At 52.5% G+C, this 72089-nt stretch overlaps 1 protein-coding gene across 1 annotated transcript; it reads left to right on the plus strand.

Moving 5' to 3' along the window:
• Nucleotides 1–133: 133 nt before the first annotated feature.
• tmem145 (transmembrane protein 145) lies at nucleotides 134–45091 on the plus strand (the record flags this gene model as incomplete). Its single annotated transcript, XM_078206655.1, has 13 exons — nucleotides 134–211; nucleotides 6252–6338; nucleotides 7955–8056; nucleotides 8895–8979; nucleotides 11805–11876; nucleotides 13495–13563; nucleotides 13854–13934; nucleotides 14651–14729; nucleotides 19351–19444; nucleotides 27498–27670; nucleotides 33415–33535; nucleotides 41521–41712; nucleotides 42633–45091. Coding segments are annotated over 13 exons (1413 nt in total), but the record flags the coding sequence as incomplete, so codon positions are not given.
• Between the last annotated feature and the right edge of the window lie 26998 nt (nucleotides 45092–72089).

The following is a 72089-nucleotide window of genomic DNA, read 5'->3' on the forward strand; positions in this document are numbered from 1 at the left end:
TCTCTCTCTCTCTCCGCCTCTCTCTCTCTCTCTCTCTCCGCCTCTCTCTTCTTTCTCTCTCCCCCCCCCCCCCAACACCTCTCTCTCTCCCGCGCACCCTCTCTCTCACTAACTCTCTCTCTCTCTCTTGCAGGAAGATTGTTGCCAGAACATTTTGCTGTATTTTGATGATGTGTCTCAATGGCCGGCAGTTTACCAAAATAATCAGATGGTCAGTATGAAATTGGCCAGCACGCTGTCCTTGGACAGTGACCACGTACAGTCCCAGACTCTGCCTGCTCCATTCCCCCTTTTCCTCTCTCCCCCACCCTCATCTCTCCCCCACCCTCATCTCTCCCCCACCCTCATCTCTCCCCCACCCTCATCTCTCCCCCACCCTCATCTCTCCCCCACCCTCATCTCTCCCCCACCCTCATCTCTCCCCCACCCTCATCTCTCCCCCACCCTCGGCTCTCCCCCACCCTCGGCTCTCCCCCACCCTCGGCTCTCCCCCACCCTCGGCTCTCCCCCACCCTCGGCTCTCCCCCACCCTCATCTCTCCCCCACCCTCATCTCTCCCCCACCCTCATCTCTCCCCCACCCTCATCTCTCCCCCACCCTCGGCTCTCCCCCACCCTCGGCTCTCCCCCACCCTCATCTCTCCCCCACCCTCATCTCTCCCCCACCCTCATCTCTCCCCCACCCTCATCTCTCCCCCACCCTCGGCTCTCCCCCACCCTCGGCTCTCCCCCACCCTCGGCTCTCCCCCACCCTCGGCTCTCCCCCACCCTCGGCTCTCCCCCACCCTCGGCTCTCCCCCACCCTCGGCTCTCCCCCACCCTCGGCTCTCCCCCGAAATAAGTCAGCAGGGGCCGGTATCCCTTCACAGGTTCCCTTTTATTTACAAGCTCCAAGTTCACCGAGTGTTACAAGCTGTGAGTCAGTATTCAGAGTGCCAGGCCTGACACCCCCAGTTATATACACCAGCTGAGTGCTTCATGGGCCTCTTTCGACACGGAGGTCCAGACCTTGCAACTCAACATCCGATGTTGGAGGGCATATCTGACTGGCCGGTCTGGGAGTCGCAGCCTCGATTCTCAGCCCTGGCGCAGATGGCAGTTTCAAGACCCACACCTGATCTCAGTGGTGTTTTTTCAGCGGGACCTCTCCCACGTGTACTCTGGAAGATACAGCCCCCACCCCCGCCAAACGCAGGTATGGGAATAGCAGACTAAGCCAGGTGCTTGTCCATGAGTAATTCTGCGGGTGCTATTTCTATACTGGCATGGAATCATAGAATCCTACAGTGCAGAAGAAGGCCAGTCAGCCCATTGAGTCTGCACAAACAAGAATCCCATCCAGGCCCTATCCCCATAGCCCCACATATTTACCCCATTAGTCCCCCTGACACTAAGGGGCAATTGAGCACGGCCAATCAACCTAACTCGCACATCTTTGGACTGTGGGAGGAAACCGGAGCACCCGGAGGAAACCCATCCAGACACGGGGAGAATGTGCCCCGAGGCCGGGAATCGAACACAGGCCCCTGACGCTGTGAAGCAAGAGTGCTAACCACTGTGCCGCATGTGGGGTTGTCCTGTAGTTGAATAACCGCCAGGAGAGCTTGGTATCGATTGATGCTACTGGCTCTTTGTTTAATCTGGCTTTTAAAGTCTGGATCACATTTTCGGTGAATCTGTTCAACGCCGTATGATACATTGCCGTCCTGATGCGCCGAATCCCATTTGACTTAATGAACTGGGTGAACTCCTGGCTGGCGGGAGCCTGTCCATTGCCAGACACGAGGACCTCTGGGATGCCATGTGTTGCAAACGAGGTGCGAAGTTTCTCTGCCGTTAAGTGTTTGCAGAATTCACTCTATGGACGTCCAGCCACTTTGAATGGGCGTCCACTGGGACCAAGAACATCGAGCCCATGAGTGGGCCTGCATAATCCCCGTCCATGGCCTGCCTGGGCATTCCCACGAGTGTAGGGGTGCTGAGGATGGCAACTTTTTGTCCTTGCTGGCATTCCTGGCACTGACCCATGAGCGCCGCTGTGTCTGTCCCCATCCCGGGCCACCAAACATTGCTCCAGCCAGCATCTTCATTTTGGGACACTCCTGGGTGGCTGTGATGTAATTCAGCCAGTATAACATGGCGGCACTGACCCGGAACGACCACTCGTGCCCCTCACAGCAGTATTCCATCTTCTACGTGTGCTGCTTTCCTCGACTCCAATTCATGTAGAATTGGGGTTGGACTGGTCTCTGTCCCCCCTGTCAGTACCAAGTGTTTCACTTTTGCGAGTACCGGGTCCTTTTGCGTACAGAGATGTATTTTTTGCCCAGCCACAGGAAGGGTATCCAGGAAGCTCATAGTCATCACCGTCTCTTCTACTTTGTGCACCATCAGAGGGGTGTCTGCTAAAGGTAGCCTCCTTAAGGCATCTGCATTTGCTACTTGGCTTCCCAGCCGGTGTAAGCTGCCAATAGCAATGCCCACTGCTGGATCTGAGCCGATGGCAACGCTTTTTCCTCTTTCAGTGGTCTGTGATGGCTTGTGATCACTAACGATTACATATTTCCGCCCATATAGATATTGGTGAAATTTCTTCACTCCAAATATTACTGCCGGAACTTCCTTTTCAATATGGGCATACTTATGGATAAAGTCCTGGCGGCATGGGCTATTGGAAGTTCCTCTCCATTGTGCCATCTGTGTGCTAAAACTGCCCTGGTGCCATATGGAGATGCAGCACAGGTTAGCACTAACTCGTTTCCGGGGTCGTAATGTGCTAAGACATTCACCGATGACAGCTATTGTTTTATTTTCTTAAAACAAGGTGCAGACCATTCCCAAGCTTGACCCTTTTTTAAACAGTTGATGTAATGAAGCCAAGATGGCAGCCCGGTTTGGTCTGAATTTCCCATACGTCACCAGTCCTTAAAATGACCGTAATTCCTGCATTGAGGTGGGGGCCGGGGCCATCTTTAATCAACCACAATTGGTCCTCCAAAGACCTGCTTTGGCCACTTGAACTGCCAAGAAAATGCACTTCTCCCTCCCTAAGTGCACAGTGGCTGTTGACAACTGTCTAAGGACTTCCTCCAGGTTCTGTAGGTGTTCTGCCTTTGTTTTAACTGTATTGAGCATGTTGTCCAGGTAAATGACAACCTGTGGTAAACTGTGTAAGATGATTTCTATTGTTCTCTGGAAAATCGTGCAGGCTGACAATAGCCCAAAAAGGTAATGTTGTGCATTGATAGAGGCCCTTTAGACTATTGATGGTGGAATATTTCTGCGAATCCTCATCTAGCTGCAACTATAAATAAGCATGACTCAGATTTAATTTTGAAGAGTGTTGTCCCCCTGCCAGCCTTGCTTACAAATCTGCTATCCAGGGAAATCGGGTATTTGTCCAGTTGTGAATAGGGGTTTATTGCCTGTTCGAAGTTCCCACAAAGCCGGACTGAACCATTGGGCTTTGTAATAGGCACCACATGCTGCCCATTCCGCAACCTGGACAGATTTTATTACACCTTCTCGTTCCAATCTTTTAATGACTGTTTCCATTTTCCCTCTTAAAGCAAATGGAACTGGGCAGACCTTGCAAAATCACGGAACTGCATCCGGATCGACATGTAATGTCGCTTTTATTGTTCCTAGCCCTTCTCAAAAAATCTTCAGGAATTTTAGCAGGATTTCGTTCAAACGACCGTTCTCCAACTGGAAAATGTTCACCCTATCCAGTTGGATTTCTCTCAGCCAGTTTCACCCCACTACGCTCGGTCCCGAGCCCTCCACTACCATTAGCGGTAGCCAAATCAGATGCTTTTCGTAAGAAACAGGAACAAAAGTTGTACCCACAACTCTGTGGTTCCCCTGTGCAAGTCTTGCCGAAGTCGTTATTAAGGATAAGGGTTGGAGCCCATTTTGTGAATTTTGCTGAACATTGTTTCCCCAACCACGGATATGGCCATGCCTGTGTCGACCTCCATTATTACTGGTCGTCTATTTAGTCTTAAGCTTATTTTAATAGGTTCTGATTTGGTCATTGCTATGCAGTTTAATTGATCTTTGTCGAATGTAAGTGGGGCTTCCACAGTGTGCATTCGCCTGGTCATCCTAAATCTAGGTTTTGAGACTCTCTTTTGCTGCTCTGGCTCTGAATACTGGCAATAGGAACAACAGGGGCGGCACAGTGATTAGCACTGCTGCCTCACAGTGCCAGGGACCCGGGTTCAATTCTGGCCTCGGGTCACTGTCTGTGTGAAGTTTGCATGTTCTCCCCATGTCGGCGTAGGTTTCCTCCGGGTGCTCCGGTTTCCCCTCTCAGTCCAAAGATGTGCAGGCTAGGTTGATTGGCCGTGCTAAATTGCCTCTTCGTGTCACAAGGATTAGCGGGGTAGATACTTGGGGTTACAGGGATAGGGCCTGGGTGCGATTGTTGTTGGTGCAGGCTCGATGGGCCGAATGGCCCCTCCCTGCACTGTAGGGATTCTATTCTAAATGTCTTGCCAGGCGAGATTCTGCAGGGAGTGTTGTCTGTCTGGTCTAAACTTGGCTTTTTTTAGGAGTGGTCCTCCAGGCAGATCTGGGTTTGCTAGTTTCTGAATCCTTCCTGAGAGTGGCTATATAATTTCCTGCCCCCAAGTGGTGGTCTCCTAATTCAGTTGCACTGGTGTGGGTGTCCGCTTCTGTCAGGAATCCATGTAACTCGTATGCCCGACTTGCCACTTTTTCTCACAACAAAGCCAGTTGTAGTGCTTGTTTGCAGTCCAGTTGGGCCTCCGCCAGCAGGCATTTTTGGACAGTCACATTATTTATCCCACATACCAAACGGTCTCTTAACTTCTCATTTAGTGTCAACCCTGAATTCGCAAGCTTCTGCCAGATATCTCAACCTTGTTACGAAATTTGTGTTAGACTCCCCCTTCTCCTGGATTGCGGAGTAAAACCGGTACCTTCTCAGGATCAGAGTTGGCTTAGGGTCATAATATTCTTCGGCTAGGTCCATCAATTCCTGGAAGGTTTTGGTATCTGGGGCCTCTGGGAAATGTAAACTGCTCATAATGGCAAAAGGCGATAGTCCACATGCAGTCAGAAGAATGACCAGTTGCTTTTCATCTGACACCGTCATTAGCATTAAAAAACTGCATTTGTTCTACATATTGGGCCCAGTCTGACACAGCAGGGTCAAAAAAGTCCATTTCCCAACAGAGGTATGATGCCTGACAATGGTTTACCCTCAATGTGTCACAGCTGTTCGGGAGCAAGGTCATTCTTTTTCCTCATCGCCAGTGGAAAACGTCAGTGGAGGCCGGTATTCCTGCATCAGGTTCCCTTTTATTTAGAACAAAGAACAGAGAAAAGTACAGCACAAACTCTATTTAAGTTCACAGAGTGTTACAAGCTCTGAGTCGGCATGCAGAGTGCCCGGAGACCGGACCGAGTTATTGATAGAACAAAGGCTCTCTGACTGGACAAGCAATAAAGAGCTCAGTCAGGGACATCTTTTTATGTCCAATCAAACTAACGTAAGGGCAAGTCAAAAGGGACAGCTCCCTAAAAAGAGAGGAACCGCCCGAAACAAAAGATAAATCAGAAAGGAAACTTAAAACATCAAATTACAATGTGATTGAAGGGGTCAGTAATCGACCCCAGTCCCTACGGTGCCCAGCAGGCACGGAAGGAAGAGCTCAATCAGGGAGTTCATATTCTAAGAGGCCAACCTCAATGGCCTCATTGAAATCATTACACCCCCGCCGGGTTTGTCCCCTCGCCGCCGGGTTTGTCCCCTCGCCGCCGGGTTTGTCCCCTCGCCGCCGGGTTTGTCCCCTCGCCGCCGGGTTTGTCCCCTCGCCGCCGGGTTTGTCCCCTCGCCGCCGGGTTTGTCCCCTCGCCGCCGGGTTTGTCCCCTCGCCGCCGGGTTTGTCCCCTCGCCGCCGGGTTTGTCCCCTCGCCGCCGGGTTTGTCCCCTCGCCGCCGGGTTTGTCCCCTCGCCGCCGGGTTTGTCCCCTCGCCGCCGGGTTTGTCCCCTCGCCGCCGGGTTTGTCCCCTCGCCGCCCATATTTATTTCACCCTCACACTTCCCTCTGCCCCCACCCCCCTTCCTCATTCGTGACCTCTCTTCCCTCCTTCACCTTTTCTTCCCGCTCTGCCTCTTACTGCCTTTTCCACTACTGCAGCCCTGCCCCACACTGCTTCTCCTCCCCTTTCCCCATTCTCGATGTATTTTTCTGATTTGTACACTGTCTCTCTCTGTTCCAGGACTGTTACGAGAAAGAATCAGTCCTTCGACCAGACAATAATCAGGTCATTAACCTGACAACTGGCTATACCTGGTCTGGCTGCGAGGTAAGAGGGAGTGAGAGACGTATAGTGTCTGCATATTTAACCCCGTTTTGTACCTGCAAATGTTTGATGGGGACAGTGTAGAGCGAGCTTTACTCTGTATCAAACTCCTTGCTGTACTTGTCCTGGGAGTCACAGTAAGAAGTCTCACAAAACCAGGTTAAAGTTCAACAGGTTTATTTGGTAGCATAAGCTTTCGGAGTGCTGCTCCTTCATCAGGTGAGTGGGAGTTGTGTTCACAAATAGGGCACATATGGACACAGACTCAATTTACAAGATAATGATTGGAATGCGAGTCTTAACAGGTAATCAGGTCTGTACAGGTACAGATAATGCGAGTGGAGAGGGTTAAGCACAGGTTAAAGAGGTATAAATTGTCTCGAGCCAGGACAGTTAGAGGTTTTGCAAGCCCAGGCATGTCATGGGGGTTACAGATAGTATGACATGAACCCAAGATCCCGGTTGAGGCTGTCCTCGTGTGTGGAACTTGGCTATCAGTTTCTGCTCGGCGATTCTGCGTTGTAGTGTGTTGTGAAGGCCACCTTGGAGAGTGCTTACCCGAAGATCAGAGGCTGAATTCCCTTGACTGCTGAAGTGTTTCCTGGCAGAAAGGGAACACTCTTGCCTGGTGATTGTCGAACGGTATTCATTCATCTGTTGTCGTAGCGTCTGCATGGTCTCCCCAATGTACCATGCCTCGGGACATCCTTTCCTGCAGCGCATCAGGTAGACAACATTGGCCGAGTTGCAAGAGTATGTACTGTGTAGCTGGTCAACGGTGTTCTCATGTGAGATGATGGCACTGTGTCAATGATCCGGCACGTCTTGCAGAGGTTGCTGTGGCAGGGTTGTGTGGTGTCGTAGTCACTGTTCTCCTGAAGGCTGTGGCCAATGGCCTGTTTGAGGTGACGCGGTTGTTTGAAGGCAAATAGTGGGGGTGTGGGGATGACATTGGAGAGATGTTCGTCTTCATCGATGACATGTTGAAGGCTCTGAAAAGATGTCGTAGCTTCTCCGCTCCGGGGAAGTACTGGATGACGAAGGGTACTCTGTCCGCCGTGCCCTGTGTTTGTCTTCTGAGGAGGTCCGTGCGGTTTTTTGCTGCACAGAGACTTCTTACTGTGCCTGCCCCAGTCCAACGCTGGCATCTCCACATCATGTCCTGGGAGTGTTTGATGAGGACAGTGTAGAAGGAGTTTTACTCTGTATCTAACTCCGTGCTGTACTTGTCCTGGAAGTGTTTTATGGGGACAGTGTAGAGGAAGGTTTACTCTGTATCTAACCCCGTGCTGTACCTGTCCTGGGAGTGTTTGATGGGGACAGTGTAGAGGGAGCTTTACTCTGTATCTAACCCCGTGCTGTACCTGTCCTGGGAGTGTTTGATAGGGACAGTGTAGAAGGAGCTTTACTCTGTATCTAACCCCGTGCTGTACCTGTCCTGGGAGTGTTTGATGGGGACAGTGTAGAGGGGGCTTTACTCTGTATCTAACCCCATGCTGTACCTGTCCTGGGAGTGTTTGATGGGGACAGTGTATGGGGAACATTTGCTCTCCCATCCTCTGGCTGTCCGGGCTGATGGGGATGGTAAGTAACTGCTCTTTGCTCTTTCACCCTGGCAGGTTGTGGAGGAGGGTCAGAGCCGTTACCTCAGCTGCCTGGGGGGGAGAAGCTTCCGGTCGGTGCGAGAGCGATGGTGGTATATCGCCCTGAGCAAGTGTGGGGTATGTCGGCGCTTTCACAGCCTGCCTGTACCGGGGCACTCACTGCCTGACCCTGCCCGCTGTACCCATCCCTCTCCCTGCCTGCTGTACCCCACCGTAGACCCTGCCTATCTCTGTAACCTCCTCCAGCCCCTACAATGCTCCCTATCTTTGTAACCTCCTCCAGTCCCTACAACCCTCCAATATCTCTGCACTTCTCCAATTCGAAACTCTTAAACATCACGATTTTAATGATTTCAATCGCTCCGCTGCCGGTATCCGTGCCTTCAGCTGCCTTAGCCCGAAGCGCCGGAATCTCTCCAAAACACTCCAACTCTTTCCTTATTACAGACGCTCCTTAAGGTTTGACTTCACTGCCCGAGTTTCCGATCAGCTGTCCTACTTGTGACTGTTTGTGAAATTTGATCTCACTCTGAGAGCACGCTTTGTTAAAGTTTAAAGTTCATTTATTAGTGTCACATGTAGGCTTACATTAACACTGCAATGAAGTTACTGTGAAAATCCCCTAGTCGCCACACTCCGGCACCTGTTCGGGTACGCAGTGCGAAAGGAGGGGGGGGGAACCACTCTCTCCTCTCTTACTGGAGGCACCCCCTTTTTCACACAGGGGGCTCCCGATGCCCCCATGGGGGAGACCCCACCCTGGCTCCTCGCAGGGGGTTTTCCTCCCACCTTGCACCGACCCCCATCCACTCCACGGGGGGAGGGGGCTCCCCCCCCTCCTTCCCTAGCATGGGGAGGGGGCTACCCCTCTTCGGTCAGCGGTAGCAGGATGAGGTGACTAACAGAGGGCCCTCCCCCCTCTCTCTCTCTCTCTCTCTCTCTCTCCTGGACACAGGGCAGTGGGCTGGACCTCGAGTATGAGATGAGACTGACCAATGGACGGTCCTTTTGGACAGAGCAATTCTCAGCCGATGAGTTTGGTAAGGGAGAGGAATCCGACTTCATCTGTGGGGATGGGGGGCGGGAAATGTGGAGGGACAGCGGGAGAACGGGAAGGAGGAGTGAGCAAGAGAGGGAAAGGGAGGAGAAGAGAATGGAGGAAGGAGTGAAAGGGGAGGAGGAGGGAGTGCGGGAGGAGGGGGAGAAGGGGAGGGAGTAGAGGATATTAACAATGGGTTAACTGCAACATTTCACTTTAGACCTAATTTGTATGTTAATTGTTTAATAGTACTCACCGGGATATATAAAGGAGTTACAGGTGGCCGTGGAGTTGCAAAAGAGAATGAAGAGTTTGTGAAGAAGCTGGACTTGCATCATCTTTTATTACTGGACTGCAACTGAGAGGGGGGGAGCTAGGGAGGGGGGGAGGAGGGGAGTGTGCAGAGCATTTTTCGTGGAATGGATGGAGAGAGAGAGAGACAAAGGAATGGGGTAGAGGTGTGGGATGGAAGGGAGAGAGAGAAAAACAGGACAGATGGAGTGAAGGAAAGGGAAGAGAAGTGGATAGATAAAGGGAAGAGAAGTGGATAGATAAATGCAAAGAGTGGAGAAGGGAAAAAAGTGAGGGCGATGAAAAGTGAAGGAGGGGTCACAAGAGAAAGAGTGAGAGAGAGCAGGGGAGCAAGATAGCAGCGAAAGACAGAAAGCTGTCGGCCTTGACTAGGTCCTCCGTCTCGTCCAGATGAGAGGACAGGGCCTAGGCTTGAAGTGAGAGTGAATTCCGAGCCTGAGGCACACAAAGGAGAGGATTGTGTCCAATTCTGGATGTCAAGGCCTTGGAGAGGGAAAGGGTGCAGAGGAGATTTCCCAGAATGCTACCAGGGCTGAAGGGCTCCAGTTATTGGGGAAAGCCAGAAAGGCTTTCCATCGAAATGTGTGAAGCACTCCCGACAAGAGAGATGAGCGAGTGGCACAGAGAGATAAATGATTTAGATCTCATCACCATTACAGGGACAAGGTTAAAAGGTGACTAAGGTGGAAGTAATTATCCCAGGGTACGCAATATTTCAAAAAGACGGGTAGAGTGGGAAAGAGAAAGGGTAGCCCTGATAATGAAGGGTGGCATAAAGACATTGGTGAGAAAGGATCCGGTCTCAGAACATGGTGAAGTAGAATCAGTCTGGGTGGAGATTAGGAAGAGTTCAAAAATGCTGGTGGGAGTGGGCTCTAGCCTCACGCTAACATGTTGAGCAGAGCGTTAAACAAGAAATTATTGAAGTGTGTGATGAAGGCAATGTAATAATCATGAGAATAAGTTTTGGAGGACGACAAATCTTCGTATTGACTGGACCAATCAAATGGGCACGGGTGCTCTCTAAGATGGGTTTGTAGAATATTCTTTTGGCCGTTTCCTGGATTAATACGCCATGGAGCCGACTCGGGATAAAACTATCGCATGGTGCAACGAAGTAAGGTTAATTGGCAGCGTCATAGTAAAAGATCGGAAATAGTGATCATAACACCATTGTTGGGTTTGAAAGTGACCGCTTCCAATCACAAACAAGAATCTTAAACTTAAAAAGCCAATTGCATATGAAAGCCGATATGTGGGGAGGGGAGGGGCAACTGGCTAAGTCTGATTAGGTAAATAAAGTAAAAGGCATGGAGTTAAATGGATAATTAGACTAAAGGGTATGGCAATAAATGAAGGGTGGCAAACATTTAAAGAAATAATTCAAAATGTTCAACAAAAACACATTCCATTGAAAAACAGAAGCTCTGACAGATCCATTTGAGGCTCACTAAGTGTGTTGAGAATAGTATTAGGTTAAAGGAAGGGGCTTATAATCCTGTAAAATACAGTAGCAAGACTGAGGATTGGGAGTGTGTTAGAAACCAGCAAAGGGTCAGCAAAAAATTGATTCTAAAGGAAATGAAAATAGAATAGGAGAGAAACTAGCCAGGAATATAAAAACAGATTCGAAGCGCTTTTTCAAGTATGCAAAAAGGAGAGTAGCTAAAGTAAATAATGTTCCATTAGAAGCAGAAACAGGAGAAATTATCATGGGGAATGAGGAAATGGCAGAGATATTGAACAGATATTTTGTGTCTGTCTTCACAGAGGAGGAAAAGTAGAGGGTAACCATGGGGATAAAGTGAGTGAGGAAATTAAGAAAGTTAATACTAGCAGAGAAAAGTTTCTGTAGAAATTAAAAGGTACTAAATTCCGACACATCTGAAAGTCTACATCCTCGGGTTCAAAGCGACAGTGCTGCAGAGATAGTGGGTGCTCTGGCTATGATTTTCTCAACTTCCTTAGATTCTGGAACATTCCCAGCAGATTGGAACTGATTAAATTTGACACCTTTATTCAATGGGGGGAGGGGGAGAGAGAGAAAGCAGAGAAGCACAAGCCAGTCGTTCAGAGAGGACACAGATTGAAGAGAATCAGGAAAAGTGGGGAGATGAGGGGAATTAATTTTTTTACACGCAGCGAGTTGTTATGATCTGGAAGGCGCTGAATGGGTGGCGGAAGCAGATTCAATAGGAACTTCCAAAATGGGGAGAATTGCAGAAATACAAACAGACAAATACAATTAGAGGATAATTGGGAAAGGGCAGGGGTAAGGGTCGAAGGGGGGATTGTTCTATTCACAAGGCAGCAGAGGTACGATGGGTGGATTAACTGCCTGCAGTGCTGAGTGAGTGAGTGAGGGGCTGGCTGTGGGTTGTGCAAAGTGGAGCGATAAGGTTACAGACAATGTTAGTGACCTTCCCTCTGCATGGGACGGGAATCCTAATTCCTCCGTCCAGTGATCCATCCAGAAATTCCCTCCTGGACGCCTTGTTTTTAACCTCTCCGCAGGGATCCTGGAGACAGACATCACCTTCCTGATGATATTCATCCTCGTTTTCCTCATCTCCTGCTTCTTTGCCTGTGAGTATTGCAGCCTTTGTGTGGCATAATGGTAATATCAGGGAATGGGCGAACATCAGATCCTGGGAATGGGGAATATCGGATCCTAGGAATGGGGGACTCGCCTGATGGAGCAGTGCTCCAAAAGCTCGTGATACCAAATTAACCTGTTGGACTTGAACCTGGTGTTGTGAGACTTCTTACTGTGCCCACCCCAGTCCAACGCCAGCATCCCCACATCATAGGAATGGGGGGAGTATCAGATCCTAGGAATTGGGGGGAGGGGGGATATCAGATCTTGGAAATGGGAGAGTACCAGATCCTGGGAATGGGGAATATCTGATCCTGGAAATGGGAGAGTACCAGATCCTGGGAATGGGGAATATCTGATCCTGGGAAGGGGGTACATCCAATTCTGGGAATGGAGGGTGGGGACATCTGATCCTAGCATTCCAATCGGGATGGGAGGAGTGTGTATAGTTTATCCAGTCCTAACAATCGACAGGTTATAGCATTAGTTTAAACATTTAATTGGCCAGTTATTTACCTTCATCTTGGACCCAGAGTGAAAGAGACTTTAACCAGGCTTCTTTCAATAAACTTAGAATGACTGATTTATGATAAAACAAAACCTTTTTAAAACAAATGGCACAAATTAGTTGACAGGTTTCCAAAGACAGACATGTTGCATGGAGATGAGGATTGCCAGCTGGACACTGACAATCTCACGGTTTTGGGCAAGGCTGAAAGAGTGCGAGCTGGGCAGCTTTTCACTTTCTTGGTTCACTTCCGTCTGAATTCAAAATGACGAGTTCAAAACTTAAAGCTCAACCCTGTCATGTGGTTTTCTGTAAATCACTAGGGATTTGCCTTTAAGCTAGTTTTCCTATCTCGCCCCCCACCCCCCCCCCCACCCCCCGCCCGCCCCATTTCCCCTATCAATTAAAATAATTACAGTGTAAGCAAGCAAACAGCCCTTCCCCCATCAAGGACCATGCTGGTCAGGTGATTTATTGGAAAAGGTATTGTTGCTTCCAGTCCAAAGGTAAACTTATGACATTTGTAAAACAAAATGTCCAAGTGTCCAAATAATGCAATGTCCTTCCAAATTGTGAATGAAAAATTCAGTTCCTGATGGTTTTCCCAATATTAGGAATACGGGAATATCAGATTTCAAGAATTTCAAAATTTCAAGGGGGGGTATCAGATCCTGGGAATTGCGGAGGGGGGGAAGTGGGGAGTGGAATATCACATCCTGGGAATAAGGGGGATGTTAAATCCTGGGAATGGGGGGAGTGGAATATCAGATCCTGGGAATGGAGAGGGGGGGTGTTGGATGGAGTGGAATATCATATCCTGGGAATGAAGGCAGGGGAATATCAAATCCTGGGAATAGGAGAGATATCAAATCCAGGGAATGGAACATAAGATTCTCGGAATGGGGGGGGATATCAAATCCTGGGAATAGTGAGGCGGGGGGAATATCAGATTCGAAAATGAGGGATATGGGACCCCCGGATTGGGGAATATGGGATGCTGGGAATGTGGGAGTTATGGGATTGTGGGAGAATAGTACCATCCCCGGCACAAGCCTTGATGGGTGTTTGAGCGTCTGACCCTGTCCTCTGTTCTTTTGAAGATTTGCTGAAATCTCGACTGCTCCTACACACCACGTACAAAATGTTCATGGCGTCAGCAGGTATGGAAGGTGAGTGATCGGAATCAACCTGGGCCAATGACTAGGGACTACGGAGCCCGCTCCAGGGAGAGAGTGAGCCCGCTCCGGGGAGGTGCTGGTTCAGGTATTGGTAACATCTCTGCCCTGTATCTGTCCTGGGAGTGTTTGACGGGGACAGTGTAGCGGGTGTTTTACTCGATGTCTCTTTGTGTGTTGGAAATGGGGTGAAGTCTGTTCTCTGTGCTGGTGTGTTTAGGGGGGGGACATGGTTTCGGGTGGAGTGAGTATGTCAGGCTTTAGTGATTTCTCTCTCTTTTCAGTTCTCAGTCTCATGTTCTTCTGCCTTTACTGGGGTCAGTACGCCAGGAATGGAGTCGGCAACTACGGAGTCGAGGTCCTTGGTGAGTGACTGCCACAGTTGTGGGAAGAGACTTGGGGGCGGGGGGGAGAGACCTGGGGGCCGCAGGGGGGAGAGACCTCAGGGGCCACGGGGGCGGGGGGAGAGAATTGGGAGCGGGGGGAGAGACTTGGGGGCCGCGGGGGCAGGGGGAGAGACTTGGGGGCCGCGGGGGTGGGAGGGAGAGACCTGGGGGCCGCGGGGGTGGGGGGGGGGGGAGAGAGACGGAGGGCTGCAGGGAGAGATGGAGGGTCCACGGGGCGAGACGGGGGGGGGCATGGGGGTGGGGAGATGGTGTGGGTGGGTGGAACAGCGGAAGGAGGCTGGCAATAGGGGAGGAGGGGAAGGTGTGGAGGGGAGCAGGGCTCAGTGGAGAAGGGCGGAGGTGAGGGAGTGAGGGTGGTGGGCTTTGGGGGTGGGGCTGCCTGTGGTCAGTTGTGGAGTTAGTGGTGAGTGAACTCGGGGAGGGGCGGTGAGCAAGGGAGGGTACAGGGAGTGGGAGGGGGGCTAGTGTTCGGCAGGTATCCCAAGTTGTGAGGGATGTTTGAGCGAATGAGGTGGGGGGGTGACCCCAGTGCGATGGGGAGAGCGAGCGGGTTTATCAGGGGAGGGTTCACAGGGAGTGCCAGGCCTGTGGGCAGTGTTTGTAAATTGCAGATGGATTCTCTCTCTCTCTCACTCTCACACTGTGACCTTCCTGTTTCTCCCACTTTCCCACAGCGAAGCTCCTTTCCTCACTCAGCTTCCTGACCTTCCTGCTGATGCTGATCCTCCTCGGGAAAGGATTCACTGTCACCAGGTACGTAGCCCTCTTCCCGCGGCCCTCGTTAATCCATGAGACCCCCTAAGCCCCCCTCGCCCCCCCCCCCCGGCTGTCTGTACAAGTGATGGAGAGGGGGTGTCAGTGCCTGAGGAGAGCCCAAAGCCACACACAGCCAATGAAAGTAGATTGTTTATGTCCAATTATTCACCAGTCAAATTACGCTCAGTGTGAAATCATAAACAGCAACCTTAAAATAACCACATTGAAGTCCAACAGATTTATTTAGAATCACAAGCTTTCAGAGCGCTGGTCCGAAGCGGCCCATCATCACTCACCTGATGAAGGAGCAGTGCTTCGAAAGCTTGTGATTCCAAATAAACCTTTTGGACTTTAACCTGGAGTTGTGAGGCTTCTTACTGTGCCCACCCCAGTCCAACGCCGTCAACTCCCCGTCTTAAAATAATCAGATTACTGGATTTGATGATTTTTGTTTCGGGGATAATATTGCACTCCCTCTGACAGTGCGGCACTCCCTCAGTACTGACTCTCTGACAGTGCAGCATTCCCTTCGTACTGACTCTCTGACAGTGCAGCACTCCCTCAGCACTGACCGTCTGACAGTGCAGCACTCCCTCAGCACTGACCCTCTGACAGTGCAGCACTCCCTCAGTACTGACCCTCTGACAGTGCGGCACTCCCTCAGTACTGACCCTCTGACAGTGCAGCACTCCCTCAGCACTGACCCTCTGACAGTGCGGCACTCCCTCAGCACTGACCCTCTGACAGTGCAGCACTCCCTCAGCACTGACCCCCTGACAGTGTAGCACTCCCTCAGCACTGACCCTCTGACAGTGCAGCTCTCCCTCTGACAGTGCAGCACTCCCTCAGTACTCTCCCTCTGACAGTGCAGCAGTCCCTCAGCACTGACCCTCTGACAGTGCAGCACTCCCTCAGTACTGACCCTCTGACAGTGCAGCACTCCCTCAGCACTGACCCTCTGACAGTGCGGCACTCCCTCAGCACTGACCCTCTGACAGTGCAGCACTCCCTCAGCACTGACCCTCTGACAGTGCGGCACTCCCTCAGCACTGACCCTCTGATAGTGCAGCACTCCCTCAGCACTGACCCTCTGACAGTGTAGCACTCCCTCAGCACTGACCCTCTGACAGTGCAGCTCTCCCTCTGACAGTGCAGCACACCCTCAGTACTCTCCCTCTGACAGTGCAGCAGTCCCTCAGCACTGACCCTCTGACAGTGCAGCACTCCCTCAGTACTGACCCTCTGACAGTGCAGCACTCCCTCAGCACTGACCCTCTGACAGTGCAGCACTCCCTTAGTACTGACCCTCTGACAGTGCAGCACTCCCTCAGCACTGACCCTCTGACAGTGCAGCACTCCCTCAGTACTGACCCTCTGACAGTGCAGCACTCCCTCAGTACTGACCCTCTGACAGTGCAGCATTCCCTTCGTACTGATTCTCTGACAGTGCAGCATTCCCTTCGTACTGACTCTCTGACAGTGCAGCACTCCCTCAGCACTGACCCTCTGACAGTGCAGCACTCCCTCAGTACTGACCCTCTGACAGTGCGGCACTCCCTCAGCACTGACCCTCTGACAGTGCAGCACTCCCTCAGCACTGACCCTCTGACAGTGCAGCACTCCCTCAGTACTGACCCTCTGACAGTGCAGCACTCCCTCAGCACTGACCCTCTGACAGTGCGGCACTCCCTCAGTACTGACCCTCTGACAGTGCAGCACTCCCTCAGCACTGACCCTCTGACAGTGCGGCACTCCCTCAGCACTGACCCTCTGACAGTGCAGCACTCCCTCAGCACTGACCCCCTGACAGTGTAGCACTCCCTCAGCACTGACCCTCTGACAGTGCAGCTCTCCCTCTGACAGTGCAGCACTCCCTCAGTACTCTCCCTCTGACAGTGCAGCAGTCCCTCAGCACTGACCCTCTGACAGTGCAGCACTCCCTCAGTACTGACCCTCTGACAGTGCAGCACTCCCTCAGCACTGACCCTCTGACAGTGCGGCACTCCCTCAGCACTGACCCTCTGACAGTGCAGCACTCCCTCAGCACTGACCCTCTGACAGTGCGGCACTCCCTCAGCACTGACCCTCTGATAGTGCAGCACTCCCTCAGCACTGACCCTCTGACAGTGTAGCACTCCCTCAGCACTGACCCTCTGACAGTGCAGCTCTCCCTCTGACAGTGCAGCACACCCTCAGTACTCTCCCTCTGACAGTGCAGCAGTCCCTCAGCACTGACCCTCTGACAGTGCAGCACTCCCTCAGTACTGACCCTCTGACAGTGCAGCACTCCCTCAGCACTGACCCTCTGACAGTGCAGCACTCCCTTAGTACTGACCCTCTGACAGTGCAGCACTCCCTCAGCACTGACCCTCTGACAGTGCAGCACTCCCTCAGTACTGACCCTCTGACAGTGCAGCACTCCCTCAGTACTGACCCTCTGACAGTGCAGCATTCCCTTCGTACTGATTCTCTGACAGTGCAGCATTCCCTTCGTACTGACTCTCTGACAGTGCAGCACTCCCTCAGCACTGACCCTCTGACAGTGCAGCACTCCCTCAGTACTGACCCTCTGACAGTGCGGCACTCCCTCAGCACTGACCCTCTGACAGTGCAGCACTCCCTCAGCACTGACCCTCTGACAGTGCAGCACTCCCTCAGTACTGACCCTCTGACAGTGCAGCACTCCCTCAGCACTGACCCTCTGACAGTGCGGCACTCCCTCAGTACTGACCCTCTGACAGTGCAGCACTCCCTCAGCACTGACCCTCTGACAGTGCGGCACTCCCTCAGCACTGACCCTCTGACAGTGCAGCACTCCCTCAGCACTGACCCTCTGACAGTGTAGCACTCCCTCAGCACTGACCCTCTGACAGTGCAGCTCTCCCTCTGACAGTGCAGCACTCCCTCAGTACTCTCCCTCTGACAGTGCAGCAGTCCCTCAGCACTGACCCTCTGACAGTGCAGCACTCCCTCAGTACTCTCCCTCTGACAGTGCAGCACTCCCTCAGTACTCTCCCTCTGACAGTGCAGCAGTCCCTCAGCACTGACCCTCTGACAGTGCAGCACTCCCTCAGTACTGACCCTCTGACAGTGCAGCACTCCCTCAGCACTGACCCTCTGACAGTGCAGCACTCCCTTAGTACTGACCCTCTGACAGTGCAGCACTCCCTCAATACTGACCCTCTGACAGAGCAGCACTCCCTCAGTACTGACCCTCTGACAGTGCAGCACTCCCTCAGCACTGACCCTCTGACAGTGCGGCACTCCCTCAGCACTGACCCTCTGACAGTGCAGCACTCCCTCAGCACTGACCCTCTGACAGTGTAGCACTCCCTCAGCACTGACCCTCTGACAGTGCAGCTCTCCCTCTGACAGTGCAGCACTCCCTCAGTACTCTCCCTCTGACAGTGCAGCAGTCCCTCAGCACTGACCCTCTGACAGTGCAGCACTCCCTCAGTACTGACCCTCTGACAGTGCAGCACTCCCTCAGTACTCTCCCTCTGACAGTGCAGCAGTCCCTCAGCACTGACCCTCTGACAGTGCAGCACTCCCTCAGTACTGACCCTCTGACAGTGCAGCACTCCCTCAGCACTGACCCTCTGACAGTGCAGCACTCCCTCAGTACTGACCCTCTGACAGTGCAGCACTCCCTCAGTACTGACCCTCTGACAGTGCCGCACTCCCTCAGCACTGACCCTCTGACAGTGCAGCACTCCCTTAGTACTGACCCTCTGACAGTGCAGCACTCCCTCAATACTGACCCTCTGACAGAGCAGCACTCCCTCAGTACTGACCCTCTGACAGTGCAGCACTCCCTCAGCACTGACCCTCTGACAGTGCGGCACTCCCTCAGCACTGACCCTCTGACAGTGCAGCACTCCCTCAGCACTGACCCTCTGACAGTGCAGCTCTCCCTCTGACAGTGCAGCACTCCCTCAGTACTCTCCCTCTGACAGTGCAGCACTCCCTCAGTACTGACCCTCTGACAATGCAGCAGTCCCTCAGCACTGACCCTCTGACAGTGCAGCACTCCCTCAGTACTGACCCTCTGACAGTGCAGCACTCCCTCAGTACTCTCCCTCTGACAGTGCAGCAGTCCCTCAGCACTGACCCTCTGACAGTGCAGCACTCCCTCAGTACTGACCCTCTGACAGTGCGGCACTCCCTCAGTACTGACCCTCTGACAGTGCAGCACTCCCTTAGTACTGACCCTCTGACAGTGCAGCACTCCCTCAGTACTGACCCTCTGACAGTGCAGCACTCCCTCAGCACTGACCCTCTGACAGTGCAGCACTCCCTTAGTACTGACCCTCTGACAGTGCAGCACTCCCTCAATACTGACCCTCTGACAGTGCCGCACTCCCTCAGTACTGACATTAGGATTTGTATTTTGACCACTTTGTGTGATTGCAAGCCCTGTTATGGGGTTAAAAGTGGGAGGAGTGTTACGATTGGGCTGAAACACGGTGTGGAGGACGCGGGCTGAATGGCCTCCTCCTGTTCCCGTGTAGCTGGAGGGGGCTGAATGGCCTCCTCTAGTCTGTGTGAGTGATGTATAAGGTGATCAGTGTAAACAGGCCCTTGTCCAATGCTCTCCTTTGTGTTTCTGTCCATTTAGAGGCCGGATCAGCCACAGTGGGTCAGTCAAGCTAACCATTTACATGACCCTCTATACCATCACACACGTCATCCTCTTCATCTATGAGGCAGAGGTGAGTCTGCCGGCTGTGACTGCCCCCCCTCCCAGCCTGGGCTAAGCGGAATAGAGAATGCACACAGCAACAAGTCACTTGTAAAAGCCCAAATTCCTCATCAGATTGCCACTGCAGTGACTGACCTGCAGACCAATCCCTACACCCATAGCAGGGCAAGTATGCAGTCCACACTGAGTCCCGCACATTCACATGTGTGCAGGCAGGGGAGTGGCGAGCTGAGTCATGGGGTTACACTGGGCAGAGGTGTTCAGAGGAGGTTGATTAGATCGATTCCAGAGTTGAGGGGTTTTTCTTACAAAGAGAGATGATGTGACACGGTAGCAGAGTGGTTAGCACTGCTGCCTCACAGCGCCAGGGCACCGAGTTCAATTCCCAGCTTGGGTCACTGTCTGTGCGGAGTCTGCATCGTCTCCCCGTGTCTGCGTGGGTTTCCTCCGGTTTCCTTCCACAGTCCGAAAGACGTGCTGGTTAGGTGCATTGGCCATGCTAAATTCTCCCTCGGTGTACCCGAACAGGCGCCGGGGTGTGACAACTAGGGGATTTTCACAGTAACTTCATTGCAGTGTTAATGTCAGCCTACTTGTGACACTAATAAATAAACTTAAAACTTAAACTGGGCTGTTTAGGCAGATACTCCCTGGACTTCAGAAGAATGAGAGGAGATCTAATTAGCGTGTACAAGATAAGGGGATTGACAGAGTAGATGTGGAGTGTGTTTCCTCTTGTGGGGCAATCTCGAACAAGAGGTCATAGTTTAGTATAGGGATGGCAGATTTACAACAGAGATAGGAGACATTACTTCTCTCAAAGTTTTTAAAGTTTATTTATTAGTGTCGCAAGTAGGCTTACATTAGCAGCGCAATGAAGTTGCTGTGAAAATCCCCTAGTCGCCACACTGCGGCGCTAGCTCGGATACACTGAGGGAAAATTTAACTCGGCCAATACACCTCAGCAAAGGGTTGTGAGTCTGTGGAATTCACTACCCCAGAGCATGACGGATGCCGGGACGTTGAGTAAATTTAAGGAAGAGGTGGGCAGATTTTTAATGAGTAAGGATTTGAAGGGCTGTGGTGAATGGGCAGAAAATGGAGTTGAGGCTGAGGTGAGATTAGCCACAATTATATTCAGTGGCAGAGCAGGAGCGATGGGCTGAATGGCCGACTCCTGCTCAGAGTTCTAATCAATCATATCCCTGGGTCAGAGAGGAGAGAGAGAGGGGAAATCAGCCAGGGTTCCTGCTCCTGGTCACTTAACAGAGATCCCTGGGTCAGAGAGAGGGGGGAAATCAGCCAGGGTTCCTGTTCACTGTCCAGAGATCCCTGGGTTAGAGAGAGGGGGGAAATCAGCCAGGGTTCCTGTTCACTGTCCAGAGATCCCTGGGTTAGAGAGAGGGGGGAAATCAGCCAGGGTTCCTGTTCACTGTCCAGAGATCCCTGGGTCAGAGAGAGGGGGGAAATCAGCCAGGGTTCCTGTTCACTGTCCAGAGATCCCTGGGTTAGAGAGAGGGGGGAAATCAGCCAGGGTTCCTGTTCACTGTCCAGAGATCCCTGGGTTAGAGAGAGGGGGGAAATCAGCCAGGGTTCCTGTTCACTGTCCAGAGATCCCTGGGTTAGAGAGAGGGGGAAATGAGCCAGGGTCCCTGCTTGTAAACCACTGTTATGTTCTGATAACCACTGTTATGTTCTGATGACTGGACACGCCCCTACCGGTGCTGCCTGAGGCTCCTCCCCTGTTCACTGGGGTATAAAGGTGGCTGCTCCTCCCCTTCGCCTCATTCTGGTCCGATCCCTTGGTTAGAGTTTACTGTAGGGTTAGTTCCCTTTTATAGTTAATAAAAGCCTATTATTCCAGATTCCGTCTCTGGGTATTGATAGTGCATCAATTTTATTAACTATATAAAAATTTTCTTGTGATGGAGCAACTCTTGAAGCCAGACAAACTCGAGTTGGACCCTCAGGCCGTGGGAGCCTCTGATAGTTTTGATCACTGGCTAAAATGTTTCCAGGCTTTCCTCGACGCCTCCGCTGTCGTCCAGTCCGAGGCTGACAAACTCCACGTGCTCCACGCACGAGTAAGCGCCGTCGTGTCTGCTACCATCCGGGACGCCGACACGTATACGGCCGCAATCGAACTGCTAAAAGGCCAATACCACAAGCGGCCTAATGCGGTCTACGCACGACATCTCCTAGCTACACGCCGACAACAGCCGGGTGAGTCGTGCGACCAATTTCTGCGCACATTGCGGGTACTCGCTCGGGCCTGCAACTGTACGGCAGTATCAGCCGCCCAAAACGCAGAGGACTTAATCCGGGACGCCTACGTCACAGGCATCGGGTCGAGTTATATCCGACAGCGGCTGCTGGAGCAGGGTGGGCTGGACCTGCAGAAAACCGTGGCGCGAGCCAAATCGCTGGAGCTGGCCTCCCGTAATCTTGAAGCTTACACCCCCGAGCACGCGAGCGCATCGTGGGCACCGCTGCCACTACCTCCCCAGTACTCGAGCGGGCCCCTGACCCACACCACGCCACGTGCAGTCCACGACTCTACCGGCGCGGCAGTCCCCAGTGGTCCGAAATGCTACTTTTCTGCGGCCCAGGAAAGCACCCCCGGCGAAGGATTCGTTCTGCTCCGCGTGTGGGAAGAAGGGCCACTATGCGAAGGTCTGCCGGGCAAAGTTCACCTCAAGGTCCAGTAGCGCCGCGTGCGACCCACAAGGGCCACCATTTTGGACGACATCGGCCGCGTGCGACCCGCGGGGGCTGCCACCTTGGACGACATCGGCCGCGGGGGCCGCCCTCTTCGACGCCATCAGCCGCGTGTGACCAGTGGGGGCCACCATCTCCGACGCCATCGGCCGCGGGGGCCGCCCTCTTCGACGCCATCAGCCGCGTGTGACCAGTGGGGGCCACCATCTCCGACGCCATCGGCCGCGGGGACCGCCATCTTGGACGACATCGGCCGCGTGCGACCCGCGGGGGCCGCCATCTTGGACGTCATCGGCCGTGTGCGACCAGCGGGGGCCGCCATCTCCGACGTCATCGGCCGTGTGCGACCAGCGGGGGCCGCCATCTCCGACGTCATCGGCCGTGTGCGACCAGCGGGGGCCGCCATCTCCGACGCCATCGGCCGCGGGGACCGCCATCTTGGACGACATCGGCCGCGGGCGACCCACGGGGGCCGCCATCTTGGACGTCATCGGCCGTGTGCGACCAGCGGGGGCCGCCATCTCCGACGCCATCGACCAGCGGGGGCCGCCATCTCCGACGCCATCAGCCACGTGCGACCCGCGGGGGCCGCCATCTTGGACAACATCGGCCGCGGGAGCCGCCATCTTGGACGACATCGGCCGCGTGTGACCCGCGGGGGCCGCCATCTCCGACGTCGTCAGCAGCCTATGACTTCTTACATGCCTCGACAGTGGCGTCGATTACCCTGGACCAGTCGCAGCCTCACCAACTCGCCAGGTCCATAATGGACATCCAGGTAAATGGCCACGTGGAGCATTGTTTATTTGACAGTGGGAGCACGGAGAGCTTTATTCACCCTGATACGGTGAGTCGATGCGCCCTTTCCGTGCGGCCCGTCAAACAAACTATTTCCATGGCATCGCAATCCCGCTCCGTAAATGTCCTCGGATACTGCGTAGTGACCCTGACGGTGAGGGGCACGGTATATGAGAATTTCAGGCTCCTCGTGCTGCCTCATCACTGCGCAGCTGTACTCTTGGGGCTGGATTTCCTGACCCACCTGAGGAGTGTGACTATGATTTATAATGGGCCTCTTGCCCCGCTCTCCGTCTGCAACCAGCAGTTTCGAAATTGCCCACCGCGCACAACCTCTCTGTTCGCTAATGTTGCCCCTGGTTGCAAGCCTATCGCCACCAAGAGCAGGCGGTATAGTGCTGGAGACGGGGCCTTTATCAGGTCCGAGGTCCAACGGCTCCTCAAGGAGGGGATCAGTCAGGCCAGTACCAGCCCCTGGGGAGCTCAAGTGGTAGTCGTAAAGTCTGGTGAGAAACACAGAATGGTCATTGACTACAGTCAGACCATTAATCGATACACGCAGCTGGACGCGTACCCTCTTCCTCACATATCTGACATGGTCAATCAGATTGCGCACTATCGGGTGTTCTCCACCATTGACTTGAAGTCGGCATACCACCAGCTCCCCATCCGCCCGGAGGACAGGCCGTATACGGCCTTTGAGGCGGATGGTCGCCTATACCATTTCCTTAGGGTCCCTTTCGGCGTCACCAATGGGGTCTCGGTCTTCCAGCGTGAGATGGACCGAATGGTGGACCGCTACGGGCTACCTTCCCGTACCTGGATAACGTCACCATCTGCGGCCGCAATCAGCAGGACCACGACGCCAACTTCCAAAAATTCCTGCACACAGCAAAGCTCCTTAACCTGATCTATAATAAGGAGAAGTGTGTATTCCGCACACACCGCCTTCCCATCCTCGGGTACGTGGTGGAAAACGGGGTCATCGGCCCCGATCCCGAACGTATCCGTCCCCTCCTGGAACTTCTACCCACTAGCATCAAAGCACTGAGAAGATGCCTGGGCTTCTTCTCGTACTATGCCCAGCGGGTCCCCAATTATGCGGACAAAGCCCGTCCGCTGATCAAATCCTCCACTTTTCCCCTGATGGCAGAGGCCCGTCTGGCCTTCGACCGCGTCAAAGCTGATATCGCGAAGGCCACGATGCACGCTATAGACGAATCCATCCCGTTCCAGGTGGAGAGCGATGCGTCTGACTTTGCCTTAGCCGCCACCCTTAACCAGGTGGGCAGACCCGTGGCCGCCTTTTCCCGAACCCTCCAAGGCCCTGAAATTCGACACTCCTCTGTCGAAAAAGAGGCCCAAGCCGTAGTGGAAGCTGTACGGCACTGGCGCCATTACTTAGCTAGTAAATGGTTCACCCTGCTCACGGACCAACGATCCGTCGCCTTCATGTTCAACAATACACAGCGGGGCAAGCTGAATAATGATAAGATATTGAGGTGGAGAATCGAACTCTCCACCTACAATTACGATATCTTGTACCGGCCTGGGAAGCTCAATGAGCCCCTGGATGCCATGTCCCGTGGAACATGTGCCAGCGCGGAGGTGGACCAGTTGCAGGCTCTCCACAATCACCTCTACCACCCGGGGGTCACCAGGCTTTTCCATTTTATTAAAGCCTGCAACCTTCCCTACTCCGTTGAGGAAGTCAGGTCTGTAACTAGACACTGCCAGGTCTGCGCAGAGTGCAAGCCGCACTTCTATCAGCCAGATAGAGTGCACCTCATAAAAGCCACCCGCCCTTTTGAACGCCTAAGTGTCGACTTCAAAGGGCCCCTCCCCTCTTCTGACCACAATATCTATTTTCTGAAAGTGATAGATGAATATTCACGTTTCCCCTTTGCCATTCCCTGCCCGGATATGACCTCGGCCACGGTCGTCAGGGCCCTGCATGGTCTCTTCACTCTGTTCGGTTACCCCAGCTACAGCCACAGCGACCGGGGATCCTCCTTCATGAGTGATGAGCTGCATCAGTACCTGCTCTCTAAAGGCATAGCCTCGAGTAGGACTACCAGCTAAAACCCCCGGGGAAACGGACAGGTGGAAAGAGAGAACGCAACAGTCTGGAAGGCCGTTCTACTAGCTCTGCGGTCTAAGGGTCTTCCAGTCACCCGCTGGCAAGAGGTCCTCCCTGATGCACTACACTCGATTAGGTCCCTCCTGTGTACAGCAACCAATGCCACTTCCCACGAACGAATGTTCGCGTTCCCCAGGAAGTCGTCCTCGGGGACATCCCTACCGTCGTAGCTGGTGTACCCCGGCCCTGTTCTGTTCCGGAGGCATGTTCGGACCCGGAAGTCGGATCCCCTGGCCGATAGGGTCCAGCTCCTCCACGCCAACCCCCAATATGCCTACGTGGCGTATCCCGATGGGCGAGAGGACACAGTCTCGATTCGAGACCTGGCACCCGCGGGTGCCCCGGAGTCCACTACGCCCCTCAACCCCACAGCCCCAAACTCTTTTGGTCTCCAAACAGCGCCAGGGTCACTGCTCACTCCTCTCACCCCTGCGTACAGCTCGCCTGAGCCCCGGGAACCGTCACCACGCACCCAGCAGTTGGACGAGGCTGTGGATGGGTCCGATAATCGGGTTTTGGCGCCCGAATCAACACCGCAATCTCTGCAACTGACTTCGCGGCCACCGGAACCGACATCGCAACCTACACTACGGCGGTCGCAGCGGCGGATCAAGCCACCGAACCGACTTAATCTGTGACTCTGTGTGTGTGTATATATTATATATATATATATATAGTTCCACCTGTCTCACCCACACTGGACTCTTTTTTATACGGGGTGAATGTGGTAAACCACTGTTATGTCCTGATAACCACTGTTATGTCCTGATAACCACTGTTATGTCCTGACAACCACTGTTATGTCCTGATAACCACTGTTATGTCCTGATAACCACTGTTATGTCCTGATGTTTGAACACGCCCCTACCGGTGCTGCCTGAGGCTCCTCCCCTGCTCACTGGGGTATAAAGGTGGCTGCCCCTCCCCTTCGCCTCATTCTGGTCCGGTCCCTCGGTGAGAGTTAGTTCCCTTTTAGAGTTAATAAAAGCCTATTATTCCAGATTCCGTCTCTGCTCCTGATCACTGTCCCGAGATCCCTGGGTTAGAGAGAGGGGGAAATGAGCCAGGGTTCCTGCTCCTGATCAGGTCATGGACACAATTGTAATGCGCTCTAAGTGATGAGAGCCGGGACTGTTGCGGGGTTTAGCATTCCTGAACAGAATGCATGAAAACTCACCTAAAGGACAAAAAGGAAATAAAAGAGAAAAATGGAATTCTTATCTTCATCTGCAGGGACTGGAAGCCACAGGGATGGGAATTATGTTACAGATGAACAGAAGTCTCTGTTCTTTCTACATTTTGCGCAACCCTCTCTCTCTCATTGCCTCCCCCTTTCTCTCAAACTCTGAGCAGTCCCTCATGCCCCCTCACTGCACCACACCTTCCGGCCACGATTTTCCCGTCCCCTCCACCTGCCCTAACACACTGCTCTCGCGCTCTCTCTCCCTCTCCTGTCTGTCTCTCTCTCTCCCTGTCCGTCTCTCTCTCTCTCTCTCCCTGTCTGTCTCTCTCTCTGCCTGTCTGTCTCTCTCTCTGCCTGTCTGTCTCTCTCTCTGCCTATCTGTCTCTCTCTCTGCCTGTCTGTCTCTCTCTCTGCCTGTCTGTCTCTCTCTCTGCCTGTCTGTCTCTCTCTCTCTGCCTGTCTGTCTCTCTCTCTCTGCCTGTCTGTCTCTCTCTCTGCCTGTCTGTCTCTCTCTCTGCCTGTCTGTCTCTCTCTCTGCCTGTCTGTCTCTCTCTCTGCCTGTCTGTCTCTCTCTCTGCCTGTCTGTCTCTCTCTCTGCCTGTCTGTCTCTCTCTCTGCCTGTCTGTCTCTCTCTCTGCCTGTCTGTCTCTCTCTCTGCCTGTCTGTCTCTCTCTCTGCCTGTCTGTCTCTCTCTCTGCCTGTCTGTCTCTCTCTCTGCCTGTCTGTCTCTCTCTCTGCCTGTCTGTCTCTCTCTCTGCCTGTCTGTCTCTCTCTCTGCCTGTCTGTCTCTCTCTCTGCCTGTCTGTCTCTCTCTCTGCCTGTCTGTCTCTCTCTCTGCCTGTCTGTCTCTCTCTCTGCCTGTCCGTCTCTCTCTCTGCCTGTCCGTCCCCCTCTCTGCCTGTCCGTCCCCCTCTCTGCCTGTCCCCCCCCCTCTCTGCCTGTCCCCCCCCTCTCTGCCTGTCCCCCCCTCTCTCTGCCTGTCCCCCCCTCTCTCTGCCTGTCCCCCCCTCTCTCTGCCTGTCCCCCCCTCTCTCTGCCTGTCCCCCCCTCTCTCTGCCTGTCCCCCCCTCTCTCTGCCTGTCCCCCCCTCTCTCTGCCTGTCCCCCCCTCTCTCTGCCTGTCCCCCCCCTCTCTCTGCCTGTCCCCACCCCCTCTCTCTGTCTGTCTGTCTGTCTCATCTTGCACCCTCTCTCCCAGTTCTGATCCACGGTATCTTTGTCTCAGTTTTTTGATCCAGGTCAGGTGCTTTACACCTATGAATCTCCGGTGGGATACAGTCTGATCGTGCTGCAGTTTGTCGCCTATGTCTGGTTCTGCTATGCTGTTTACACCACACTGAAGCACTACCCCGAGAAACAGACATTTTACATCCCATTCTTCGCCGCTTACACACTCTGGTAAGTAACATCACACTCACACACATTCCCCCGACACTATCACACTCACACACATTCCCCCGACACTATCACACTCACACACGTTCCCCCGACACTATCACACTCACACACGTTCCCCCGACACTATCACTCACACACACGTTCCCCCGACACTATCACACTCTCACACGCCCCCCGACACTATCACTCACACACACATTCCCCCGACACTATCACACTCACACACATTCCCCCGACACTATCACACTCACACACATTCCCCCGACACTATCACACTCACACACGTTCCCCTGACACTATCACACTCACACACGTTCCCCCGACACTATCACTCACACACACGTTCCCCGACACTATCACTCTCACACACGTTCCCCCGACACTATCACTCTCACACACGTTCCCCCGACACTATCACTCACACACGCCCCCCCGACACTATCACTCACACACACGTTCCCCCGACACTATCACACTCACACACGTCCCCCCGACACTCTCTCACACACACACGTTCCCCCGACACTATCACTCACACACGCACCCCGACACTATCACACTCACACACACGCCCCCCCGACACTATCACACTCACGCCCCCCCCGACACTATCACACTCACGCCCCCCCCGACACTATCACACTCACACCCCCCCCGACACTATCACACTCACACCCCCCCGACACTATCACACTCACACACACGCCCCCCCCCGACACTATCACACTCACGCCCCCCCGACACTATCACACTCACACCCCCCCCGACACTATCACACTCACACACACGCCCCCCCGACACTATCACACTCACACACACGCCCCCCCGACACTATCACACTCACGCCCCCCCCGACACTATCACACTCACGCCCCCCCCGACACTATCACACTCACACCCCCCCCGACACTATCACACTCACACCCCCCCGACACTATCACACTCACACACACGCCCCCCCCCGACACTATCACACTCACGCCCCCCCCGACACTATCACACACACGCCCCCCCCCGACACTATCACACTCACGCCCCCCCCGACACTATCACACTCACACCCCCCCCGACACTATCACACTCACACACACGCCCCCCCCGACACTATCACACTCACACACACGCCCCCCCGACACTATCACACTCACGCCCCCCCCGACACTATCACACTCACGCCCCCCCCGACACTATCACACTCACACCCCCCCCGACACTATCACACTCACACACACGCCCCCCCCCGACACTATCACACTCACGCCCCCCCCGACACTATCACACACACGCCCCCCCCCGACACTATCACACTCACGCTCCCCCGACACTATCACACTCACGCTCCCCCGACACTATCACACTCACACACGCTCCCCCGACACTATCACACTCGCACACGCTCCCCCGACACTATCACACTCACACACGCCCCCCCGACACTATCACACTCACACACGCCCCCCCGACACTATCACACTCACACACGCCCCCCCGACACTATCACACTCACACACGCCCCCCCGACACTATCACACTCACACACGCCCCCCCGACACTATCACACTCACACACGCCCCCCCGACACTATCACACTCACACACGCCCCCCGACACTATCACACACACGCCCCCCCCCGACACTATCACACTCACGCCCCCCCCCGACACTATCACACACACGCCCCCCCCCGACACTATCACACTCACGCCCCCCCCCGACACTATCACACACACGCCCCCCCCCGACACTATCACACTCACGCCCCCCCCCGACACTATCACACTCACGCTCCCCCGACACTATCACACTCACACACGCTCCCCCGACACTATCACACTCGCACACGCTCCCCCGACACTATCACACTCACACACGCCCCCCCGACACTATCACACTCACACACGCCCCCCCGACACTATCACACTCACACACGCCCCCCCGACACTATCACACTCACACACGCCCCCCCGACACTATCACACTCACACACGCCCCCCCGACACTATCACACTCACACACGCCCCCCCGACACTATCACACTCACACACGCCCCCCCGACACTATCGCACTCACACACGCCCCCCCGACACTATCACACTCTCACACGCCCCCCGACACTATCACACTCACACACGCTCCGCCGACACTATCACACTCTCACACAGCCCCCGACACTATCACACTCACACACGCCCCCCCCGGACACTATCACACTCACACACGGCCCCCCCGACACTATCGCACACTCACACACGCCCCCCCGACACTATCAAACGCACACACCCCCCCCCGACACTATCACACTCACACACGTCCCCCCCCGACACTATCACACTCGCACACGCCCCCCCCCGACACTATCACACTCACACACGGCCCCCCCGACACTATCGCACACTCACACACGCCCCCCCGACACTATCAAACGCACACACCCCCCCCGACACTATCACACTCACACACGCCCCCCCCCGACACTATCACACTCGCACACGCCCCCCGACACTATCACACTCACACATGCCCCCCCCGACACTATCACACTCACACATGCCCCCCCCGACACTATCACACTCACACATGCCCCCCCGACACTATCGCACACTCACACACGCCCCCCCGACACTATCACACTCTCACACGTTCCCCCGACACTATCGCACTCTCACACACGCCCCCCCGACACTATCAAACACACACGCCCCCCCGACACTATCACACTCTCACACATGCCCCCCCGACACTATCGCACTCTCACACACGTCCCCCCGACACTATCACACACACACACACACACGTCCCCCCGACACTAACACACACACGCCCCCCGACACTATCTCACTCACACACTTCCCCCCGACACTATCACACTCACACGTCCCCCCATGACACTATCACACTCACACATGCCCCCCCGACACTATCACACTTATATACGCCCCACGACACTATCATACTTGTACATGTCCCCCCAACACTATCACAGCTCACACACGCGCCTCCTGACACTATCACAGCTCACACACGCCCTCCTGACACTATCACAGCTCACACACGCCCTCCTGACACTATCACAGCTCACACACGCGCCTCCTGACACTATCACAGCTCACACACGCGCCTCCTGACACTATCACAGCTCACACACGCCCTCCTGACACTATCACAGCTCACACACGCGCCTCCTGACACTATCACAGCTCACACACGCCCTCCTGACACTATCACAGCTCACACACGCGCCTCCTGACACTATCACAGCTCACACACGCGCCTCCTGACACTATCACAGCTCACACACGCCCTCCTGACACTATCACAGCTCACACACGCGCCTCCTGACACTATCACAGCTCACACACGCGCCTCCTGACACTATCACAGCTCACACACGCGCCTCCTGACACTATCACATTCACACACGCCCTCCTGACACTATCACATTCACACACGCCCTCCTGACACTATCACAGCTCACACACGCCCTCCTGACACTATCACAGCTCACACACGTCCCCGACACTATCACATTCACACGCGTCCCTCTGACACTATCTCACTCGCTCACATCCACTGACACTATCACAGCTCTCACACGCCCCCCTGACACAGTATCAAACTCGCACAAGCTGCCCCGATGCTATCACACTCACACATGTCCTCACCCCCTCGACATTATCTCACACTCACACGCCCACCCCGACACTATCACAGCTCACACACGTGCCCCCGACACTATCACATGCATACACGCCCCCTGACACAGTATCACAGTCACACAAGCCGCCCCAACGCTATCACACTCACACATGTCACCGCCCCCTCGACACTACCACAGCTCACACGCCCTTCCGACACTATCACACCAACCCCCCCCCCCCCCGACATTGTCACACTCACACGCCCCCCCCACCCCGATCACTATCACAGCTCACACACACGGACCCCGACACTATCACACTCACTCATGTCCCCCCGACAATATCACACTCTCACAGCTCACACACGTCCCCTGACACTATCACACTCACACGCCTTTCCGACACTATCACACTCTCACATCCCCTGACACTATCACCGCTCACTCCGCCCCCCCCCCCCCACTTCCTCACCGACACTATCACATTCATGCACGCTCCCCCTGAAACTATCACAGCTCTCACATGTCCCCTCCGACACTATCACACTCACACATGTCCCCCTGACACGATCACACTCACAAACATCCCTGACACTATCACACTCACACGCCCCCCCGGACACGCTCGCACTTAAACATGCCCCCGGACACTACCGCAGCTCTCGCACGTTCCTCCCCGATACTATCACACTCACAGACGCCACCCCACACTATCACAGCTCACACACAAACCTCCCCGACACTATCACAGCTCACACACAAACCTCCCCGACACTATCACAGCTCACACACGTCCCCCCCGACACTATCACAGCTCACACACGTCCACCCCAACACTATCACACTCTCACACGCCCCCCCGACACTATCACAGCTCGCACACGACCCCGACACTATCACAGCTCACACACGTCCCCCCCGACACTATCACACTCACACACACGTCCCCCCCGACACTATCACACTCACACACACACCCCCCGACACTATCACAGCTCACACACGACACTATCACAGCTTGCACACCTCTCCCCTGACACTATTACACTCACATACGTCCCCGCCGACACTATCACAGCTCACACAGGTCCCCCCGACACTATCACAGCTCACACACGTCCCCCCCGACACTATCACAGCTCACACACGTCCACCCCAACACTATCACACGCCCCCCCGACACTATCACAGCTCGCACACGACCCCGACACTATCACAGCTCACACACGACACTATCACAGCTTGCACACCTCTCCCCTGACACTATTACACTCACATACGTCCCCGCCGACACTATCACAGCTCACACACGTCCACCCCAACACTATCACACGCCCCCCCGACACTATCACAGCTCGCACACGACCCCGACACTATCACAGCTCACACACGACACTATCACAGCTTGCACACCTCTCCCCTGACACTATTACACTCACATACGTCCCCGCCGACACTATCACAGCTCACACACGTCCCCCCCGACACTATCACAGCTCGCACACGACCCCGACACTATCACAGCTCACACACGCCCCCTGACACTATTACACTCACATACGTCCCCGCCGACACTATCACAGCTCACACACCTCTCCCCCGACACTATCACACTCGCATACGTCCCCGCCGACACTATCACACTCACACACGTCCCCCGACACTATCACACTCACACACGTCCCCCGACACTATCACACTCACGCACGTCCCCCCGCCAACCATGTTGAGCACGGTCTGTAGTTGATGTGTGATCTCTGAGTGTTTGGGTTAACCGACAACCTGGCAGCGCCCCTCGGGTGGGGGTGGGGAGCGGCATGTGAAACCTGGCGAGCAGTGAGGACAAGGTGGTCTTAGCCGTCTGGGTCTCAGCTCGGTAATGGGTGGGCGTCTGGTGAGGAGAGAGTAGGGTGCTGCAGGTGAGTCCAAATTAATCCTTTGGGTTAGTCAGTGGGAAAATCTGCAGGGACTGCATGGGGTGGGGGTAAGAGAGACGGGGAGTTTTGGATCGATTGCTGAGCTGAAGAGGAACTAGCATGGGTGCGAGGGGCTGAATGGCCACCCTGTGCTGAGAGATGAAGCCTTACCTTGTGCCCTGTCCCTCCAGGTTCTTCGCTGTCCCGGTCACGGCTCTGATCGCCAATTTCGGCATTCCGAAGTGGGTGCGGGAGAAGATTGTGAATGGGATCCAGTTGGGGATTTGCCTCTACGCTCACACTGTCTTCCTGGTGAGTTTTGTCACATTGGGAAGAGGAAGCCAGACTCCTGGTAAATGGTTAATATTGTCTCGGGCCTAGGAGTTCGGATTCCCAGAATCCATCCTGGAAATGGTGAGGCTAATGCTGCCCCACAGGCCTCTCTAAACCAATCCAATTAAAGAGCCACAGGATGTTCGTCGCAAGGATAGGACATGGGAACAGGAGGAGGCCATTCAGCCCCTCGAGCTTGTTACATATATAGAGAAGGATGCCATTCAGCTCCCCCTCCCCCCCGAGCCTGTTACACAGGAACAGGAGGAGGTCAGTCAGCCCCGCTTTAGCATGTTACACAGAAAGAGGAGAAGGTCCCTCCTGCCTGTTCCACCATTCAGTTCGATCATTCCCTCTCTATCCCTTCATACCCCTGGTCATAGAGTCGTAGAGGTTACAGCATGGAAACAGGCCCTTCGGCCCAACTTGTCCATGCTGCTATTTTCTTTTAAAACCCCTAAGCTAATCCCAATTGCCCGCATTTGGCTCATATCTCTCTATACCCATCGTACCCATGTAACTATCTAAATGCTTTTTAAAAGATCAAATTGTACCCGCCTCTACTACTACCTCTGGCAGCTTGTTCCAGACACTCACCAACCTCTGTGTGAAACAATTGCCCCTCTGGACACTTTTGGATCTCTGCCCTCTCACCTTAAACCTATGCCCTCTAGTTTTAGACTCCCCTACCTTTGGGAAAAGATATTGACTATCTATCTTGTCTATGCCCCTCATTATTTTATAGACCTCTATAAGGTCACCCCTCAGCCGCCTACGCTCCAGAGAAAAAAGTCCCAGTCTATTCGGCCTCTCCTTATAAGTCAATCCATCAAGTCCCGGTAGCATCCTAGTAAATCTTTTCTATACTCTTTCTAGTTTAATAATATCCTTTCTATAATAGGGTGACCAGAATTGCACACAGTATTCCAAGTGTGGCCTTACCAATGTCTTGTACAACTTCAACAAGACGTCCCAACTCCTGTATTCAATATTCTGACCGATGAAACCAAGCATGCTGAATGCCTTCTTCACCACTCTGTCCACCTGTGACTCCACTTTCAAGGAGTTATGAACATGTACCCCTAGATCTCTTTGTTCTGTAACTCTCCCCAACGTCCTACCATTATCTGAGTAAGTTCTGCCCTGGGTTCAACCTACCAAAATGCATCACCTCGCATTTGTCTAAATTAAACTCCATCTGCCATTTGTCAGCCCACTGGCCCAATTGATCAAGATTCAGTTGCAATTGGAGGTAACTTTCTTCACTGTCCACTATGCCACCAATCTTGGTGACATCTGCAAACTTACTAACCATGCCCCCTATATTCTCATCCAAATCATTAATATAAATGACAAATAACAGTGGGCCCAGGACTGATCCCTGAGGCACACCGCTGGTCACAGGCCTCCAGTTTGAAAAACAACTCTCGACAACCACCCTCTGGCTTCTGTCAAGAAGCCAATTTTGTATCCATTTAGATACCTCACCCTGGATCCCGTGAGATTTAACTTTATGCAACAACCTACCATGCGGTACCTTGTCAAAGGCCTTGCTAAAGTCCATGTAGACAACATCAACTGCACTGCCCTCATCTACCTTCTTGGTTACCCCTTCAAAAAACTCAATTAAATTTGTGAGACATGATTTTCCACTCACAAAGCCATGTTGACTGCCTCTAATCAGTCCTTGCATCTCGAAATGCCTGTCGATCCTATCTCTCAAAATATCTTCCAACAATTTACCCACCACAGATGTGAGGCTCACTGGCCTGTAGTCCCCAGGCTTTTCCCTGCAGCCCTTTTTGGTGAACAGAATTGTACAGCTCTCTGATTTTGAAGTTATTAATTGAGCTTGCTGCTGCTTGTGGGAGGGAGCTACATGGAAACATAGCAAATAGAAGCATGAATAGACCATTCGGCCCTTCGAGCCTGTTCCCGCCATTCATTATGATCACGGCTGATCATCCAACTCACTCCAAGTGCTATATCTAACTCCGCCTTCAAAATATTCAATGTTTTGGCTTCAACTACTTTCTGTGGTACGAATTCCACAGGCTGACCACTCTCTGGGTGAAGAAATTTCTCCTCTCTGTCCCAAACGGTTTACCTCTTATCCTCAGACTGTGTTCTGGACATTCCCACCATCAGGAATATCCTTCCTGCATCTACCCTGTCTAGTCTAGTCCTGTTCGAATTTTCTAGGTTTCTATGAGATTTCCCCCTCTTTTTTTTTTTAAACTCCTGCCGAATCCTAACCGATTCAATTTCTCCTCATACGTCAGTCCTGGCATCCCAGGAATCAGCCTAGTAAACCTTCGCTGCACTCCCTCAAGAGCAAGAACATCCTTCCTCAGATAAAGAGACCAAAACTGCACACAATATTCCAGGTATGGCCTCACCAAGGTCCTGTATAGTTGCTGCAGGACATCCCTGCTCCTGTACTCGAAACCTCTCGCAATGTAGGCCAACATACCATTTGGTTTTACCGCCTGCTGCACCTGCACGCTTGCCTTCAGTGACTGGTGCAAAGGACACCCAGGTCCTGCTGCACACTCCCCCCTCCCAATTTACAGCCATTCAGGTAGTAATCTGCCTGAATTTTTGCTCTCAAAGTGAATAACCTCACGTTTATCCAAATTATACTGCATCTGCCATTCATTTGCTCACTCTCTGTCTGTCCAAATCATACTGAAGGATCTCTGCATCCTCCTCACAGCTCACCATCCCACCCAGCTTTGTGTCATCTGTAAATTTGGAGATTTTACTTTGAGTTCCCTCATCTGAATCAGGAGTGTGATGGAATGCTCTCCACTTTCCTGAATGAGTGTGGTTCCAACCACACTTGAGAAGCTCGACACCATCCAGGACAAAGCAGCCCTGCTTGATTGCTACACCATCTACAAACATTTGCTCACTCCACCACTGACACACAGTGGCAGCTGTGTGCACCATCTACAAGACGCACTGCACCAAGGGCGGCACGGTAGCACAGTGGTTAGCACTGCTGCTTCACAGCTCCAGGGACCTGGGTTCAATTCCCGGCTTGGGTCACTGTCTGTGTGGAGTTTGCACATTCTCCTCGTGTCTGCGTGGGTTTCCTCCGGGTGCTCCAGTTTCCTCCCACAGTCCAAAGATGTACGGGTTAGGTTGATTGGCCATGCTAAATTTGCCCCTTAGTGTCCTGGGATGCGTAGGTTAGAGGGATTAGCGGGTAAAATATGTAGGGATATGGGGGTAGGGCCTGGGTGGGATTCTGGTCGGTGCAGACTCGATGGGCCGAATGGCCTCTTTCTGTGCTGTAGGGTTTCTATGGTTTCTAAGGTTCCTCAAGCAACACCTTCCAAACCTATGACCGCTACCATCTAGAAGAGCAGCGGAAACCTGGGAACACCACCACCTGGAGATTCCCCTTCAAGTCACTCTCAATCCCGACTTGGAATTTTTTTTAAACGTTTTTAAGTTTATTTATTAGTGCCACAAGTAGGCTTACATTAACACTGCAATGAAGTTACTGTGAAAATCCCCTAGTCGCCACACTTGGGTGCCTGTTTGGGTACACTGAGAGAGAATTTAGCACAGCTAATGCACCTAACCAGCACGTCTTTCAGACTGTGGGAGGAAACCGGAGCAACCGGAGGAAACCCACGCAGACACAGGGAGAATGTGCAAACTCCACACAGACAGTGACCCAAGCCGGGAATTGAACACAGTTCCCTGGCGCTGTGAGGCAGCAGTGTTCATCACTGTGCCACCGTGCTGCCCCTGTCACTGTGTCAAAATCCTGGAACTCCCTCCCAAACTGCACTGTGGATGTACCTACACCTTGGACTGCAGTGGTTCAAGAAGGCAGCTCACCACCACCACCTCAAGGGGCAATTAATGCCGGCCTTGTTAGTGATCCCTAATCCCTATAAATGAATCTTTAAAAATCGACTTTGCAAAAAAAGTTGAGAGAAGATACCTTTGCGACCGATCGAATAGGAGTCATAATGCTAACTTTAACAAGTGATTCGTGAGAGGAAATTGAGAGTGTGGGGACAGTGTTGGTGATGTCACACCGGGTGCAGCTAATGGAGACCCAGTGGAGGAAAAAAAAACATGTAAAATGATGGCGGGAACAGAAAGCAGAGATTGGTGGTGAAGAAACAATGCCTGAGGAGGCTGGAGGGAAGTAGACACAATGTTTCCCCTGGGGGGGGGGGGCGAGTGGGGGGATGGTCAGTGTTAATGAAAGACCACAGCTCTCTCTCTGTGAGCTGCAGTTGGCAGTACAGCGGGGAGGGTAGCGACACACTTCAGGAGCACACGGGCAAGGCTGGTTAAATGGGCAGGCAGGTGGCAGATAGAAAGGATGTGGAGACTTTGGAGAAGGCGCAGAGGGAGGTTTTCCAGGATGCTGCCTGGATTAGATGGGATGAGCTGTAAGGAGAGGCTGGACAAACTAGGGTTATTTTTTCTGGAGCAGCGGAGGCTGAAGGGAGACCTGATAGCAGTCCATAAAATTATGAGGGGCAGAGATAGGGTTGACAGTCAGCAGCTCTGGGACAAAGATTAAGTGTCTAATACTGGGGGTCATGCACCTAAGGTGAGAGGGGGAAAGTTCAAAGGAGATGTGAGAGGAGAGGTAAATATTTTTACGCAGAGTGGTAGGTGTCTGGGACGCGCTGCCAGGGCTGGTGGCGGAGGCAGATACGATAGGGGTGTTTAAGTGGCTTTCAGATAAGCACATAAATCTGCAAGGAATAGAAGGATATGGACCAAGGGCGGGATTAGTTTAATTTGGCGTTCTGTTCGGCTCAACATCGTGGACCGAAGGCCCTGTTCTGGTGCCGTCTTGTTCCATGATCCACCTCTGTTGAATGTTCCCAGCAACCTGCAGTTACTTGCTTTCGAGTGGGGGGGGGATGGGTTAACAAAGAGAGTTGATCTGGGTGTTCTCGGGCAGAGGAGCGGCTGGGAGGATGAAACGGTACAATTTTTAATCAAATGGTGGTGGGGGGGGGGGGTGACGTCAGGAACCACGTGGGCGAACATGCACAATGCTTGGAGAGGGCTGGAGGAAGCTTGTTAACGACGTTGGGGGGGGGGGGGGGGTCGTTCCTTGGCTTTTATTAATAGAGGCATCAAGGACAAAAGTGAAGGAAGTTAGGCACCAGCTGGAGTATTGTGTCCTCTTCTGCATGTCAGGAAGGATATTGTCGGCCTTGGGGAGAGAGAGAGAGAGAGATTTCTCACAATGATTCCGGGACTGGGAGGGATTTCTTGATTTGATTTATTATTGTCATATGTATTAGTATACAGTGAAAATTATTGTTTCCTGCGTGCTATACAAAGCATACTGTTCATGGAGAAGGAAGGGAGAGAGTGAAGAATGCACTGTTACAGTCATAGCGAGGGTGTAGAGAAAGATCAACTTAATGCGAGGTAGGTCCATTCATAAGTCTGACGGCAGCAGGGAAGAAGCTGTTCTTGAGTCGGTCGGTCCGTGACCTCAAACGTTTGTATCTTTTTCCCGACGGAAGAAGGTGGAACAGAGAATGTCCGGGGTGCGTGGGGGTCCTTGATTATGCTGGCTACTTTTGCCGAGGCAGCGGGAAGTGTAGACAGTGTCCATGGATGGGAGGCTGGTTTGCGTGATGGACTAGGTTGCACCCACGAACCTTTGTAGTTTCTTAGAGTCTTGGGCAGAGCAGGAGCCATACCAAGCTGTGATACTTCAGGAAAGGATACTTCCTATGGTGCATCTGTAAAAGTTAATGAGAGTTGCAGTGAACATGCCAAATTTCCTTAGCCTCCTGAGAAAGTAGAGGTGTTGGTGGGCTTTGCTCAATGGGGAGGGACTGGAGAATGCTGGGAGTGGAGGAAAGGCCTTTTGAGCCGTGACCACCCCTTGCCCCCCTCACTGATCTCTCCCGCCTCCCCCACCACTGATCTTGACTTATCATTATTTTCCCCTCAACCTCCACCCTTTCGCTTCAGACCTGCCCCACGTGGCAAACCTTTTCCACTTCCCATGGAAGGCCCTTGCCCCGCGATGCGAACTCCATTCCCCTCTCCACTGTTCCGGCTGGACCTCTGTTGAATGTTCCCAGCAACCTGCAGTTACTTGCTTTCGAGTAGAGGGGTGAATGGGTTAACAAAGAGAGTTGATCTGGGTGTTCCAGACCCGAATGGGTTTCACAGAATGAAGAACGGCACTTTTTTTTACAAAATCCCTGGGCAAGAACCGGGACACTTGTGAACTTGGGAAATGAGAGCATAACTAGGCCATTCGGCCCGTCGAGCCTGCTCTGCCATTCAATCTGATCATAGTAGATGGGAGGGGATTAATCGAGTCACTTGGGTGACTGGCCCAGCCATGTTACCGCTGTAAGGCAAATGGCATGTTGGTCTTTCCCAGCGAGAGGATTCGAGTACAGGGGTAGGGATGTCTTGCTGCAATTACAGTAAGAAGTTTAACAACACCAGGTTAAAGTCCAACAGGTTTATTTGGTAGCAAAAGCCACACAAGCTTTCGGAGTCGCTGAGCAGAAACTGATAGCCAAGTTCCGCACACACTAGGACAGCCTCAACCGGGATATTGGGTTCATGGCACACTATTTGTAACCCCCACAGAGTTTCACTGGCTGTCTTGTCTGGAGACAATACACATCTTTTTAGCCTGTCTTGATGCTCTCTCCACTCACATTGTTTTGTTTCTTAAAGACTTGATTAGTTGTAAGTATTCGCATTCCAACCAATTTTCATGTAAATTGAGTCTGTGTCTTTATATGCTCTGTTTGAGAACAGAATTCCCACTCACCTGAAGAAGGGGCTTGCAGCTCCGAAAGCTTGTGTGGCTTTTGCTACCAAATAAACCTGTTGGACTTTAACCTGGTGTTGTTAAACTTCTTACTGTGTTTACCCCAGTCCAACGCCGGCATCTCCACATCATTGCTGCAATTATACAGGGCCCTGTGTTAGAATGTAACTGGTGACAATTTTGTATTGGATGTAATGTGACCAATGGTAACAAGCTATAAGGGTCAGCTGACCCAGTAAACCATGGAACCAATTACAGAATGATGTGATGGTCAGCTGACTCACTATAAATAAGAACCTGTTGGGAACTGTAGGGAGCTTGGAGTGGCCCAGGCCGAGGCCCCAAGTTTGGAGGAATGAAGTTTCTTTATTAAACTCTTCCTTTGATTTATAAGTTGGAGTAAGTTTTGTTATATTTTTGTTGTCTGCATTTGAAGAGTTCCTTCTGAGGAAACATTTTGGTGAGGCCACACCTGGAGTATTGTGTGCAGTTTTGGTCTCCTTATCAGAGGAAGGATGTTCTTGTTGTCGAGGGAGTACATTGAAGATTTACTAGACTGATTCCGGGGATAGCGGGACTGATATATGTGGAGAGATTGAGTCAGTTAGGGTTATATTCACTGGAGTTCAGAAAAATGAGGGGGGTTCTCGGAGAAACTTATAAAATTCGAACAGGGTAAGACAGGGTAGATGCAGGAAGGATATTCTCGATAGTGAGGGAATCCAGAACCAGGGGTCAGAGTCTGAGGACATGGGGCAAACTATTAAGGACAGAGGTGAGGAGAAATTTCTTCACCCAGTGAGTGGTCAGCCTGTGGAATTCATTACCACAGAAAGCAGTTGAGGCCAAAACATTGAATGTTTTTAAGAAGGGGTTCGATATAGCTCTTGGGGCGAAAGGGATCAAAGGATATGGAGGGCAGGCGGATGATTAGCCATGATCATAATGAATGGCGGAGGAGGCTCGAAGGGCTCCTCCTGCTCCTGTTTTCCATGTTTCTATATACCACCACCTCACCACTTGGTAGTGTGGGCAGGACGCACTATGCCACTTGAAGAGATCAACGGGTAGAGCCTAGGCCAGAGATGAAGCCTGGGTCTTTCCTGAGCCACTGCCTGTGTCTAAACATTGCTCTGGGGTTCTCCCTCTCCCGCCTTGTCAGGTGATCACTCGGCCGTCGGCAGCCAATAAGAACTTCCCCTACCACGTCCGCACCTCCCAGATTGGCATCGTGGACACCAGCTTCGACAAGTACCCACACCACATCTACGGTAACGGCAGCTTCACCGGGGACTCGGTACCAAACTTCACCGAGCTGTTCTCCATCGCCACGGCCAATGGGACCAGCACTGTGGTGAGTCCCGCACCAACACCTCACCGAGATAGACCAGGGGATCCTTAACTTAGTGACCCAGAGGCAGCACAGCCTGGGGCCAACAAAGCCTCGGCTGCTCAAACAACGCTGCAGACATTCAGGGATCTGAGCTGCGCTGCCAGAGGGTCAGTACTGAGGGAGTGCCGCACTGTCAGAGGGTCAGTACTGAGGGAGTGCTGCACTGTCAGAGGGTCAGTACTGAGGGAGTGCCGCACTGTCAGAGGGTCAGTACTGAGGGAGTGCTGCACTGTCAGAGGGTCAGTACTGAGGGAGTGCTGCACTGTCAGAGGGTCAGTACTGAGGGAGCGCTACACTGCCAGAGGGTCAGTACTGAGGGAGTGCCGCACTGCCAGAGGGTCAGTACTGAGGGAGTGCCGCACTGCCAGAGGGTCAGTACTGAGGGAGTGCTGCACTGTCAGAGGGTCAGTACTGAGGGAGCGCTACACTGCCAGAGAGTCAGTACTGAGGGAGTGCCGCACTGCCAGAGGGTCAGTACTGAGGGAGTGCCGCACTGCCAGAGGGTCAGTACTGAGGGAGTGCCGCACTGCCAGAGGGTCAGTACTGAGGGAGCGCTGCACTGTTGTTGTCCTACTTGTGGGAGGTGCCAATTTCTGGATATTACACTGAAGCGCGTTCTGCTCTCTGAGGTGGTTCCAAATGCCAGGACACTATCGGAAGAAATGCAGGGGAATTCTCGCCGGTGACCTGGGGCCACTGTGTAAGCTCTGTCCCCATCACAGATAAACAGTGTTGCTGGGGGAGGAACTGCTCACAATACTGTCATTGAGAATCAGAATGGACTGGAGCTGTGGCACTGGGAGGGAGGGAGCGAGCGTGTTGGCCAGGGTAGGGGTGAAGGTCAAAGGTCAGCTGACATGTCCTTTCATCCATCATTGCAGAATGGCAAAGCGAGCCACGAGATGGAGCTGCCCTGGAAGCAGACCTCGCCCGGACTCACTCCCCTGAGACCTCCGCTGCCTCCCGGGCCCCTGGCTGACCCCCTGCCACCTCACTACAACGGCTTTGGAGAGTACCTCAGCACCCAGGCTCCGGGCATCAAACATACGCAGTGTCATTAAAGGCCGGAGTCCAGGGACAGGTGAATGACGGGAAAAGCATGGAACACACAGGAATCCGAGATCACCTCCCCGATCCCAGTGCATCAAACTGAGAGCAGTGTCATGAAGAGGGAGCTTTACTCTGTATCTAACCCCGTGCGGTGCCTGTCCTGGGAGTGTTTGATGGGGACAGTGTAGAGGGAGCTTTACTCTGTATCTAACCCCGTGCTGTACCTGTCCTGGGAGTGTTTGATGGGGACAGTGTAGAGGGAGCTTTACTCTGTATCTAACCCTGTGCTGTACCTGTCCTGGGAGTGTTTGATGGGGACAGTGTAGAGGGAGCTTTACTCTGTATCTAACCCTGTGCTGTACCTGTCCTGGGAGTGTTTGATGGGGACAGTGTAGAGGGAGCTTTACTCTGTATCTAACCCCGTGCTGTACCTGTCCTGGGAGTGTTTGATGGGGACAGTGCAGAGGGAGTTTTACTCTGTATCGAACCCAGTGCTGTGCATGTCCTGGGAGTGATTGGAGAGGGTGCAGAGAAGGTTTACCAGGATGTTGCCTGGCCTGGAGGGTTTTAGGTATGAGGAGAGGTTGGATAAACTCGGATTGTTTACACTGAGGGGCGACTGGATGATAGTCTACAAAATTGAGAGGCAACGACAGGGTGGATAGTCAGAGGCTTTTTCCCAATGTGGAGGTTTCGACTACAAGAGGGCCCAGGCTTAAGGTGAGAGGTGGTAAGTTTAGGGGAGACATGCAGGGAAAGATTTTCACAGAGAGGGTGGTGGGTGCCTGGAACACTGCCAGTGGAGGTGGTGGAAGCCGGCACATGAGCAAGGTATGTCTTGATAGACACATGAACGGGAGGTGAACAGAGCGATTGAAACCACGTATTGGCGCAGGCTTGGTGGGCTGAAGGGCTATTTCCTGTGCTGTATTGTTCTTCGTTCTCTTTGTTCTTTGTTTGATGGGGACAGTGTAGAGGGAGCTTTACTCTGTATCTAACCCCGTGCTGTACCTGTCCTGGGAGTGTTTGATGGGGACAGTGTAGAGGGAGCTTTACTCTGTATCTAACCCTGTCCTGTACCTGTCCTGGGAGTGTTTGATGGGGACAGTGTCGAGGGAGCTTTACTCTGTATCTAACCCCGTGCTGCACCTGTCCTGGGAGTGTTTGATGGGGACAGTGTCGAGGGAGCTTCACTCTGTATCTAACCCCGTGCTGTACCTGTCCTGGGAGTGTTTGATGGGGACAGTGTCGAGGGAGCTTCACTCTGTATCTAACCCCGTGTTGTACCTGTCCTGGGAGTGTTTGATGGGGACAGTGTCGAGGGAGCTTCACTCTGTATCTAACCCTGTGCTGTGCCTGTCCTGGGAGTGTTTGATGGGAGCAGTGCAGAGGGAGCTTCACTCTGTATCTAACCCTGTGCTGTGTCTGTCCTGGGAGTGTTTGATGGGGACAGTGCAGAGGGAGCTTTACTCTGTCCCTGATCTACTGGTTCCTGCATCTCATTAAACTGTAGTATCCTTTATATTTTTCCTCATTCTTCCAATTAACCGGTGTTGGTTTGCACTCCTGCACTGGGTTCAGTGTAGGGCTGGGATGGTGAGGTGATCTTTCACCCTTACAGTTGCCTGTCGCGATCCCTGGACGGACTATCGGAAGATTTTTACCCTGTGATTAATCCCTCGATTATGTATCAGAGGAATTGTGCCAAATGTAAATAAATTCACCCTGATTAAGTTAGGGATTTGTAACCATCCCCATGGCAACCCAGCCCGCTCACCCCAAATTTGTACGTTACACAGATGGGCTCTGAGAGTTTAATGCTGTTCGGGCTCCCGGAAACCTCTCCTCTGCCAACTGTTTGTGTCTGCTAGACCCGGCATCGCCGTCTGCCTGTCCGCCCGGGTTCCCCCCTGGCTGTGCGTCCGCCCGGGCCCCCCCCCGGCTGTCTGCCTGTCTGTCTGAGCCTGTCTTTGGTCAGGCTCACCTGGAGAGGGGGACAGTGGGGCATTGCCAGGCCCTCCTGGAGCTCTACCTCTCGGGGGTGGGGAGCACACACAAACCTGTCCGTTCAGGCTCATTGTGTCCTGACCTTGTTGGAGTGGGTCTGTCATGACTTTGGAGGGGAGGAGGGGAGGGGGAGTTGGGTCAGTCTTGGTCTGTTGTGGCCCCGGGGGTGTCCGTGCTGGTCTGTCATGACCCCAGGAGCTGGTTACTGTGCAGGTTGGGGTCTCAATCTGTCATGATCTTGGCGGTCGACTTGTAAAACACATTAATAAAGAATCGTTTGTTTATGCTGCTGTCTGTCTCTGCTCCAATACGGAAAATCTCACTCACCACCCCCCGCCCCCCCCCCCCCCCCCCCAAACTCAACTCACACCCACACAGAAACTGATTCACCCACACACACAAATGACACACTCAGTCACACACACCAACTGATGCACAGTCACACACAGTATTCAGCATCCTGAGGGGTGTGGAGAGGGTTAAAAAGGAGAAACTGTTCCCACCCAACAGAGCATCAAGAACTATAGTGAGGGCACAGATTGAAAATAATTAGCAAAAGGAGCAAAAGTGAGGAGATGGAAATGTATTTCACCCAGAGGGAGACTGGAGCCTGGAGTAAACTTCCTGAGAGGGTGGTGGAGGCAGATTTGATCCAGGGATTCAGAAGGGAATTGGATTGCTATTTGAAAAGGGAGAATGTGCCAGGTTATGGGGATAAGGCTGGGGGAGTGGGACTGGACAGAATACTCTTTCAGAGAGCCAGTGCAGACTCCGAGGGGTTGAATGGCCGCCTTTGGCACCGTAAAGATTGTGACATTCACACACACGCAGGTAGAGAAGAAAGGAAAGTTAGACAGTCCCACGCTTGCTCACCTGCACAGCAAGGTGCAGTCATACAGTCAGTTTGAGAATGTGAATTCAGTATGAAGAATAGTCGAGGAAGACTCATCCCTCATTGCCCTGAACTGATGGAGAATAAAGACTGGCCTCTCAAACAAAACGCACATCTCAACAAAGAAAGTAAACTCATGTGTAAATATACACACACGCGCACACGTCCTCAGCAAAACAAGCTTGCCTCTACATACACACATACTTGTATACATGCATGGTGGCACAGTGGTTAGCACTGCTGCCTCACAGCACTAGGGATCTGGGTTTGATTCCCAGCTTGGGTCACTGTCCATGTGGAGTTTGTACGTTCTCCCCGTGTCTGCGTGGGTTTTCTCCGGTTTCCTCCCACAGTCCAAACATGTTCTGGGTAGATGGATCGGCGATGCTAAGTTGCCCCTTAGTTACAAGGGGACTAGGTGGGTAAATATGCGAGGTTATAGGGATGGGGCCTGTGTGGAATTGTGGTTAGTGCAGACTTGATGGGCCGAATGGCATCCTTCTGCACTGTAGGGATTCTATGAATATTTACACTTGAGCATTCTGACATCCCCGAGGGTCACAGGCACACATCTATGGTCACTCAGACACACCAGTGGAGATGGTGAGTTATGAGAGGAACATGACAGAGCAGCCAGAAATATGAAAGCAACTGGAGCAGTCCATTCTCCAATCAGCAAGAAGGGCAGAGGTGATGAGATAGAGTGGGTGGCATGGTGGCACAGTGGTTAGCACAGCCAGACATTGGCACAGTGGTTAGCACAGCCAGACATTGGCCTGTGCTCTGACCCAGGCCAGTCTGCTGTCCCAGTTCCTGCACTGCTGATGTGTCCCAGCAGGGAGCAGTGCCACCTTTCATTTTGAGACCAGGTCTGCCACAGATCCTCGAAGGGGAAATGCAGAATGAAACCAATGGAATGGAGGCTGGAGGTCTTCCAGCTTCTATTCTGCTCTCCTCACTGCATTTCTGGCTTTTTAACTCACTCATTCCCAGGGACTTCCTGCTGTGTCTCTCCATTATCGTTGAGAATGTACAGACGTGTGAAGAATCCTATCAGAAATAGATATTACCTGTATTTCTCTCTGTGGAAAGGGTTGCTGAAGTGCTGGGTTTATGCCACATAATGCTGGTTCAGAATCCAGCACCTGCAGATCTGTGCTTTTATTAGGCCTTCCTTTATCGCTGGGTTTGGATCAGATGCTGGGGGTGTGGGGGGTGTGGGGGGTGTGGGGGGTGCAGGGTGAATGAGTTGACATTCACTGGGCAAATGAAAACCCACTTCCCGTGTGGTACAGAGAATCCGGTCAGCCGCAGGGATCATCGGCACTGGGCTACAATAATCCAGCCACAAAAATCAACACAGATATTGCATTAACAGGATGGCGGTGCACACCAGCCAGGAGACATTCCCAGATAACTGTGTACCAACCCGAGTTCCCCATTGATCACAGCGAGTGTGTACCAACCCGAGTTCCCCATTGATCACAGCGAGTGTGTACCAACCCGAGTTCCCCATTGATCACAGCGAGTGTGTACCAACCCGAGTTCCCCATTGATCACAGCGAGTGTGTACCAACCCGAGTTCCCCATTGATCACAGCGAGTGTGTACCAACCCGAGTTCCCCATTGATCACAGCGAGTGTGTACCAACCCGAGTTCCCCATTGATCACAGCGAGTGTGTACCAACCCGAGTTCCCCATTGATCACAGCGAGTGTGTACCAACCCGAGTTCCCCATTGATCACAGCGAGTGTGTACCAACCCGAGTTCCCCATTGATCACAGCGAGCGTGTACCAACCCGAGTTCCCCATTGATCACAGCGAGCGTGTACCAACCCGAGTTCCCCATTGATCACAGCGAGTGTGTACCAACCCGAGTTCCCCATTGATCACAGCGAGTGTGTACCAACCCGAGTTCCCCATTGATCACAGCGAGTGTGTACCAACCCGAGTTCCCCATTGATCACAGCGAGTGTGTACCAACCCGAGTTCCCCATTGATCACAGCGAGTGTGTACCAACCCGAGTTCCCCATTGATCACAGCGAGTGTGTACCAACCCGAGTTCCCCATTGATCACAGCGAGTGTGTACCAACCCGAGTTCCCCATTGATCATAGCGAGCGTGTACCAACCCGAGTTCCCCATTGCTCACAGCGAGTGTGTACCAGCCCGAGTTCCCCATTGATCATAGCGAGCGTGTACCAACCCGAGTTCCCCATTGATCATAGCGAGTGTGTACCAACCCGAGTTCCCCATTGCTCACAGCGAGTGTGTACCAACCCGAGTTCCCCATTGATCATAGCGAGCGTGTACCAACCCGAGTTCCCCATGGATCATAGCGAGTGTGTACCAACCTGAGTTCCCCATTGATCATAGCGAGCGTGTACCAACCCGAGTTCCCCATTGCTCACAGCGAGTGTGTACCAGCCCGAGTTCCCCATTGATCATAGCGAACGTGTACCAACCCGAGTTCCCCATTGATCATAGCGAGTGTGTACCAACCCGAGTTCCCCATTGCTCACAGCGAGTGTGTACCAACCCGAGTTCCCCATTGATCATAGCGAGCGTGTACCAACCCGAGTTCCCCATGGATCATAGCGAGTGTGTACCAACCTGAGTTCCCCATTGATCATAGCGAGCGTGTACCAACCTGAGTTCCCCATTGATCATAGCGAGTGTGTACCAACCCGAGTTCCCCATTGCTCACAGCGAGTGTGTACCAACCCGAGTTCCCCATTGCTCACAGCGAGTGTGTACCAGCCCGAGTTCTCCATTGCTCTCAGCGAGTGTGTACCAGCCCAAGTTCCCCATTGATCATAATGTGTACCAACCCGAGATCCCCATGGAACACAGCGAGCGTGTACCAACCCGAGTTCCCCATTGATCATAGCGAGCGTGTACCAACCCGGGTTCTGCATTGATCACAGCGAGTGTGTACCAACCCGAGTTCCCCATTGCTCACAGCGAGAGTGTACCAACCCGAGTTCCCCACTGATCAAAGCAAGTGTTACCAACCTGAGTTCCCCATTGGTCCCAGCGAGCGTGTACCAACCAGAGTTCCCCACTGATCACAGCGAGTATGTATCAGGCCGAGATCCCCATTGATCAGACCGAGTCTGTAACAACCAGAGATCCCCATTGATCACAGCGAGTGTGTACCAACCAGAGTTCCCCACTGATCACAGCGAGTATGTATCAGGCCGAGATCCCCATTGATCAGACCGAGTCTGTAACAACCAGAGATCCCCATTGATCACAGCGAGTGTGTACCAACCCGATTTCCCCATTGATCACAGCGAGTATGTATCAGGCCGAGATCCCCATTGATCAGACCGAGTCTGTAACAACCAGAGATCCCCATTGATCACAGCGAGTGTGTACCAACCCGATTTCCCCATTGATCACAGCGAGTATGTATCAGGCTGAGATCCCCATTGATCACAGCTAGTGTGTACCAACCCGAGTTCCCCATTGATCATAATGTGTACCAACCCAAGTTCTCCATTGATCACAGCTAGTGTGTACCAACCCGAGTTCTCCATTGATCTAAGCGAGTGTGTACCAGCCCGAGTTCCCCATTGATCACAGCGAATGTGTACCAACCCGAGTTCTCCATTGCTCACAGCAAGTGCATACCAGCCCAAGATCCCCATGGAACACAGCAAGTGTGTACCAACCCGAGTTCCCCGTTGGTCACAGCAAGTGTGTACCAACCAGAGATCCCCACTGATGATAACGAGCATGAACCAGGCCGAGTTCCCCATTGATCACAGCAAGTGCGTACCAACCCGAACTCCCCATTGATCAGAGTGAGTGTGTTCCAACGCAAGTTCACCATCAATCAAAGTAAGTGTGTACCAATCCGAGTTCTGCTTTAGAACATAAGAACATAAGAAATAGGAGCAGGAGTAGGCCATCTAGCCCTTCGAGCCTGCCCCGCCATTCAATAAGATCATGGCTGATCTGACGTGGATCAGTACCACTTACCCGCCTGATCCCCATAACCCTTAATTCCCTTACCGATCAGGAATCCATCCATCCGCGCTTTAAACATATTCAGCGAGGTAGCCTCCACCACCTCAGTGGGCAGAGAATTCCAGAGATTCACCACCCTCTGGGAGAAGAAGTTCCTCCTCAACTCTGTCTTAAACCGACCCCCCTTTATTTTGAGGCTGTGTCCTCTAGTTTTAACTTCCTTACTAAGTGGAAAGAATCTCTCCGCCTCCACCCTATCCAGCCCCCGCATTATCTCATAAGTCTCCATAAGATCCCCCCTCATCCTTCTAAACTCAATCTCCTCAGCCTCTCCTCATAATCCAAACCCCTCATCTCCGGTATCAACCTGGTGAACCTTCTCTGCACTCCCTCCAATGCCAATACATCCTTCCTCATATAAGGGGACCAATACTGCACACAGTATTCCAGCTGCGGCCTCACCAATGCCCTGTACAGGTGCATCAAGACATCCCTGCTTTTATATTCCATCCCCCTCGCAATATAGGCCAACATCCCATTTGCCTTCTTGATCACCTGTTGTACCTGCAGACTGGGCTTTTGCGTCTCATGCACAAGGACCCCCAGGTCCCTTTGCACGGTAGCATGTTTTAATTTGTTTCCATTGAGATAGTAATCCCATTTGTTATTATTTCCTCCAAAGTGTATAACCTCGCACTTCTCAACGTTATACTCCATTTGCCATATCCTCGCCCACTCACTCAGCCTGTCCAAATCTCTCTGCAGATCTTCTCCGTCCTCCACACGATTCACTTTTCCACTTAGCTTTGATGACAGTGAGTGTGTTCCAGGCCGGGTTCACCATTGAACACAGCGAGTGTGTACCAGCCTGACTTCCCCATTGATCACAGCGAGTGTGTACCAACCCGAGTTACCAATTGATCACGGTGAGTGTGTCCCAACCAGGGATCCCCACTGATGACAGCAAGCATGTACCAGGCCGAGTTCCCCATTGATCACAGCGAGTTTGTACCAACCCAAGATCCCCATTGATCACAGCGAGTGTGTACCAGCCTGGGTTCCCCATTGATCACAGTGAGTGCGTACCAACCTGAGTTCCCCATTGGTCCCAGCGAGCGTGTACCAACCAGAGTTCCCGACTGATCACAGCGAGTATGTATCAGGCCGAGATCCCCATTGATCACAGCTAGTGTGTACCAACCCGAGTTCTCCATTGATCAAAGCGAGTGTGTACCAACCCGGGTTCTCCATTGATCAAAGCGAGTGTGTACCAGCCCGAGTTCCCCATTGATCACAGCGAATGTGTACCAACCCGAGTTCTCCATTTCTCACAGCAAGTGCATACCAGCCCAATATCCCCATGGAACACAGCGAGCGTGTACCAACCCGACTTCCCCATTGATCATAATGTGTACCAACCCAAGTTCTCCATTTCTCACAGCGAGTGTGTACCAGCCCGAGTTCTCCATTGATCACAGCAAGTGTGTACCAACCCAAGTTCCCCATTGATCATAATGTGTACCAACCCGAGATCCCCATGGAACACAGCGAGCGTGTACCAACCCGAGTTCTGCATTGATCACAGCGAGTGTGTACCAACCCGAGTTCCCCACTGATCAAAGCAAGTGTGTACCAACCTGAGTTCCCCATTGGTCCCAGCGAGCGTGTACCAACCAGAGTTCCCCACTGATCACAGCGAGTATGTATCAGGCCGAGATCCCCATTGATCAGACCGAGTCTGTAACAACCAGAGATCCCCATTGATCACAGCGAGTGTGTACCAACCCGATTTCCCCATTGATCACAGCGAGTATGTATCAGGCCGAGATCCCCATTGATCACAGCTAGTGTGTACCAACCCGAGTTCTCCATTGATCACAGCATGTGTGTACCAACCCGAACTCCCCATTGATCAGAGTGAGTGTGTTCCAACGCAAGTTCACCATCAATCAAAGTAAGTGTGTACCAATCCGAGTTCTGCTTTGATGACAGTGAGTGTGTTCCAGGCCGGGTTCACCATTGATCACAGCGAGTGTGTACCAGCCTGACTTCCCCATTGATCACAGCGAGTGTGTACCAGCCTGACCTTCCCATTGATCACAGCAAGTGTGTACCAGCCTGACCTCCCCATTGATCACAGCGAGTGTGTACCAGCCTGACCTCCCCATTGATCACAGCAAGTGTGTACCAGCCTGACTTCCCCATTGATCACAGCGAGTGTGTACCAACCCGAGTTCCCAATTGATCACGGTGAGTGTGTCCCAACCAGGGATCCCCACTGATGACAGCGAGCATGTACCAGGCCGAGTTCCCCATTGATCACAGCGAGTTTGTACCAACCCGAGTTCCCCATTGATCACAGCGAGTGTGTACCAACCTGGGTTCCCCATTGATCACAGTCAGTGCGTACCAACCTGACCTCCCCATTGATCACAGCGAGTGTGTACCAACCCGAGTTCCCTGTTGATGACAGCGAGCATGTACTATCCCGAGTTCCCCATCGATCGCAGCGATTATGTACGACCCGAGATCCCCATTGATCACAGTGAGTGTGTACCAACCCGAGTTCCTTGTTGATCACAGTGAGTGTGTACCAACCCGAGTTCCTTGTTGATCGCAGTGAGTGTGTACCAACCCGAGTTCCCCATTGATCACAGCGATTGTATACCAATCAGAGTTCTCCATTAAGCACAGCGAGTGTCTACCAATCCAAGACCTCTGTTGATCACAGCAAGTGTGTACCAGGCCGAGTTCCCCATTGATCACAGCGATTGTGTACCAACCCGAGTTCCCCATTGATCACAGCGAGTGTGTACCAGATCGAGATCCCCATTGTTCACAGCATATGTGTACCAACCTGACTTCCCCATTGATCACAGAGAGTGTGTACAACCGCGAGTTCCCCATTGATCTCAGCGATTGCGTGCCAATGTGATTTACCCATTGATCACAGCGAGCGTGTCCCAGGCTGAGTTCCCCATTGATCACAGTGAGTGTGCACCACCGCGAGTTCCCCATTGATCACAGCGATTGCGTGCCAATCTGATTTCCCCATTGTTCAAGGCGAGTGTGTCCCAGACTGAGTTCCCCATTCGTCACAGCGAGTGTGTACCAACCCGAATTCCCCATTGATCTGAGTGAGTGTGTACCAACCCGAATTCCCCATTGATCACAGAGCGTGTGTACCAACCTGAGTTCCCTATTGATCACAGCGTGTGTGTACCAACCCGAATTCCCCATTGATCAGAGTGAGTGTGTTCCAACGCAAGTTCACCATCAATCAAAGTAAGTGTGTACCAATCCGAGTTCTGCTTTGACGTCAGTGAGTGTGTTCCAGGCCGGGTTCACCATTGATCACAACGAGTGTGTACCAGCCTGACCTCCCCGTTGATCACAGCGAGTGTGTACCAAACAGGAATCCCCACTGATGACAGCGAGCATGTACCAGGCTGAGTTCCCCTTTGATCACAGCGAGTTTGTACCAACCCGAGTTCCCCATTGATCACAGCGAGTGTGTACAAACCTGAGTTCCCCATTGATCACAGAATGTGTACCAACCCGAGTTCCCTGTTGATCACAGTGAGTGTGTACCAATCCGAGTTCCCCATTGGTCACAGCGAGTGTGTACCAAACCGAGATCCCCATTCTTCACAGCAAGTATGTACCAACCTGAGTTCCCCATTGATTACAGCGAGTGTGTACAACCCCGAGTTCCCCATTGATCACAGCGATTGCGTACCAATCTGACTTCCCCATTGATCGCAGCGAGTCTGTCCCAGGCCGAGTTCCCCATTGACCACAGCGAGTGTGGAGCAACCCGAGTTCCCCATTGATCAGAGTGAGTGTGTACCAGATCGAGATCCCCATTGTTCACAGCGAGTGTGTACCTACCCGGGTTCCCCATTGTTCACAGCATATGTGTACCAACCTGACTTCCCCATCAATCAAAGTAAGTGTGTACCAATCCGAGTTCTGCTTTGATGACAGTGAGTGTGTTCCAGGCCGAGTTCCCCATTGAACACATTGAGTGTGTACCAGTCTGACCTCCCCATTGATCAAGGTGAGTGTGTACCAACCCGAGTTCCCAATTGATCAGAGTGTGTGTTCCAACGCAAGTTCACCATCAATCAAAGTAAGTGTGTACCAATCCGAGTTCTGCTTTGACGACAGTGAGTGTGTACCAGCCTGACTTCCCCATTGATCACAGCGAGTGTGTACCGTCCCGAGTTCCCCATTGCTCACGGTGAGTGTGTACCAGGCCGGGTTCCCCATTGATCACAGCCAGTGTGTACCAACCCGAGTTCCCAATTGATCACGGCAAGTGTGTACCAACCCGAGTTCCCTGTTGATGACAGCGAGCATGTATTATCCCGAGTTTCCCATCGATCGCAGCGATTATGTACGAACCCGAGAACCCCATTGATCACAGCGAGTGTGTACCAGCTGAGATCCCCATTGTTCACAGTGAGTGTGTACCAACCCAAGTTCCTTGTTGATCACAGCGAGTGTGTACCAACCCGAGTTCCCCATTGGACACAGTGTGTGTACCAACCCGAGCTCCCCATTGATCACAGCGAGTGTGTACCAGATCGAGATCCCCATTGTGCACAGCGAGTGTGTACCAACCCGAGATCCCCATTGATCGCAGGGAGTGTGTACCAACCCGAGATCCCCATTGATCACAGCGAGTGTGTACCAACCCGAGTTCCCAATTGATCACGGTGAGTGTGTACCAACCAGGGATCCCCACTGATATATCCCCACGGGGTATAAGTGTTTTAGGCGAGACAGAGGAGGGGCTAAAAAATGTGGGGGAGTATTACCGCGGTGCAGAGGGTAGACAACTTAGAGGGGTCATGTACTGAGTCACTGTGGGTGGAACTCAGAAACAGGAAGGGTGCAGTCACTATGCTGGGGGTGTACTACAGACCACCCAACAGCCCACGGGAAGTGGAGGAAAGGATATGTCAGGAGATTCTGGATAGGTGCAGAAAAAATAGGGTTGTTGTAGTGGGGGACTTTAATTTCCCTGGCACAGACTGGAAAGTGCTTAGAGCTGGGGGTCCGGACGGGGAGGAATTTGTAAAATGCGTACTGGAAGGTTCTTTGGAACAGTATGTAGATAGCCCGACTAGGGAGGGGGCTATACTGGACCTAGTTCTGGGAAATGAGCCCGGTCAGGTCATCAAAGTTTCGGTAGGGGAACATGTGGCAAATAGTGACCACAACTCTGTTAACTTTAGGATAGTAATGGACAAGGATGAGTGCTGTCCTACGGGCAGGGTGCTAAATTGGGGGAAGGCTGACTATAGCCGGATTAGGCAGGAATTGGTGGATGTTGATTGGGAGAGGATGTTCGAGGGTAAGTCCGCGTCTGGCATGTGGGAGTCTTTTAAGGAACTATTGATAAGGCTGCAGGATAGGCATGTGCCTGTCAAAAGGAAAGATAGGAAAGGTAGGATTCGAGAGCCGTGGATAACCAGGGAAATTGAGGATCTGATTAAAATGAAAAGGGAGGCGTACGTTAAGTCCAGGCAACTGAAAACAGATGGAGCTCTGGAGGAATACAGAGAGAGTAGGAAAGAACTCAAACGGGGAGTTAGAAGGGCAAAAAGAGGTCACGAGATGTTCTTGGCAGGCAGGATTAAGGAGAATCCTAAGGCATTCTATTCATACGTTAGGAACAAAAGAGTTGTCAGGGAGAAAATCGGACCTCTCAGGGACAAAGGAGGGGAATTATGCTTAAGACCCAAGGGAATAGGGGAGATCCTAAATGAATACTTTGCATCGGTATTCACGAAGGAGAGGGGCGTGTTAACCGGGAGTGTCTCGGAGGGAGGTGTTGACCCGTTAGAGAAAATCTCCATTACAAGAGAGGAAGTGTTAGGTTTTTTAGGGAACATTAAAACTGACAAAGCCCCAGGGCCTGATGGCATCTATCCTCGACTGCTCAGGGAGACGAGAGATGAAATTGCTGGGCCTCTGACGGAAATCTTTGTCGCTTCTTTGGACACGGGTGAGGTCCCTGAGGATTGGAGGATAGCGAATGTGGTCCCGTTGTTTAAGAAGGGTAGCAGGGATAACCCAGGAAATTATAGGCCGGTGAGCTTGACGTCCGTGGTAGGGAAGTTGTTGGAGAGGATTCTTAGAGACAGGATGTATGTGCATTTAGAACGGAACAATCTCATTAGTGACAGACAGCATGGTTTTGTAAGAGGGAGGTTGTGCCTTACAAATTTGGTGGAGTTTTTTGAGGAAGTGACAAAAACGGTTGATGAAGGAAGGGCCGTGGATGTCGTCTATATGGATTTCAGTAAGGCATTTGACAAAGTCCCACATGGCAGGTTGGTTAAGAAGGTTAAGGCTCATGGGATACAAGGAGAAGTGGCTAGATGGGTGGAGAACTGGCTTGGCCATAGGAGACAGAGGGTAGTGGTCGAAGGGTCTTTTTCCGGCTGGAGGTCTGTGACCAGTGGTGTTCCGCAGGGCTCTGTACTGGGACCTCTGCTATTTGTGATATATATGAATGATTTGGAAGAAGGTGTAACTGGTGTAATCAGCAAGTTTGCGGATGACACGAAGATGGCTGGACTTGCAGATAGCGAAGAGCATTGTCGGGCAATACAGCAGGATATAAATAGGCTGGAAAATTGGGCGGAGAGGTGGCAGATGGAGTTAAATCCGGATAAATGCGAAGTGATGCATTTTGGAAGAAATAATGTAGGGAGGAGTTATACAATAAATGGCAGAGTCATCAGGAGTATAGAAACACAGAGGGACCGAGGTGTGCAAGTCCACAAATCCTTGAAGGTGGCAACACAGGTGGAGAAGGTGGTGAAGAAGGCATATGGTATGCTTGCCTTTATAGGACGGGGTATAGAGTATAAAAGCTCGAGTCTGATGATGCAGCTGTATAGAACGCTGGTTAGGCCACATTTGGAGTACTGAGTCCAGTTCTGGTCGCCGCACTACCAGAAGGACGTGGAGGCATTGGAGAGAGTGCAGAGAAGGTTTACCAGGATGTTGCCTGGTATGGAGGGTCTTAGCTATGAGGAGAGATTGGGTAAACTGGGGTTGTTCTCCCTGGAAAGACGGAGAATGAGGGGAGATCTAATAGAGGTGTACAAGATTATGAAGGGGATAGATAGGGTGAACGGTGGGAAGCTTTTTCCCAGGTCGGAGGTGACGATCACGAGGGGTCACGGGCTCAAGCTGAGAGGGGCGAAGTATAACTCAGATATCAGAGGGACGTTTTTACACAGAGGGTGGTGGGGGCCTGGAATGTGCTGCCAAGTAGGGTGGTGGAGGCAGGCACGCTGACATGGTTTAAGACTTACCTGGATAGTCACATGAGCAGCCTGGGAATGGAGGGATACAAACGATTGGTCTAGTTGGACCAAGGAGCGGCACAGGCTTGGAGGGCCGAAGGGCCTGTTTCCTGTGCTGTACTGTTCTTGGTTCTTTGATGACAGCGAGCATGTACTATCCCGAGTTCCCCATCGATCGCAGCGATTATGTACCAACCCGAGTTCCCCATTGATCACAGCGATTGTGTACCAACCAGAGTTCTCCATTAAGCACAGCGAGTGTCAAACAATCCAAGATCCCAGTTGATCACAGCAAGTGTGTACCAGGCTGAGTTCCCCATTGATCACATCGATTGTGTACCAACCCGTGTTCCCCATTGATCACAGCATATGTGTACCAACCTGACTTCCCCATTGATCACAGCGAGTGTGCACCAGGCTGCGTTCCCCATTGATCACAGCGAGTGTGTACAACTGCGAGTTCCCCATTGATCACAGCGATTGTGTACAATCTGACTTCCCCATTGATCACAGCGATTGCGTGCCAATCTGACTTCCCAATTGATCGCAGCGAACGTGTCCAAGGCTGAGTTCCCCATTGATCACAGCGAGTGTGTACCAACCCGGGTTCCCCATTGATCACCGCATGTGTGTACCAACCTGAATTCCCCATTGAGCAGAGTGTGTGTTCCAACGCAAGTTCACCATCAATCAAAGTAAGTGTGTACCAATCCGAGTTCTGCTTTGATGACAGTGAGTGTGTTCCAGGCTGGGTTCACCATTGATCACAGCGAGTGTGTACCAGCCTGACCTCCCCATTGCTCACAGCGGGTGTGTACCAACCCGAGTTCCCAATTGATCACGGTGAGTGCGTCCCAACCAGGGATCCCCACTGATGACAGCGAGCATGTACCAGGCCGAGTTCCCCATTGCTCACAGCGGGTGTGTACCAACCCGAGTTCCCAATTGATCACGGTGAGTGCGTCCCAACCAGGGATCCCCACTGATGACAGCGATTATGTACCAACCCGAGTTCCCCATTGATCACAGCGATTGCGTGCCAATCTGACTTCCCAATTGATCGCAGCGAGTGTGTCCAAGGCTGAGTTCCCCATTGATCACAGCGAGTGTGTACCAACCCGAATTCCCCATTGATCAGAGTGAGTGTGTTCCAACGCAAGTTCACCATCAATCAAAGTAAGTGTGTACCAATCCGAGTTCTGCTTTGATGACAGTGAGTGTGTTCCAGGCCGAGTTCACCATTGATCACAGCGAGTGTGTACCAGCCTGACCTCCCCATTGATCACAGCGAGTGTGTACCAACCCGAGTTCCCCATTGATCACAGTGAGTGTCTCCCAACCAGGGATCCCCACTGATGACAGCGAGCATGTACCAGGCCGAGTTCCCCATTGATCACAGCGAGTTTGTACCAACCCGAGTTCCCCATTGATCACAGCGATTGTGTACAAACCTGAGTTCCCCATTGATCACAGAATGTGTACCAATCCGAGTTCCCCATTGATCACAGCGAGTGTGTACCAATCCGAGTTCCCCATTGATCACAGCGAGTGTGTACCAAACCGAGATCCCCATTGTTCACAGGAAGTATGTACCAACCCGAGTTCCCCATTGATTACAGCGAGTGTGTACAACCCCGAGTTCCCCATTGATCACAGCGATTGCGTACCAATCTGACTTCCCCATTGATCGCAGCGAGTCTGTCCCAGGCCGAGTTCCCCATTGATCACAGCGGGTGTCGACCAACTCGAATTCCCCATTGATCACAGTGTGTACCAACCTGAGTTCCCCATTGATCGCAGCGATTATATACCAACCCAAATTCCCCATTGATTGCAGCGATTATGTACCAACCCGAGTTCCCCATTGATCACAGCGAGGCGAGTGCGTACCAATCTGACTTCCCATTGATCGCAGCGAGTGTGTACCTACCCGGGTTCCCCATTGATCAGAGTGAGTGTGTACCAACCCTAGATCCCCATTGATCACAGCGAGTGTGTACCAACCTGAGTTCCCCATTGTTCACAGCGAGTGTGTACCAACCTGACTTCCCCATTGATCACAGAGAGTGTGCACCAGGCTGCGTTCCCCATTGATTACAGCGAGTGTGTCCCAGGCTGAGTTCCCCATTGATCACAGAGAGTGTGCACCAGGCTGCGTTCCCCATTGATCACAGCGAGAGTGTACAACCGTGAGTTCCGCATTGATCACAGCGAGTGGGTACCAACCCAAATTCCCCATTGATGACAGCGATTGCGTGCCAATCTGATTTCCCCATTGATCAGAGCGAGTGTGTCCCAGGCTGAGTTCCCCATTGATCACAGTGAGAGTGTACCAACCCGAATTCCCCATTGATCAGAGTGAGTGTGTTCCAACACAAGTTCACCATCAACCAAAGCAAGTGTGTACCAATCCGAGTTCTGCTTTGACGACAGTGAGTTTGTTCCAGGCTGAGTTCACCATTGATCACAGCGAGTGTGTACCAGCCTGACCTCCCCATTGATCACAGCGAGTGTGTACCAACCTGACCTCCCCATTGATCACAACGAGTGCGTACCAACCCGAGTTCCCAATTGATCACAGCGAGTGTGTACCAGCCCGAGTTCCCTGTTGATGACAGCGAGCATGTACTACCCCGAGTTTCACATCGATCGCAGCGATTATGTACGAACCCGAGATCCCCATTGATCACAGCGAGTGTGTACCAGACTGAGATCCCCATTGTTCACAGCGAGTGTGTACCAACCCAAGTTCTTTGTTGATCACAGCGAGTGTGTACCAACCCGAGTTCCCCATTGGACACAGTGTGTGTACCAACCCGAGTTCCCCATTGATCATAGCGAGTGTGTACCAGATCAAGATCCCCATTGTGCACAGCGAGTGTGTACCAACCCGGGTTCCCCATTGATCACAGTGAGTGTGTACCAACCCGAGTTCCCAATTGATCACCGTGAGTGTGTCCCAACCAGGAATCCCCGCCGATGACAGCGAGCATGTACCAGGCCGAGTTCCCTATTGATCACAGCGAGTTTGTACCAACCCGAGTTCCCCATTGATCACAGCGAGTGTGTACCAACCCGAGTTCCCCATTGATCACAGCGAGTGTGTACCAACCCGAGTTCCCCATTGATCACAGCGATTGTGTACCAACCAGAGTTCTCCATTAAGCACAGCGAGTGTCTACCAATCCAAGATCCCTGTTGATCACAGCAAGTGTGTACCAGGCTGAGTTCCCCATTGATCACAGTGGTTGTGTACCAACCCGAGTTCCCCATTGATCACAGCGAGTGTGTACCAGATCGAGATCCCCATTGTTCACAGCATATGTGTACCAGATCGAGATCCGAATTGTTGACAGCGAGTGTGTACCAGATCGAGATCCCCATTGTTCACAGCATATGTGTACCAACCTGACTTCCCCATTGATCACAGCGAGTACCAACCTGACTTCCCCATTGATCACAGAGAGTGTGTACCAACCTGACTTCCCCATTGATCACAGCGAGTGTGTACCAACCTGACTTCCCCATTGATCACAGCGAGTGTGTACCAACCTGACTTCCCCATTGATCACAGCGAGTGTGTACCAACCTGACTTCCCCATTGATCACAGAGAGCGTGCACAAGGCTGCGTTCCCCATTGATCACAGCGAGTGTGTACAACCGCGAGTTCCTCATTGATCACAGCGATTGCGTGCCAATCTGATTTCCCCGTTGTTCAAGGCGAGGGTGTCCCAGACTGAGTTCCCCATTGATCACAGCGAGTGTGTACCATCCCGAGTTCCCAATTGATCACGGTGAGTGTGTCCCAACCAGGGATCCCCACTGATGACAGCGAGCATGTACCAGGCCGAGTTCCCCATTGATCACAGCGAGTTTGTACCAACCCGAGTTCCCCATTGATCACTGCGAGTGTGTACCAGAGCTCCCCATTGATCAGATTGAGTGTGTATCAACCCGAGTTCCCCATTGATCACAGCGAGTGTGTACCAACCCGAGTTCCCCATTGATCATAGCGAGTGTGTACCAACCCGAGTTCCCCACTGATCAAAGCAAGTGTTACCAACCTGAGTTCCCCATTGGTCCCAGCGAGCGTGTACCAACCAGAGTTCCCCACTGATCACAGCGAGTATGTATCAGGCCGAGATCCCCATTGATCAGACCGAGTCTGTAACAACCAGAGATCCCCATTGATCACAGCGAGTGTGTACCAACCCGAGTTCCCCATTGATCATAATGTGTACCAACCCAAGTTCTCCATTGATCACAGCTAGTGTGTACCAACCCGAGTTCTCCATTGATCTAAGCGAGTGTGTACCAGCCCGAGTTCCCCATTGATCACAGCGAATGTGTACCAACCCGAGTTCTCCATTGCTCACAGCAAGTGCATACCAGCCCAAGATCCCCATGGAACACAGCAAGTGTGTACCAACCCGAGTTCCCCGTTGGTCACAGCAAGTGTGTACCAACCAGAGATCCCCACTGATGATAACGAGCATGAACCAGGCCGAGTTCCCCATTGATCACAGCAAGTGCGTACCAACCCGAACTCCCCATTGATCAGAGTGAGTGTGTTCCAACGCAAGTTCACCATCAATCAAAGTAAGTGTGTACCAATCCGAGTTCTGCTTTGATGACAGTGAGTGTGTTCCAGGCCTTGTTCACCATTGAACACAGCGAGTGTGTACCAGCCTGACTTCCCCATTGATCACAGCGAGTGTGTACCAACCCGACTTACCAATTGATCACGGTGAGTGTGTCCCAACCAGGGATCCCCACTGATGACAGCGAGCATGTACCAGGCTGAGTTCCCCATTGATCACAGCGAGTGTGTACCAACCCGACTTACCAATTGATCATGGTGAGTGTGTCCCAACCAGGGATCCCCACTGATGACAGCGAGCATGTACCAGGCCGAGTTCCCCATTGATCACAGCGAGTTTGTACCAACCCAAGATCCCCATTGATCACAACGAGTGTGTACCAGCCTGGGTTCCCCATTGATCACAGTGAGTGCGTACCAACCTGAGTTCCCCATTGGTCCCAGCGAGCGTGTACCAACCAGAGTTCCCCACTGATCACAGCGAGTATGTATCAGGCCGAGATCCCCATTGATCACAGCTAGTGTGTACCAACCCGAGTTCCCCATTGATCATAATGTGTACCAACCCAAGTTCTCCATTGATCACAGCTAGTGTGTACCAACCCGAGTTCTCCATTGATCAAAGCGAGTGTGTACCAGCCCGAGTTCCCCATTGATCACAGCGAATGTGTACCAACCCGAGTTCCCCATTGCTCACAGCAAGTGCATACCAGCCCAATATCCCCATGGAACACAGCGAGCGTGTACCAACCCGACTTCCCCATTGATCATAATGTGTACCAACCCAAGTTCTCCATTTCTCACAGCGAGTGTGTACCAGCCCGAGTTCTCCATTGATCACAGCAAGTGTGTACCAACCCGAGTTCCCCACTGATCAAAGCAAGTGTGTACCAGCCCGAGTTCTCCATTGATCACAGCAAGTGTGTACCAACCCGAGTTCCCCACTGATCAAAGCAAGTGTGTACCAACCCGAGATCCCCATGGAACACAGCGAGCGTGTACCAACCCGAGTTCTGCATTGATCACAGCGAGCGTGTACCAACCCGAGTTCTGCATTGATCACAGCGAGTGTGTACCAACCCGAGTTCCCCACTGATCAAAGCAAGTGTGTACCAACCTGAGTTCCCCATTGGTCCCAGCGAGCGTGTACCAACCAGAGTTCCCCACTGATCACAGCGAGTATGTATCAGGCCGAGATCCCCATTGATCAGACCGAGTCTGTAACAACCAGAGATCCCCATTGATCACAGCGAGTGTGTACCAACCCGATTTCCCCATTGATCACAGCGCGTATGTATCAGGCCGAGATCCCCATTGATCACAGCTAGTGTGTACCAACCAGAGTTCTCCATTGATCACAGTTAGTGTGTACCAACCAGAGATCCCCACTGATGACAATGAGCATGAACCAGGCCGAGTTCCCCATTGATCACAGCAAGTGTGTACCAACCCGAGTTCCCCATTGATCACAGCATGTGTGTACCAACCCGAACTCCCCATTGATCAGAGTGAGTATGTTCCAACGCAAGTTCACCATCAATCAAAGTAAGTGTGTACCAATCCGAGTTCTGCTTTGATGACAGTGAGTGTGTTCCAGGCCGGGTTCACCATTGATCACAGCGAGTGTGTACCAGCCTGACTTCCCCATTGATCACAGCGAGTGTGTACCAGCCTGACCTCCCCATTGATCACAGCAAGTGTGTACCAGCCTGACCTCCCCATTGATCACAGCGAGTGTGTACCAACCCGGGTTCCCCATTGATCACAGTGAGTGTGTACCAACCCGAGTTCCCAATTGATCACCGTGAGTGTGTCCCAACCAGGAATCCCCGCCGATGACAGCGAGCATGTACCAGGCCGAGTTCCCTATTGATCACAGCGAGTTTGTACCAACCCGAGTTCCCCATTGATCACAGCGAGTGTGTACCAACCCGAGTTCCCCATTGATCACAGCGAGTGTGTACCAACCCGAGTTCCCCATTGATCACAGCGATTGTGTACCAACCAGAGTTCTCCATTAAGCACAGCGAGTGTCTACCAATCCAAGATCCCTGTTGATCACAGCAAGTGTGTACCAGGCTGAGTTCCCCATTGATCACAGTGGTTGTGTACCAACCCGAGTTCCCCATTGATCACAGCGAGTGTGTACCAGATCGAGATCCCCATTGTTCACAGCATATGTGTACCAGATCGAGATCCGAATTGTTGACAGCGAGTGTGTACCAGATCGAGATCCCCATTGTTCACAGCATATGTGTACCAACCTGACTTCCCCATTGATCACAGCGAGTGTGTACCAACCTGACTTCCCCATTGATCACAGCGAGTGTGTACCAACCTGACTTCCCCATTGATCACAGCGAGTGTGTACCAACCTGACTTCCCCATTGATCACAGAGAGCGTGCACAAGGCTGCGTTCCCCATTGATCACAGCGAGTGTGTACAACCGCGAGTTCCTCATTGATCACAGCGATTGCGTGCCAATCTGATTTCCCCGTTGTTCAAGGCGAGGGTGTCCCAGACTGAGTTCCCCATTGATCACAGCGAGTGTGTACCATCCCGAGTTCCCAATTGATCACGGTGAGTGTGTCCCAACCAGGGATCCCCACTGATGACAGCGAGCATGTACCAGGCCGAGTTCCCCATTGATCACAGCGAGTTTGTACCAACCCGAGTTCCCCATTGATCACTGCGAGTGTGTACCAGAGCTCCCCATTGATCAGATTGAGTGTGTATCAACCCGAGTTCCCCATTGATCACAGCGAGTGTGTACCAACCCGAGTTCCCCATTGATCATAGCGAGTGTGTACCAACCCGAGTTCCCCACTGATCAAAGCAAGTGTTACCAACCTGAGTTCCCCATTGGTCCCAGCGAGCGTGTACCAACCAGAGTTCCCCACTGATCACAGCGAGTATGTATCAGGCCGAGATCCCCATTGATCAGACCGAATCTGTAACAACCAGAGATCCCCATTGATCACAGCGAGTGTGTACCAACCCGAGTTCCCCATTGATCATAATGTGTACCAACCCAAGTTCTCCATTGATCACAGCTAGTGTGTACCAACCCGAGTTCTCCATTGATCTAAGCGAGTGTGTACCAGCCCGAGTTCCCCATTGATCACAGCGAATGTGTACCAACCCGAGTTCTCCATTGCTCACAGCAAGTGCATACCAGCCCAAGATCCCCATGGAACACAGCAAGTGTGTACCAACCCGAGTTCCCCGTTGGTCACAGCAAGTGTGTACCAACCAGAGATCCCCACTGATGATAACGAGCATGAACCAGGCCGAGTTCCCCATTGATCACAGCAAGTGCGTACCAACCCGAACTCCCCATTGATCAGAGTGAGTGTGTTCCAACGCAAGTTCACCATCAATCAAAGTAAGTGTGTACCAATCCGAGTTCTGCTTTGATGACAGTGAGTGTGTTCCAGGCCTTGTTCACCATTGAACACAGCGAGTGTGTACCAGCCTGACTTCCCCATTGATCACAGCGAGTGTGTACCAACCCGACTTACCAATTGATCACGGTGAGTGTGTCCCAACCAGGGATCCCCACTGATGACAGCGAGCATGTACCAGGCTGAGTTCCCCATTGATCACAGCGAGTGTGTACCAACCCGACTTACCAATTGATCACGGTGAGTGTGTCCCAACCAGGGATCCCCACTGATGACAGCGAGCATGTACCAGGCCGAGTTCCCCATTGATCACAGCGAGTTTGTACCAACCCAAGATCCCCATTGATCACAACGAGTGTGTACCAGCCTGGGTTCCCCATTGATCACAGTGAGTGCGTACCAACCTGAGTTCCCCATTGGTCCCAGCGAGCGTGTACCAACCAGAGTTCCCCACTGATCACAGCGAGTATGTATCAGGCCGAGATCCCCATTGATCACAGCTAGTGTGTACCAACCCGAGTTCCCCATTGATCATAATGTGTACCAACCCAAGTTCTCCATTGATCACAGCTAGTGTGTACCAACCCGAGTTCTCCATTGATCAAAGCGACTGTGTACCAGCCCGAGTTCCCCATTGATCACAGCGAATGTGTACCAACCCGAGTTCCCCATTGCTCACAGCAAGTGCATACCAGCCCAATATCCCCATGGAACACAGCGAGCGTGTACCAACCCGACTTCCCCATTGATCATAATGTGTACCAACCCAAGTTCTCCATTTCTCACAGCGAGTGTGTACCAGCCCGAGTTCTCCATTGATCACAGCAAGTGTGTACCCACCCAAGTTCCCCATTGATCATAATGTGTACCAACCCGAGATCCCCATGGAACACAGCGAGCGTGTACCAACCCGAGTTCTGCATTGATCACAGCGAGTGTGTACCAACCCGAGTTCCCCACTGATCAAAGCAAGTGTGTACCAACCTGAGTTCCCCATTGGTCCCAGCGAGCGTGTACCAACCAGAGTTCCCCACTGATCACAGCGAGTATGTATCAGGCCGAGATCCCCATTGATCAGACCGAGTCTGTAACAACCAGAGATCCCCATTGATCACAGCGAGTGTGTACCAACCCGATTTCCCCATTGATCACAGCGAGTATGTATCAGGCCGAGATCCCCATTGATCACAGCTAGTGTGTACCAACCAGAGTTCTCCATTGATCACAGTTAGTGTGTACCAACCAGAGATCCCCACTGATGACAATGAGCATGAACCAGGCCGAGTTCCCCATTGATCACAGCAAGTGTGTACCAACCCGAGTTCCCCATTGATCACAGCATGTGTGTACCAACCCGAACTCCCCATTGATCAGAGTGAGTATGTTCCAACGCAAGTTCACCATCAATCAAAGTAAGTGTGTACCAATCCGAGTTCTGCTTTGATGACAGTGAGTGTGTTCCAGGCCGGGTTCACCATTGATCACAGCGAGTGTGTACCAGCCTGACTTCCCCATTGATCACAGCGAGTGTGTACCAGCCTGACCTCCCCATTGATCACAGCAAGTGTGTACCAGCCTGACCTCCCCATTGATCACAGCGAGTGTGTACCAGCCTGACCTCCCCATTGATCACAGCAAGTGTGTACCAGCCTGACTTCCCCATTGATCACAGCGAGTGTGTACCAACCCGAGTTCCCAATTGATCACGGTGAGTGCGTCCCAACCAGGGATCCCCACTGATCACAGCGATTATGTACCAACCCGAGTTCCCCATTGATCACAGCGATTGCGTGCCAATCTGACTTCCCAATTGATCGCAGCGAGTGTGTCCAAGGCTGAGTTCCCCATTGATCACAGCGAGTGTGTACCAACCCGAATTCCCCATTGATCAGAGTGAGTGTGTTCCAACGCAAGTTCACCATCAATCAAAGTAAGTGTGTACCAATCCGAGTACTGCTTTGATGACAGTGAGTGTGTTCCAGGCCGAGTTTACCATTGATCACAGCGAGTGTGTACCAGCCTGACCTCCCCATTGATCACAGCGAGTGTGTACCAGCCTGACCTCCCCATTGATCACAGCGAGTGTGTACCAACCCGAGTTCCCCATTGATCACAGAGAGTGTCTCCCAACCAGGGATCCCCACTGATGACAGCGAGCATGTACCAGGCCGAGTTCCCCATTGATCACAGCGAGTTTGTACCAACCCGAGTTCCCCATTGATCACAGCGATTGTGTACAAACCTGAGTTCCCCATTGATCACAGAATGTGTACCAATCCGAGTTCCCCATTGATCACAGCGAGTGTGTACCAATCCGAGTTCCCCATTGATCACAGCGAGTGTGTACCAAACCGAGATCCCCATTGTTCACAGGAAGTATGTACCAACCCGAGTTCCCCATTGATTACAGCGAGTGTGTACAACCCCGAGTTCCCCATTGATCACAGCGATTGCGTACCAATCTGACTTCCCCATTGATCGCAGCGAGTCTGTCCCAGGCCGAGTTCCCCATTGATCACAGCGGGTGTCGACCAACTCGAATTCCCCATTGATCACAGTGTGTACCAACCTGAGTTCCCCATTGATCGCAGCGATTATATACCAACCCAAATTCCCCATTGATTGCAGCGATTATGTACCAACCCGAGTTCCCCATTGATCACAGTGAGGCGAGTGCGTACCAATCTGACTTCCCCATTGATCGCAGCGAGTGTGTACCTACCCGGGTTCCCCATTGATCAGAGTGAGTGTGTACCAACCCTAGATCCCCATTGATCACAGCGAGTGTGTACCAACCTGAGTTCCCCATTGTTCACAGCGAGTGTGTACCAACCTGACTTCCCCATTGATCACAGAGAGTGTGCACCAGGCTGAGTTCCCCATTGATCACAGAGAGTGTGCACCAGGCTGAGTTCCCCATTGATTACAGCGAGTGTGTCCCAGGCTGAGTTCCCCATTGATCACAGAGAGTGTGCACCAGGCTGCGTTCCCCATTGATCACAGCGAGAGTGTACAACCGTGAGTTCCGCATTGATCACAGCGAGTGGGTACCAACCCAAATTCCCCATTGATGACAGTGATTGCGTGCCAATCTGATTTCCCCATTGATCAGAACGAGTGTGTCCCAGGCTGAGTTCCCCATTGATCACAGTGAGAGTGTACCAACCCGAATTCCCCATTGATCAGAGTGAGTGTGTTCCAACACAAGTTCACCATCAACCAAAGCAAGTGTGTACCAATCCGAGTTCTGCTTTGATGACAGTGAGTTTGTTCCAGGCTGAGTTCACCAATGATCACAGCGAGTGTGTACCAGCCTGACCTCCCCATTGATCACAGCGAGTGTGTACCAACCTGACCTCCCCATTGATCACAGCGAGTGCGTACCAACCCGAGTTCCCAATTGATCACAGCGAGTGTGTACCAGTCCGAGTTCCCTGTTGATGACAGCGAGCATGTACTATCCCGAGTTTCACATCGATCGCAGCGATTATGTACGAACCCGAGATCCCCACTGATCACAGTGAGTGTGTACCAGACTGAGATCCCCATTGTTCACAGCGAGTGTGTACCAACCCAAGTTCCTTGTTGATCACAGCGAGTGTGTACCAACCCGAGTTCCCCATTGGACACAGTGTGTGTACCAACCCGAGTTCCCCATTGATCATAGCGAGTGTGTACCAGATCAAGATCCCCATTGTGCACAGCGAGTGTGTACCAACCCGGGTTCCCCATTGATCACAGTGAGTGTGTACCAACCCGAGTTCCCAATTGATCACCGTGAGTGTGTCCCAACCAGGAATCCCCGCCGATGACAGCGAGCATGTACCAGGCCGAGTTCCCTATTGATCACAGCGAGTTTGTACCAACCCGAGTTCCCCATTGATCACAGCGAGTGTGTACCAACCCGAGTTCCCCATTGATCACAGCGATTGTGTACCAACCAGAGTTCTCCATTAAGCACAGCGAGTGTCTACCAATCCAAGATCCCTGTTGATCACAGCAAGTGTGTACCAGGCTGAGTTCCCCATTGATCACAGTGGTTGTGTACCAACCCGAGTTCCCCATTGATCACAGCGAGTGTGTACCAGATCGAGATCCGAATTGTTGACAGCGAGTGTGTACCAGATCGAGATCCCCATTGTTCACAGCATATGTGTACCAACCTGACTTCCCCATTGATCACAGAGAGTGTGTACCAACCTGACTTCCCCATTGATCACAGCGAGTGTGTACCAACCTGACTTCCCCATTGATCACAGAGAGCGTGCACCAGGCTGCGTTCCCCATTGATCACAGCGAGTGTGTACCAACCTGACTTCCCCATTGATCACAGCGAGTGTGTACCAACCTGACTTCCCCATTGATCACAGAGAGCGTGCACCAGGCTGCGTTCCCCATTGATCACAGCGAGTGTGTACAACCGCGAGTTCCTCATTGATCACAGCGATTGCGTGCCAATCTGATTTCCCCGTTGTTCAAGGCGAGGGTGTCCCAGACTGAGTTCCCCATTGATCACAGCGAGTGTGTACCATCCCGAGTTCCCAATTGATCACGGTGAGTGTGTCCCAACCAGGGATCCCCACTGATGACAGCGAGCATGTACCAGGCCGAGTTCCCCATTGATCACAGCGAGTGTGTACCAACCCGAGTTCCCCATTGATCACAGCGAGTGTGTACCAACCTGAGTTCCCCAGTGATCACAGCAAATGCGTACCAACCCGAGTTCCCCATTGATCACAGCGAGTGTGTACCAACACAAGATCCCCATTGATCATAGCGAGAGTGTACCAACCCGAGTTCTCCATTGATCACAGCGAGTGTGTACCAGGCCAAGTTCCCCATTGAGCACAGCGAGTGTGTACCAACCTGAGTTTCTCATTGATCACAGCGTGTGTACCAACCAGTGGATCACACTGAGCGTGTACTTACCCAAGTTCCCCATTGTTTACAGCGTGTGTGTACCAACCCGAATTCCCCATTGATCATAGCGAGTGTGTCCCAACCCGACATCTCCATTGATCACAGCAAGTGTGTACCAGGCTGAGTTCCACATTGATCACAGTGAGTGTGTACTAACCCGGGTTCCCCATTGATCACGAGCGTGAACCATCCCGATGATCACAGCAAGTGTGTACAAGGCCCAGTTCCCCATTGATTACAGTGTGTGTGTACCAACCCGAGTTCCCCATTGATCATAGCAAGTGTGTACCAAACCGAGGTCCCCATTGATCACAGCGAGAGTGAACCAACACGAGGTCCCCATTGATCACAGCGAGAGTGTACCCACACGAGTTCCGCATTGATCACAGCGAGTGTGTACCAACTCGAGTTCCCCATTGACCACAGCAAGTGTGTACCTACCCGGGTTCCCCATTGATCACAGCAAGTGTGTACCAAAGCGAGTTCCCCATTGATCACAGCGAGAGTGCCCCCGGCCAAGCTCCATCTTTTGATCGCAGCGAGTGTGTACCAGCCCGAGTTCCTCATTGATCACAGCGAGAGTGTACAACTCCGTGTTTCCCATTGATCACAGCAATTGTGTACCAATCTGACTTCCCCATTGATCGCAGCGAGTGTGTTCCAGGCCGAGTTCCCCATTGATCACTGCGAGTGTGTACCAGAGCTCCCCATTGATCAGAGTGAGTGTGTACCAACCCGAGTTCCCCATTGATCACAGCGAGTGTGTATCAAAGCGAGTTCCCCATTGATCACAGCGAGAGTGCCCCCAGCCAAGCTCCTCATTGATCACAGCGAGTGTGTACCAGCCCGGGTGCCTCAATGATCACAGCGAGAGTGTACAACTCCGTGTTCCCCATTGATCACAGCAATTGCATACCAATATGACTTCCCCATTGATCGCAGCGAGTGTGTCCCAGACCGAGTTCCCCATTGATCACAGCGAGTGTGTACCAGAGCTCCCCATTGATCAGAGTGAGTGTGTACCAACCTGAGTTCTCCATTAATCACAGCGAGTGTGTATCAACCCGAGTTCCCCATTGATCACAGCGAGTGTGTACCAAACAGAGCTCCCCATTGATCACAAGTGTGTACCAACCTGAGTTCTCCATTAATCACAGCGAGTGTGTACCAATCCAAGTTCCCTGTTGTTCACAGCAAGTGTGTACCAGGCTGAGTTCTCCATTGATCACAGCAATTGTGTACAAACCTGAGTTCCCCATTGATCACAGTGATTGTCTACAAACCTGTGTTCCCCATTGATCACAGGATGTGTACCAACCCGAGTTCCCCATTGATCACAGCGAGTGTGTACCTACCCAGGTTCCCCAGTGTTCACAGCACATGTGTCCCAACCTGAGCTCCCCATCGATCACAGCAAGTGTGTACCAATCCGAGTTCCACATTGATCACAGCGAGTGTGTACCAAACCGAGATCCCCATTGTTCACAGCAAGTGTGTACCAATCCAAGTTCCCCATTAATTACAGCGAGTGAGTACCAACCCGATTTCCTCATTAATCACAGCGAGTGTGTACCAGTCCGTGTTCCCCATTGATCACAGCGTATGTGTACCAGGCTGAGTTCCGCATTGATAACAGCGAGTGTGTACCAACCCGAGATCCCCATTGATCACAGCGTGTACCAACCCGAGGTCCCCATTGATCACAGCGAGTGTGTACCAACCCGAGTTCCCCATTGATCACAGCGAGTGTGTACCAACCCGAGTTCCCCATTGATCACAGCAAGAGTGTACCATCCCGAGGTCCCCATTGATCACAGCGAGAGTGTACCAACCCGAGTTCCCCATTGATCGCAGCGAGTGTGTACCAAACCGAGATCCCTATTGTTCACGGTAAGTGTGTACCAATCCGAGTTCCCCATTGATTACAGCGAGTGTGTACCAAACAGAGTACCCCATTGATCACAGTCAGTGTGTACCAACCTGGGTTCCCCATTGATCACAGCAAGTGTGTACCAACCCGAGTTCCCCATTAATCACAGCGTGTACCAGTCCGAGTTCCCCATTGATCACAGCAAGTGTGTACCAATCCGAGTTCCCCATTAATTACAGCGAGTGTGTACAAACCCGAGTTACCCGAGTGTGCACCAGGCTGAGTTCCCA

Source organism: Mustelus asterias, unplaced genomic scaffold (genome assembly GCF_964213995.1).
Source record: "Mustelus asterias unplaced genomic scaffold, sMusAst1.hap1.1 HAP1_SCAFFOLD_1696, whole genome shotgun sequence".
Lineage (NCBI taxonomy): Eukaryota > Metazoa > Chordata > Chondrichthyes > Carcharhiniformes > Triakidae > Mustelus > Mustelus asterias.